Below are 69582 nucleotides of genomic sequence, written 5' to 3'. Positions count from 1 at the left end.
CACCCTCAGCCTGTAGCTTCTCGTGCAATTAAAGTGAGCTGTGCTTATTTTTAGCACATACAAATATTCTGGGAACTACAGAATGGTTTGTCACCCCTGTTGGTAGGGCCCAATTGTTTTCATTTGTTACTTGGTGGAAATTACCATGGAATTCAGTTAGCTTTTTGTTGTTGGCAATGTTTATTAGATAATTTCTCCTTCCCTGTGAGTTATTCCCACTGCTCCTTCCTGACAGACACACCCCCAACCTGGCTTTGCACAGCTTTAAGTGAACATCTCTTTTAATAATCTTGTAGTTATCAAAGGAGTATTTCTGATAATTATCTTTGTATTTCTTTGTATTATTTAAGTGTATTTTGTATTAGTTAATGCAGCTGAAAGGATGCTCTCAGTTCTATATCCACATTTCAACCCAAGGTGGGATAACTTCACTTACCTCATTCTCCCAAATCCTCTACAGTATTTTGGGTAAAACACCATGTAGGAGAAAACAATAAAGCACATAAATATTAACACAAACTTTTTTTTCTCCCATTAGATGTCTATCTTTCTACACAGAATTTATGTGTGAAAGGAACGTGGCTATAATATTTTCCATTACATTATCATGCTGCTAAATCTTTCTTGGCAAAGGTTGTGGTAAGGTGCAACAACTCAACTGCTTGCTTGACAGCTTATCCCAGGAATAATGTTGAGGGGAAAAAAAGTTCTACTCATTATTTCAATATTGAGATGTTGGGGGGAAAAGGTTTTAATCCCTTTTGCTTTGGCAGGCTACAAACAGGACACCAGATGGGATATATTTAATAAATAAACACTGCAAAGTCTCTGATCCACCTATAGCCAAGTCCTGACTCAGCCTCCTCTTACAGAAATCGCTTGGAGCCTGGTCAAGTCCAGATAAAGAGCTCAGTTCAGTTCTGGGGCCAAGCTGTGTTGCTGCATCCAAAGTAGGTTGGGAACCCTGCCCTGGGAGCAGCTCTGCTTTTGCACTGCTCCTCGAGGCTCTGGCTCTCCTCGCTCAGGTTACAACAGGCTATTTTCCCTGCTTACAGCTGCCTCTGGAAAACTTAAGAGCTGTTCTAGCATCTGGTTGTGTCTGGTCTGACACTGTAGTCTTGACATACTCTTTCTTTCCTAAGAGTGTCTTTTGTTCCCAGAGTCAACTGGCATAGACATGAGGGGATGTCCCCTCAACAGGGTAAAAACTTTGGGGTCCAGCTCCAGTTCCTTGATATCAAACATGCTGATACAAGACGGGCTGATTAAGACCCCCAAATGGAGCCTTGCAACTCCATCCTACACAGCTCAGTCCCAGTGTCCAGCAAAGGGAAGGTTTCACTGTGGGATCTGGCACTCCTCTGGAGCCATAGATCAGGAGACACCCCCTCAAAGGGAACAGAATCACACGAGCACTCAGCTGGAATCATCAGCATCATGGAAGGCTCGGGCTCATCTATCTGATCATGTTAAGTTAATCATTAATATTTTTAGTTGTACTTTCAGTAAACACTACATAGAGATTTCACTGATCCCTCATCAGTAGAACTCAAATTTTGGAATCCCTTGTGTAAATCACTGGGAGAAGAGAGAGAAGCATTTGAGAGGCAGGAGCAGCCCGGGCTGCAGATGGAGTGGCTGGGTCAGACAGCTGAGAACAGAGTCCCTGTGCCTCAGGGCACTCCCATTGTCAGGGATAACCTCGGGGCACTGCCCATAAATAGAAGCAGCAGCATGACAAAAACTGCCCCTTCAGTTGCATATCCCATTTTAGAGGGACACCAGAACTCCATCAACACTGTGTACACGTGAACATCTATATTATTATCATGGTTTAGTGCCTCTAACTCTCCAGGTTATGCAGGTCATCCTTCAGTCTTTGCTCTGTGTGTGGTCCCAGAGCCATCCTGCATCAAGCACTGCTCCACCATGCACCACGTGCTCTTTGAAGTGCCACACAGACCATCAAATATTGGTGTGATTTTAAAATTTTTAAAAGTGTAGTCATCTTAACAGACATAAAAATGGGCTCAGCGGTGCAACTGCCAGTGTGACAGAAAGGAAGGACAGCTTAAAGATGGACATTAAAGCATCCTGAGCAGCTGGCATACAACAGGTTATTCAACAGGTTGTTTTAAAAATAAGAGAAGAGCACAAAGATGTCTGTGTGTTTTTTCCATGCCAAAGAATGTGCTTTAGAGGATACTTTATTGAGACATTTTCTCAGTGTACCTCAGCCTGGTACACTGGCCATTGGTTATGCTGGGTATGACCTCGTGGTGCCTTCACATCCAGGTTTTATCTCCATACACAGGCATTAGCAGAGGAAGTTCTTCTTGCCTGACTCTAAATGTGGGTATCTGTGCAACAGTCATGAGCTAGGTCATCACATGTACTATTATATACATTAAATAAGCAATTATCTGAAATCTCATCAGCTAATTATAATACATCAAACTGAACCAAGAATCTGGAATCAGTCAGTATGATTGCTTCTCTTCAGCCAGACTCATTTCAACCTAAAGGACTGTATGTAGTTAATTTAACATAGACATACTCTCAAAATAATAAAAATTATATATAAGCCTATGAAATAATTCAGCCATGAAGCCTGAATATGAATACTTTATTAAAGAAGCAGGCAGATCTTTCCTGCTATCTGTTGCATCATCCAGGGAATACAGGGAATACACACCTTCTACATGCCAAAGTCTCCTCTGATCACCGGTGATGGTTCCTGACCTGTCACTGACATGGACAAGTGTTGGGCAGCCTCTCCTCTGCCAGTACAGCAGCTGATTTCACTGGGCTTGTGGCAGCCCTCAGTTCACTGTGGCTTTTTTAAACAAATAAATACACAGAGCTGACTGCAGACTCTTAGACCATTGGAATTCCATTGCTGCAGAGGGCAGGGCACAGCATCCAGGGGCAGACCTGGGGAAAGGTGGGGGTGTTCCTGCCCTGCTGTGGCCTCCTGGCAGGAAAAGGAATGGCTGGGAATGGGGGAAGGAACAGGAAACAGCCACCACTTGTTCTGACACTGCTGCTGACAGATGGCTTTAAACTCAACAATGCAGTAAAAGCAGTTTCTCTTTTGAATACTTACAACCCATAATGATTATTTTAGGTCTCCTTGGTTTTGAAAAATCCCACATACAAAATGAAGTAAGGTTTGCTTTAACAATGGAAATACATGGCTGAGGCAATGACAATTGCCCAGCAACTGAAACAATTCTCTACCCACAGGCCCAACCACTCAGAGGAAAACAATGCAACAGCATGGGTCACAAAATCTGATTTGTTGTTTTATTTGGTCTTAAAATGATTTGGCTCTTCATCCAACACTTCTAAGAACTGTCTGCATTAGGAACAATATATTGCTGAAACAACAGATTACCTTCAGCTATTACTGCACTTGAGCTCCTCTGAGCACTAATATTCATAAATTGCTCTTAAGGCTTGGGATTTTTGGGGTAGAGACTGGAACTGACATCAAATTGTATTTTCCTTGAACACAAGAAATGAAAAGACTTTGTACTTCTACCTTGTTCTCTGTCTCCTTTGTTTTCTCTAGGAAGTAAGTGAGCCAGGAATAGATGTCATGCTTCTCACTTTTGTTCTCTAACTGCAAGACTATCCTTTGCCTAAATATCAGAGGAACCTGAAAAACAAGAATTGCAAGCTTTACTAAGATACAACAAGCCAAATTAATTCTTGAGGCAAGTACACAAACTAAACACTGTTAGAAGACCCTCTTACTATCTGCTGGAGGAGAATTTCCTCCATTATAACAAAACCCAGCTAAAAATATCCTGTATTATAAGAACTGGAGCTGTATTTGAGGCAGTTCACTTTGGGAGGGTGATTAATTGATGTACCACCAGCAGTAACTCTTCTGGAGTAAAGCATTTTCACTCACAGTTGCACCCTCTGTCCATTTCAAGTAAGGGAGAGTCCAGTGTATGATTTGAAGTTCTTCTAAATAAACAGTTTTGATTTGTTCAGGACAATTTACCATCTCTATCAGTCACAAAAACTTTTGCTGACAGAAAGTCTACAGGTTCCACCAAAGTTAAGTTTGGAGTTTCCTGGCCTCATGGACAGCTCAAGAAGTACAACCAGCAAAACACAAGAAAAGTTAGAAAAGTTGTATTACAATTGGTTTGTTGGTCTGAAATTCCTGACTCATAGAGAGACCAGGTTCTAGTACTTTAAAAAAGATTTGCTGAAAAAATTGAGGATACATGATTTTGTCTCTGTAGCCTTTCTGAGTGACCTTGATCTGTTGTTTGATTGGTTTCTTTAATGCAATGCAGACACACTCATGATTTAGAAGCTCTGAGCACTTGCTTAGCTACACACATTATTTTTCTTCTCTGTATCCCTAGCCATGAAAACTAGAAGTGCAACTACTTGTGAACAGGATTGTAACGTATCTGAGGCAACCCAAGCCCACAAAAATAATGCTGAACCATGACAGTAAAGACAAAAAAAGTAATTAATGGAAAAAAATATTATTACAAGTTCAAAACTTGTTGGTGATGCTGATATTTTTTACAGTGCTGTGAAGCAAATGCCAGAACAAGACCCGGCAAAAGTTTGTCAGACATTATAGAGTAATATGCAGAGATAGGTCTGAGAGGTCCCCTTTTCACACCTCCGTGCTGATGCACAGTGGGTGTAGCTCTGTGGAAAATACAGCTCATTATAAACACACCAGACAGACACGCAAATACAGCGCACAAAACCCAAATAAACTCACGTAAAGTCCATCTTAAATGAGCTGCACTTAACACGAGCAAAAGACATACGTTGTTACTCATAGTCTAATAAAAGAAACTTAACTATAGTGCTATAATATTAGATTCACAGCTTGAGGAAAGGTCAGTCCAAAGCATCTCATTTTATTCCTGAGCCCGGGGCTTGGCGGGTCCTTCTTGTAACTGATGGACTGGAAGGGAAAGACTTTTAAACATAAACGGTGTGACTTGGAACAAAAGGATGACGACTGATGCTGGACACTGCTGGTGTGTTGTACTTGCCAGGCCGTGAACGTGGGAGGGCGTTCGGGGCAATAATTGGTCACTAATTCATTTGCCAAGTTCCCAGGCACAAGGGAGAGGATTTATGTAAACGTCCTCAGAACACTTAAGCAGGAACACTATTCCTGAGCTTTGCGTACGGCACGGGGTCCGAGTGTAAATTTTGTTAAGTGACTCAAAACAACTTTTTTCCTCTCGTGTCTTTGGGCTGTAGCGCGTGGGAGCCCAGCGCGGGTGTCCGGCGGCGCCCTCCGCGCTGAGGGGGCCCGGGTGCCCTCACGGCCCCGCGTCCTCCATTTCCTGCGCGGCGGCGGCGCCCGCGCCCCGCCAAGATGGCGGCGGCGCCTCACGGCCCTGGAGGGCGGGCAGTGGCCTTGCCCGCCGCGCTGAGCCCGGCCCGGGCCTGCCCGCGCCTCTCAGCCAAGGCCCGGTCCCGCAGGGCCGTCTCAGCCCCGACCCCTCACCGCGGGGTCTGCCGAGCGCGGCACCGGCGCCTGGCGGTGTCCGGGCAGGGCCGCGCTGGGAGCGTGACGAGGCCTAGAGGAGCCCTGGCGGGCGGAGGCTGCAGGGGACGGGACGGCGGCGAGTCCCGTGCAGGCCCCGCTGGGGCGTGCGGGGTGTCTCACCGGACCCTGCGGACCGCCCGGCTCGGCGCGGGAAGAGGGGCCGAGTGGCGGGCGGGGGGAGCCGGGCAGAGGGAGCTGGACAGAGACTCCGGCAGCTCCGGCGCGGCTCTCAGGTGCGTGTAGGGCCGCGCTGCCCCCCGGCGCAGCGGTGAGTCACGGCGGGTCAGCGCAGCCCCAGCGCCGTCATGGCCGCCCCGCGCCCCCGCCCGCGCGCGGGACGCACGCCCCGCCCACCCCGCGGCTGGGTATCCCCGCCCACGGCTCCCATTGGCCACCCGGAGCAGCGCCGGGCGCCCATTGGCTGGGTGCGCCCCCGGCGAGCCGTGCGCAGAGCGGCGGGCGGGGCGGCGCGGGGCCGTGTGCACACCGCGTGTGGCGCAGGCAGCGGGACCGGCGGCACCGAGCGAGCGAGCGGGGCCGAGTCGTGCGGGGGCCGCGGCCGTGGGGGGACAGGACCGCAGGTACCGCCGAGGGCTGCGGGGGAGCGGCCGATGAGTCGCGGGGGCCCGGGGCGGGAGTCGCGGCGGCAGCGCGGGCGCCGTGCGGGGCGGTGATGGCGCTGGCGCACTCTGGCCTAGCGCGGGAAAGTGCGGGTGGGCGCGGGCGCCATTCCGGGCCCCATTCCGGGCCGGGCCGGGCGGGGGACGGGCCAGGGCGCGGGGGGGCCGCGGTGGCCGCGAGCCTGGCGAGGGCGGCGGCGGAGGGTGAGTCAGGGCTGGGTTCCGGGAGCGCCCAGGGAGCCTGCGCCGCCCGGGGTGCGGGGGGGCCGCTCCGCTCCGCCCGGGCGCGGCCCGGGGCCGCTGCACGCTCGGCCCGCGGGGCGGTGGAAGGGGGCAGGGCCGCACGTGGCCGCCCGGGCCTGGGCAGCGGGAGCGCGGCCCCGCCGTGCGCCAACGAGTTCGGGGAGAAAAAGATCCTACGAGCCCAGGAGTTGCGGGGAACGGCCTGGAATGAAACTGTTTTTTCTTCTTTCTCTGTGTTTAATTTAATTTAATTTCATTTTGAGTCCCCCCCTAAAGTCCCGTCGGCAGGGCCGCGGCCCGCGCACCACGTGGCTCCCCACGTGTGAGGCGCTGCCGGAGACACAGGGTCGAGGTGTCGCAACTGTTTGCTCCGACCACAGGCACGGGTGGCCTGCTCCAAATCCAAGTGTGACCTATAAATGGATAGGAAAAACAGCCTGTGCCATCTGCACAGCGCGGGCTCTGGGGCGGCCTTTTATTTGAGTTCCTGTCGGGCGTAGTTGTCAAGTAACCGCTGTTACTCATACAGAATCCAGCATTGTCATATTTAATAGTGGGTTTTGTTTTCCTCTAAGCACCTAGTGTGATCCCATTTCCACGCAGCTTTAGGGTTGCGTGGTCCGTCTTCTCTTCCTCAGTGCAGACTTGCCTAGAGAGGCAATTCTGCATCTGTCCTCGGCGGGAAGAGGTTAAATGAGTTCACTGGGGCTGTGCAACAACCCTGCGAGTTACAGGTTTAACCTGCCATTTAAACTGACCTTGCTAAAGTCTGGGCTGACTTTTATTTTAAAAGCTTCACGTGTTGCTCTTGTTGTTTACTTTTCTTTCAACTTAAAAGTTCATACAGATACCATCTTCCCCTTGTATTTTTTATGGTTACAATGTGCACGTTTGGTAGATGTGGTTTCTCCCAGTCCACATATGGGTAGGCAGAAAGTGCTGCAGAGTCACTTTGGATGAACTTTATTTCTCTTCCTGGTTTGTGTTAACAGAGCTATGCAAGAATTACCCGTGTAATTGAAGTCAGGATGTCCTTTTGTCCTGGCTTCTGCCCTCTCAGTTCTTGAGTTAATGTTCAGTGTTCCTGGGTCAGTGAGGCTGTGAAATCCAGACGGGTCCCACATGGAGCATAGGGGCTTGGCTTTCCAATTCTGCAGGTTTTCCTGCTAGTTTCTTTCAGAATTGGCGTAATTTTTTCTGGTGGTCAGAATACTTTTGTATCTCATCCTAGTGAGCACAAAAGTGGAAGACAGCAGCATCACTAACTCTGCTGTAGCAGGTTTTTAGGTTACAGATGTGGAAATTCAGGTTTTGAATACTGAGTAGCTTCGGTGATAGTCGTGTTTGAGAACTCTTACATCTTGCTTGGGAAATAAAAACTCTTTTAAAATGAGCAGTACTTGGAGTTTTCTGTTGAAACTAAATACTAGCACTTAGGTTAGCAGGCCTTACTGCCCTTTCAGTCCTTTATTTGAGGAAAGCAGAGCTGTGCTCCCTGTCACATTGGGGGTTTGCCATGCTCAGGCTGTCTCAGGGCTGACTTGCCCCATTCAGGTGTGGTGCTGTGGGTTGGTCACCAACGGCCTGGAAAGGAGTGGCTGATTTCTCAACGTTGGCCTGTGACAGAACTGACTTGCTAAAGGGCTCTTACGTGTGCTGGCTCTGGCAATGGCTTTTATCTGGTCTGTGCTTTGATTGAAGGGGTGAAGTCCTGCTGATACCGACTTCAGGTTGTACTTGTAGGTTGAAAGAAGCACCTAGTAAACACAGTGAAGAGTCGACCCTCTTGTACAGGGCTGTTAAATGCTAAGGAACTGCTGGTATCCAGAAGAATTGTCACTAATTTTGGGGTTGAAGTTCAACTTCCTTTTTACTGTGAGGAGCCCAAGTCAATTTTATTTTTGTTTGTTAAAACAACTTCTTCCCTGGTGGGCATCGAGGCTGAAAGCCATAAAATAAGCATTAGAGTGGAGCTTAGTGGCAGTTCTGCCCATCATCAGCTCTAGGTGGGCTACTAAAACAGACTCGGATATTGCTGAATCTTGTGTGTGAGAATTGGAGCTTAATAGCACCTCTCCTGTTCTAGGAGTTTTGAGTATGTTTTAACTGTAAAGCTGCAGTAAGACACAGTCTTCCCCTTCAGAGTTTGTTATCAGGAACTTCTTGTATCAAAGATTTCTTCTGTCGCTACAAGAAACACAAAAAAACTTGGTCACTTTGAAGTTTATGCTTGATTTGCCCTCAAAAGCTGCAGACCTGACGTAGGAAAGCGCTGTGGTGGCCCAGGGATCTGTTCTCAGCCCTGCTTTTTAGCAGTAGGGCCATCATAGAGAACAAGGTCTAAAATTCATTCTTTACAATGTTTTGGCTTCAAGCTGCAGTTGCAGAGCTCTGTAGAAGGACTTGAGGTAAATTACTACCTTCTCTCTTTCTGAAAAGGTACGAAAACACAATTAGACTTGTGTTTTTGACAAGTTTTCAAATCTTATTCTGTGAGGCAGTGCCTTACTGTACCTTGCAGGATTTGACCTGTCTCAGAAATACTACATGAAGCCATGGTTGTGATTTGTTTTCCATTACTGCTTTTCCTGCCCTGGTGAGGTAAAAATCTTGTTCTGGTATGTGGGGGGGCGGGGACGATGACACATGGACAGACAGGACGGGCTGCTTTGTGTAACACGTCTGAGCTGCACAGAACAGTGAGAGCTGGGACTGAAAACTTTCCAAGCAGACTTAAGTAGCTTTCTTGCAGAAGGCTTACTTAAGGTGGCCTTGATAGATAAAAGGAACTGCTGGAAACTTGCCTGTGATGACAAAATGGAGGAGTATTGACTAATAGAGGAGCATTTGAACTTGGGTGGGTTTTAGTGCACTCATTTTTTTCTCTTGGAAGTAAAGCTGTAATGGTGTCCAAAGTGCTTGGAGGCTGTTCATTTAAGGACTTGTCTTCTGATCCAGCCTTTTCTGGATATTACCCTTTCAAGGTGGCTGTTGGCTTCCTCTGGAAATTGAATCCTTACGGTTCACACTGCTGGGGAATTCTGTCCCATGTAAGGCTTTTAGAAGGTGGGGCAAGTAAAACCAGTGTCAGCTGCAGCCACCTCTGGCTGCTGAACGTGTGCTGAGTCTCAGATCCTTTACAGGAAGAATGCAGAAGTTAAACATGGAAATACTGCGGGAAGAGAAACTCCAGGCAAGCTCTTGGGTTCTTGGATGTGCTGAAGGTATCTGAAGATAGGGGAGTGTGCTTTGTAATCACACTTGTATGGCAGCTGTAACCTTCCAGTACCTCTGAGTTTGAGGGAAAAAGGGGCCTCTGGAGATAAAGGTTTATAAATGAATCTCCAGTAGTCTTGAAGGATAGTTGCAGAGACTGTTCTTTGACTTGAGATTTCATACTCAGTTGGTGTAATCTTTTCCATTTTGCTGAGAGAAAGAGAAAAAGAAACTTCAGGTTTTCCTTTTGAAGGGGCAGTTATAAAAAAAGAAACTCTGAAGCAGATGTAAAACTTTTGAGACTCCTTTAGGGTGGTGAGTGGTGAGCTTTTGTCCCTCGTGCATGTCCTGACCTGGACTGGCAGATAGACAGACTGGAGGTAGGCTGCCATTAGTCTTGGTATCAGAACTTCTCCTCTGTGCATGTAAAGCAGGTCTGGCTCACCTGTTAGGCATTTGTCTCTTACCATGTGTTAACCTGACTGGTTCTGTGGGGAGCTGCCAGCAGGATTCAGTCCTGTGACATTGTGCCATAGCCTCAGGTTCATGGGAGTGAGATCTGGTGGTGTTATTGTCTGTTAATGTCTGTTCAGATGTACTACAGTTCTGCTGCAGCTGCTGCCAATGCTATTTTGCTCTCTTTAACACATCTGATGTTGCCATTTGATAATGTTTTAATGTGAACACTTTTTGGAAGAGTTGCGAGTGAAGGGCGTATGTATTTCAGAGACCCCATCTTGTCCCTCTTGAAAATTAGAAGCAGCATCAAACTGTTGTGCCTGAGCCCAACTCCTGCAGTTGGCTTTGCCTGTGTTTTCCCTGTTCTGCAGTGTCAACATGGTTGCTATGAACACAGGCGTAAACAATGGCACAGCGAGTGCCAGCTGCTGCCACCACAGCGGGCAGTGCTCGGCCCTGGGTGTCCTCAGGAGACACTTGGAAATCTTGGGCACTGACAGGAAGCAGAGAAGACTGGGTTATGTGTAAAATCAAGGGTATCTCTTAAGTGCTTGGACAGCCAGTTGTTTTAGTCTTGTTTAGATCTGTTTAAGATCTTCTTGCACCCTTTCATTGCAGAACTTCATTTTAAGGGCACATACCATCATCTGGTCCAGATGGAAGTTAGATATGGGATTACAGAGATAACACACTAAAGATTGTATCTCTTGTATTTTGAATTCTCAGCCATATACTGTGGTTGAAAGAATCACTTGAGTGCTGAAGACCATCAGAGAGAAGATCTGTTTTGGGGGAGGAGTTGGTAAAACGACAGAGTAAATTTGTTAAACATTGGGGTAGAGGTAACTAAAATTCATGTTTAGATATATGCTCTCCATTTAAGAGCTAAATGTCAGGATGCTAATTCTGGTTCCTTCTTGAGGTCATGTGTCATTGTGCTGCTCCTGTAGTGACTTTTTTCAAGACTCTGCCCCCTGACTGTTGCTGTAATCTGGGATGCTGGATGGTCTGGGAGGAGGGGGAGTGTTCTGTAATGTGTATGAACTGTAGGGTTACAGGGGGATTATCCTGATGGGAGATCAGGTAAACTGCCAAACATACCACATAAGGATTGTACTTCTCTTGGGTTAAGAATAATGAATTGGGAGATGGCTTTTGAGGTATTTAAACTTTAGGAGACTTCATCAAAACAATGCTTGACATGCATATTTTTAGACTAGTGTACTTTAAACTTCAAGCGCACTTTAAAAAAGACTCCGGTTTAACTGTGTAACTTCCTCGTTTTCCCTGTAGTTCTGGAAGTGTGTGAGTGTCCCACAGCTCAGGGGAGCTGTGGCCTTGTGTTTACCCTGCCCCATCCTTCCCACGGCCTCAGTGGGCTGTGCAGGCTGGCTCTGCTCACCTCCATTTCCCGTTTGGGGCTGTGCTGGAGGACAGGCCTGTCTGTCTGGTGCTTCCAGAGCATTCTAAGGATGTTTTGCGAGTTAGCCCTTTTAGATACCTGGCAAGTGTCTGCTGTCCTTTGGGAAGCCTGAGGTCTTAAAACATTTTCTTTCCTGTGAACCTGGGAGTGGAATATGCAGCCTGAGCTATAGGTTAATTACAAATTGTAATTCTTGTTTTTCTGAGTCTAACTGTTAGTTAGGTTGTAAAAGACGTTGGGCTAATGTGTTCTTCAATGCTTTAGGTTTAATGCTGCTTATTCTTACACTTAGCTTCTAGTGTGAAGCTTGATTAGTCAATAAAGGTAGTAGCTGCTAGGCAGACTTTTAAAGAAGGTGTAACAACTACCAGGAGGAAATAACTTGTACAGATAAGTAGCTGCTTTTGAGTTTAAGTCATAGGATTGAGGAGGAAAGTGCTTTACTGAAAGAACAACATTAAGGCTGGTAATACAATAGTTAAAGGGGTTTACTTTTTCCCTCTCCCCGAGTATTTTGTAAGTTCTTGAAGCAAAGGTTGGCTACAAAAAGGAGTGAAAGTTACATAGAACACAGTTTCTTTATCTGTTCTAAGTTGCCTTACTTCAGGCAAAGTGGAGGCAGACTTTCATCCATCACAGTAGTTTCAGTAGTCATGATGAGATACTGCACAAAAGTATTGAATTGGCCAGAAGTCCTGTTGGGTTTGCATTGCCTTTGCTGGGGGGGTGGGAAACCTCTGAGTCTCTCAATTTAATGTAGCCTTTGGCCGGGGGAGGAGAAGGTGTTTTAAAATGTCCTTCTTGCTCAGACAGGTGATCTGCAGCCATGAGCAGCAACGAGTGCTTCAAGTGCGGCCGTAGCGGCCACTGGGCCCGGGAGTGCCCGTCTGGCATCGGCCGTGGCCGTGGCATGAGGAGCCGTGGCAGAGGTGAGTGCTGGCTGGGGCTGTGTTTGGTTTATAGCAGGGTGTCTGGCTGAGTGCCATGGATGGGGTGTAAAACTGGCGTTGTCAGACCTACAGATTGGTAATAAGGACCGGGGAAATGTACCTCTGTGGAAGAACTTAGCCACAGGCTCGGAGAGTGAAGCCGACTTGTCAGTTTAGCTGACAGTGTTTGTGATTGAGTCATAAGAATATTCTGAACTTAGGCCTTTTTCTTTTCCTTCTTGTACCCATTCCAAGCAGGCTTCCAGTTCATGTCCTCATCTCTGCCGGATATCTGTTACCGCTGTGGTGAGTCTGGCCATCTTGCCAAGGACTGTGATCTCCAGGAGGATGGTAAGTATCACTAAATATTCGACTCTTCAGTGCAATGGGCAGAGCTCTGTGGCTGAAGAGAAGGACGCAGGGGTTCTCTGGGAGCAGGCTGGGGGTGTGCCCCATTCAAAGCATGCTGCCCCTCATGCTACCAAGGTTTTATAGTCTGTTTGGTGTGTTTTTCCCATTGTGGAAGCCTGCTATAACTGCGGTAGAAGTGGCCACATTGCGAAGGACTGCAAGGAGCCCAAGAGGGAGCGGGAGCAGTGCTGCTACAACTGTGGCAAGCCCGGCCACCTGGCCCGTGACTGCGACCACGCGGACGAGCAGAAGTGCTATTCCTGTGGGGAGTTCGGGCACATTCAGAAAGACTGCACCAAAGTGAAATGCTACAGGTAAGGCTGCCAGACACAGCTGCAGTGCACCTGCCGTGAGAAATGCATTCTGGGGCTGAAATGTGGCCTCAGCTCTGGCCAAGGAGTGAGTTCCTTAGAACAGTTACCTGTTGTTGCTCAGAACTAGGACTTTCACACCTGTTAGCAAAGAGGAGTACAGATTCCATGATGCACATCTCTGCACAGCCACACAGCGCAGTGTTAAATCTCTTGGGCTGTACAGGAGAAAGGGTCCTGTCCTTTTGCAGAAGGTAACAGGAGATGCTTGCCCACAGCACAAACTTGCTGAGGTTGGGTCCCCAGTATGTCATCCCAGAGCTAACAAAGCTCAGCTGTAAAGATCAGCTGACTGGCACAGCCAGCCCCAGGACGAACACACTAAGTTGTCTTGGTTTTATAGAGAAACATGGATAGAAGTGGGTGTTAAATTGGTTTGAAATGCCATCTTCAGAGTGCTGTCTGGGTTTTGAATGCAGGCATACACCAGAGACAGCACGTTCCTGAGTGCAGTATTCTTCACCCCCACCAACATTCCCTTCTGTGGAGGAAGGAGAGAGAGAGAACATGGTGTATTTGAGTTTGACTAATGACTCTCAAAACAAAGCTAAACTGCAGGCAGGAGCGTTGCGAGCAGGCAAAACCCAGCCCACAGTTAAAAAAACAAGGGGGGGGAACCAAACCACCCAAAGCCTTCTGTATTTGACATACAGTGATTTTGTCATATCCAGTGATTAGTGTGAGCTGACCATTTGGGAGCAGTTCTGGCTGTGGTTAAGACAAACTTCCTTCGTGTCAAAGAATTCTGGAACACAGGACCAGAAGTCTTGACTGCAGAAGTAGTGTTGTGTGAAAGTGAAGCAGATCATGTACCTGACAGGGTGGGGTTGCTCCTGTGAGGAGCTGCTGGGGGTGGCTCTGATGAACTGTTTCTGTTGCAGGTGTGGTGAAACTGGCCATGTAGCCATCAACTGCAGCAAGACCAGCGAAGTCAACTGCTACCGCTGCGGCGAGTCAGGGCACCTTGCACGGGAATGCACAATTGAAGCTACAGCCTAATTATTTTCCTTTGTCGCCCCTCCTTTTTCTGATTGATGGTTGTATTATTTTTCTCTGAATCCTCTTCACTGGCCAAAGGTTGGCAGATAGAGGCTACTCCCAGGCCAGTGAGCTTTACTTGCCGTGTAAAAGGAGGAAAGGGGTGGAAAAATCAACTTTCTGCATTTAACTACAAAAATGTTTATGTTTAGTTTGGTAGAGGTGTTATGTATAATGCTTTGTTAAAGAACCCCCTTTCCGTGCCACTGGTGAATAGGGATTGATGAGTGGGAAGAGTTGAGTCAGACCAGCAAAAACCCTCTCTGGGTTACAGGGAAGTGATCCTATGCAGGAGGAAAGAAATTCTGGAAGTGTCTAAACTTCCTCATAACTTTTATTTTATTACAATGGCCTTGGATTGTCTGACCTCAGTAGCTGTTAACACCAAGTGATATCTGCATCAGGCCCTACCTAGAGCATATAGCTGAGTGGGAGTAAACAAACAAGATGCACATGCCTGTTAATGGCCATGAGAGAGAGAGAGAAATCTGAAATCAATCTTAAAAGTAACAGTAATTCAGTCAGTGAATGTTCATGTTGGAGATACAGAACGTAATGGGAAGCTTTTGAATAAATATCTCAAAGTCAATCTGAAACCCAGACATCAGTGCTCATAGCATATACAATTTGGAGTTATTCAGGAGTTGCAAATAAATGCATTTTCACAGAAATCAAGATGTTATTTTTGTATACTATATCACTTAGACAACTGAGTTTCATTTGCTTGTAATCAGTTTTTAAAGTAAGATGGTAAGAGCAATTGAAGTCCTAGAACATAGAAAATGTAATTTTAAACTATCAATAAAGCTGGAGGAGGAAGGGGAGTTTGGCTAAAGTTCCTTTTGTTTATTTTTGGTTTTCCTGTACACAGTGCAAAATAACATATTAAAAAGGGGTATGTGGAGGTTCAGTTTGGACTTTTCTTTTGTACTGTCTTATGTTCAGTTCCCATCCAGCTGGAAATGCGTTGTGTCTGCAGATGGCCATGGGAATGAGCTGTGGGGTCTGGGAGGTGGGGCCTGGAGTGGTTCAGTTCTTTTGGCAGGACCTGAGCCCTCACTGCTGTCACTGCACTAAGAACTGTCGCTTAAAGCCTCTGCACGGGCCATGTCCATGTGTGGTTGTGCTGTGCTGGTTGACTGAGGGTCAGTGAACAGTTCCACAGATGAAAAGGGAGCTGACTCACTGTACTTTCACATCCCCTCACTACGGGAATAAAGCCTGGATGTGCAGGAGTTGTTGGCCCATCGGTGCTTCACCGTAAGGCAGGACTGGAGAAGGGCTGTCCAACACATGCTGTGAAGATCTGGCTTGGAAGTGCCTCTGAGCCACTGTCTGTCCTCGAGCTCTGGCAGATCCTATGGGATCTGTGCAGTTAGGATCAGGGAGAGTGTGCTGTAGTGGTGAAAAATGGGGTATGAGGTCTGGAGAGAAGCCCCAGACTGCCAGTCTGGAGCTCTGCTGGAGTAGAGCTGAAGTGGCACTGTCACTTGTCTCCTACATCTGTGTTACAATGACCCAGTTCCTATCAGGTGAACATTTTTGTTAATTTTGGAAGCGAGGCTGTTCACAGTGTCACAGCCATGCAACAGTGCTCCTGAAGGTTGTGATCTTCCAGGAACAACTTGAGCTTGGAGCTTTCAGCACACTGGCACAGAGTGAGGCTTTGCAGCAGGGCTAAGAACTCCTCAGTTCCTGAACCAGAAGATCCCAGTGAGGAGGCTTACCTGGGAGTGCTGGAACCTGTAAAAGCGGATACCCTACTTGATAATCTTGAGGTGGTGTCAGGAAATCTGATACCTAAAATGTGTGTGTCTGAGAAAACTGATGGTCATAGTGCTGTATCATGTCAGGTGAACTCTGATCAGGTTGTGGTTGTTTTGCAAAGGGCTGCCTTGGCAATTCAGAGTTCCTTAATGTTTAATTAAATGAAAGATTTATGAAGATCCTAAAGTTTCATCCTGGGATTGATCTTCGACACCTGTAGTTCAGGGAGAAGATGCTGGTGAGAAGGTGAGGTGCAGGGTGGGGAGGGCTGGGTTGGTGCTGCTGCAGAGCAGAAGGGAACAGGCTTGGCAGAACTGCCTTTATTTGAAGCTCTCAAAGAGGGAGCATTGTGGCACTGCTTTGCCCAAGCAGAAAAGAATCCCGAGTGCTTGCTCGTGCCTGCTCAGTGTGACATAAAGGTGTAGGAGGTTTCTTGTTTGTTTTTATCTCAGTAGCTGCTGTCAGAGCATGAATCCTAAACATGGTTGCTGAGCCTCTCCTAAAATCGGCCCTCAGAATGTGTGGGTTGTCTTGGGGTAGTGCAGATGGCCCAGCACGGGGATGTTTAGCTTGGTAGGTTAATATGAATTAATGGAGTCTTTACATACATCTTAGTTAAACAGTAATAAAGCTTGAAGCTCTGAAAGTCTGGGACATGTAGCTAAAAAAGTGCTTTCCTGTAAAAATAAATTTTATTACAGAGAAAACAGGATTTGAAAGCTGAGAAATGCAAGTTCAAAAAGCAGAAAATTATTCCAACAGAGGTGTCTTCCTGGTCATCTTCCTGTGAGAACATTGGTGCTGCTGTTCCAGGGTCAGTTGTTCCCCAAGTGAACAAGAAATGGACGAGCAAATGGTGATTTCATAAATTGGAAAAATCAAACCTAATTTTTCATTTGTTCCATGTTGGTTTTTTTTCACTAACACTGAGATATCTCATTTGTTATGGCAAATTCCGGGTTTTTTTTTCTGGATCTGGTGGATTATATGGATTGGGAAGGCAGAGACAAATCTAATATTACTTTCTACAAACGGGACTCTGAAGGGTTGCCATTTCTGGATAGGGGGATTTTATTTTACTGAAGTTGCAGGGAGTCACTAAATAAATTGTCACTGAAAGCCAGTCATCCCAGTTTGTTTTGGACCAGCGGATCCCATGAGGGCTGGTGTAATTTGTAAATTGTAATTATGATTTGTAAAAAAAACTGCCCATGAGCCAGCAGTGTGGGCTTGCAGCCCAGAAAGCCAGCGGGGTCCTGGGCTGCATCCAAAGGGACATGGCAGCAGGTCCGAGGAGGGGATTCTCCCCCTCTGCTCTTGTGAGACCACCTGGAACACTGGGTACAGTTCCGGGGTGCCCAGCACGAGAAGGACATGGAACTGATGGAGCGAGTGCAGAGGCCGGGAAGTTGATCAGAGGACTGGGGCACCTCCCATGTGGGGCAGCCTGGGAGAGCTGGGGCTGCTCAGCCTGGGGGAGAAGGTTGTGTGGAGACCTCACAGCCCCTTCCCCTGTCTGAAGGGGCTACAGGGAACCAGAGAGGGACTGTCCATCAAGAACTGCAGTGACAGACAAGGCGGAATGGCTTCAAACTGAAAGGGGAAATAAAGGTTCGACGTTAGGAAGGAACTCTTCCCTGCACAGGTTGCCCAGAGAAGCTGTGGCTGCCCCATCCCTGGAAGTGTCCCAGGCTCGGCTGGACGGGGCTTGGAGCAACCCGGTCTGTGGGAGGTGTCCGTGCCCTGGGTGATGTTTAGGGTCGGTTCCAATCCCTCCCCATTCCCTGTCCCCTCAGCCCGGTCTGTGGGAGGTGTCCGTGCCCTGGGTGATGTTTAGGGTCGGTTCCAATCCCTCCCCATTCCCTGTCCCCTCAGCCCGTCCCCGCCGGACGCTGCCCGTGCCGGGCCCTGCGCATGCGCGGCGAGAGACCTGCGCTGCTGCCCCCAGGCACGGCGGGAGGGCCGCGCAGGCGCAGTGGGGCGGGGCGGGGCCGCGGGGGAGCACATCCGGGGCACGGCGGCGCTTCCACCGCACGGAGGGACCGGGGACTGAGGGACCATGGTGAGTGAGGGACTGAGGGACATGGGAGTGAGGGATTGAGGGACATGGGAGTGAGGGACTGAGGGACATGGGAGTGAGGGACTGAGGGACATGGGAGTGAGGGACTGAGGGACATGGGAGTGAGGGACTGAGGGACATGGGAGTGAGGGACTGAGGGACCATGGTGAGTGAGGGATTGAGGGGATATAGGGAGTGAGGGACTGAGGGACCATGGTGAGTGAGGGACTGAGGGGATATGGGGAGTGAGGGATTGAGGGGATATAGGGAGTGAGGGATTGAGGGGATATAGGGAGTGAGGGACTGAGGGACCATGGTGAGTGAGGGACTGAGGGGATATGGGGAGTGAGGGACTGAGGGACCATGGGGAGTGAGGGGACATGGTAAATGAGGGATTGAGGGGACATGGGGAGTGAGGGACTTAGGGGATATGGTGAGTGAAGGACTGAGGGGCCGTGGGGAGTGAGGGGTGAGGACCCTGGGGAGTGAGGGACTGAGGGACATGGGGAGTGCGGGGTTGGGCTGAGGGGCCCTCCCTGCCCCCCCGGTGCCTTCACCCGGTGAGGGGGTCACGGCGGGGCCCAGCCCTGGGCAGGGGCGCTGGGAAGGGGGAGCATGGCGGGCCCGGGGTCCCTCTCGCCCTGCCAGCGCCCAGAGCGGGCCGGGCCGGGACTGACGCCCTCTGTTTGTGTGTTCCAGGCGCGGAACGCGGAGAAGGCCATGTGAGTGTGGCGGCATGACTTGACTCGTGTGTGACCTCCTGTGAGCCTGCGGCTGTACCTGCTTTCACACCTCTGTGCCCACTGGCCGTGGCTGTTCCTGGTTTCAGACAGAGCCACGCTGGCCCCATGGGACTTGCTGTTCAGCCTGTTTTAAAGCACCACGAGTTTATTGATGCTTTTGGGTACTTAGTTGCACACGTGCTGCTCCAGTGGCAGTGGGGAGAGGAGGGCACGTGCCAGGTGCTGTGGAGCCCTCCCAGCTGTGCTGGGTGTTTCTGTGCAGGACAGACACTGCAGCAAGGGCTGGAGGATAAGTACACTGGAATATGTTCCAAGGGCCCCTTATGCTTTTGGGCAGTTCCAGTTTTTGAAACAGAGATGCCAGGCCAGATAGGAATCTGGCAGCATTCCTTTAAGGATAATTCCTGCTTGAGAGTGGCTTGGGCTAAACCAGTGGTTTTTAACAAATTTATTTTTGTATTGGCTTTCCTGAGGAGTTTTTGAAAAGGGTTGGAGGCCACACATCTAAAACATCTGGATTGGAGGCTCTTTGGTATATTTGTCTCCTGATTGTTCTTTTTCCTAAAATACTCCCTGAGCTTGTAACTAACTCAGTGAGGGGCTGCAGAGCCCACAGCTGTCTGATACCTCAGGAGGTGATGTTAGTGATCCCATCCAGTACCTCTGGATTGGACTGGAATGAAAAGTCCCCAGGTTTTTAATTCTGGAAATGGCTCTTAACAGCAGATAAAGTGGTTGGCTTAGGTGCAGGGTGTAGGTGTGCTGGTACTGGATGTGCTCAGCTGTTCTGTGCCTTTTAACGTAACTAGTAAATGTCTAATAAATGAAACTGTTGGAAAATGGAGCTGTGTAGTCTCTGCTCAGCTCTCAGAGATTGGGAATATTTTAGTTATGCTAATGGACTTGATTACTAACTGCTGCTTTCCTTAATGAGCTTTTTCCCATTGAGATTTTTATTTGCTTTTTGATGTATCCTCTGCTAAGATCGACTAAACTTAATGCTTCTGTTTCTAACTTGTTTATGTCCTTTCGCTGCAAATGTCCAATATCATGGCGTATGTTGAACAGAAAGAATAATTAGGTGCTTACCAGGATTTATGTTTATCTGAGACATGAACCACTGATGGTTTCTACTGTTGAGAAGTCACAAGTTGGAAGAGCCAGAGGTGGTCAGTGAATCTGTTCAAACCTTTGTTTTCTATGGTCTGTAATTAAGTCCATCATAAACATTCAGAGCAAGACTTGTTCCTGTTGGAATGTGGATTTGTAAAAGTAAGTTTGCTTCCTTTCTTCCCTTTAGGACGGCCTTGGCAAGGTTTCGGCAAGCCCAGCTCGAGGAAGGAAAAGTGAAGGTAGGATGGAAAAGCTCTGAAGGTTTGTTAGCTCTGCTCAGAGAGGAATGCAGGCCTTGGACAGAGCTGTGTTGGGTTATGAGCCAGGCCCAGGTGTCCTGCAGGAGCCTGGCATCAGTCAGATGGAAAATGTTCCAGCTGACTGTATTTCACAGTCACACAAACCAGAAATGGTAACCAGAACTTTCCCAAATAAATAACTTACATAAATGTCACATGTGTATCTGTTTCAGAGGTATGTTGGCTTAGCTGCCAAGAAGAAAGTGCAAACTGAACATCACTTAATTTTTTTATGGAATATAGGTAGAATATGTCATGGTTTGGGGGAAAAAAAACCCAAACAAACTATAGTAATGCTATAAATAGAGGCAGCATTCTGGGCAAAAAATGAACATTATTTTTGAGTCTGAAGTTACCTACATCTGCAACTACTTAGGCAAATTCATGCACAAACACTGACAGTAATCACAAGGTTGGTTTGGATTTCTTCCCAGAAGTAGAGAAATCCTTCTCATAATCTCATCTATTGGGGATGTTCTGACAAAAGGGCAACCATGAAGCAGAGGCCTTCAAGGTCACTGAGCTCCAGACTCCCATGAGACACAATGTTGGCATGTTGTTAACCCAGCACGTGACAACTGTGCTGCTGTCATGTGGATTTTTTTTATTACTGTCAGATTGATCAAAAAATGGACTTTGTAATTTAAAAAATACCCACCACTATAACAAAAGAACCTGATTCCCAACTATCTCTGGATTTTCCTGAGCACTTTTCACCAAATCAAAACTCAAAGTGCAAGAATATTTATGTAAGGATCAGAGTGTTCTCAGTTAACTTTTTGGAGAGGTTTATAAGTGAGCAATATGAAACAGGAAAGTGAAAAATGACAGTTTGGAGAAACTGTTGTGGTAAAGATGAAGATGGAATAGAGTTTCTGATATGTTATGTGGAGAAAGGCTGTTTACATAGATAAAAGGTAGAGGTGTGGAAGTGCTGTGAGGAAAGGGACAAAATAACTGCACACACAGGGTCCTAGAGGTAAGATGAACTGTTGGAATACAAACCAAAATCATCTTGGAAAAAATTAGATTATTTAGATAGTAGCAATTGAGAAGGACAGACTTAAACTTAACCTGTTCTTGGAAGACAGTGGATTTTATTTAGCAGTTAGTGTGCTGAAAATGGTGAAACTGTTTAAAATGGAATGTTCTTTGTGTTGGAGAGGATTGTGGGGTGTTTTGCAAAAACAGGTGATGGATTTTGTTTTGGATAGACTGCATTTAAGTAGCTTTTTATATTCTTGATAGTTTAATTTGGCAGGGCTGTAAACCATTATTGTTTTCCATTTACTGAAAATCAGTGGGAGCAGAAGGCCCAGGAGCTTGGTAGCGTAATTTGGGATAAGTTTGTGAAGTGCTGTGGATATGTGGGTTCTTGGTTAACCTTGGTGGTGTGTCTGTGTTAAACAGGAACGGAGACCTTTCCTTGCATCCGAGTGTAATGAACTGCCCAAAGCTGAGAAATGGAGGCGACAGGTAATGGCAGCCTGGGGACTTTTCTAATTCTCTGGGAGGTGGAACTTGAGCACTTCCTATTTCAGCGGCCTGCTTGCAATTGTTTTCATTTTTCCTCAGTCCAGTGACAGTTAATCACAGAATGATTTAGATGGGAAGGTCATACAGTTCACTACATTGTTCAAAGCAGGTCAAATTGCCCCAGGACCATGTCCAACTGAGTTCCAATGTGATTTAAATATCTTCAAGGATTTTATATTCCACAGCTTTTTGGGACCACTGTTCCAGTGTTTGATTACCTTCTTAATTATTTCCCTACCACCACCCCTCTGTGAATTTAATCAGAATTTCCAGAGTTTCAACTTGTATTTTGTTGCTACTTGTCTTATTGTCATGCACCTCTCAAACAACCTGGCTCTGTCTTTTCCACTGAAGATAGGTTTTCTTCAGAGATTAATTTCTGTGTTCTTATTTGACTAGATCATTGGGGAGATTTCCAAGAAAGTGGCACAGATTCAGAATGGTAAGATTTTTCTAATAATGTTTTATCTTTTTGATTCTCCAGTCCTAAGCCATTTCAGTAAAAATCACATCTCACGTGAACTGTGTTGTTTCCATTGCATAAATCTGAAATTACTTTGGTACTTCTAGTGAGCTGCCTAATGTACTGTCTTTTTTCTCTCTAACAGCTGGATTGGGTGAATTCAGAATTCGGGACCTGAATGATGAAATAAACAAACTTCTGAGGGAGAAAGGACACTGGGAATACAGAATAAAGGAGCTGGGAGGCCCTGATTATGCTGTGAGTGTAGAATATGTTGTACTGCCTGGTTGTTCTGCTTACAACTGAAGTGACAACTGCTGAAAATCTGTGCAACATTTAGTTAACCATGTGTGCCTTGGCCAGTGTTTGTTAGAGAGGATCTTTATTCAGCCCCTAAAAATGCTTGGTTGTTGTTAGAAGAAGATTTTAAACTCTGTTTGTTTTCCAGCGGATCGGACCGAAAATGTTAGATCATGAAGGGAAAGAAGTTCCAGGGAACAGGGGCTACAAATATTTTGGAGCTGCAAAGGATTTGCCAGGAGTTAGAGAGCTTTTTGAAAAGGAGCGTAAGTAAAGAGCAATTCTTCCCAGACATGACTGTAAGTTGTAGTGTGTCTTGAGTCAAACGTTGTTGTAGCTTGTGGGGAATGCTGGTAGCAGCATTTCTGGGCCATTTCTTAGCACAAGTAATTAAATGGTGTTTCTTTGGGCAAAGAACACCTTTGGCTGTTTGCAATTAAAGGAATCTAGAAAAGAGTAAACTGGTTTCTTCTGGGAGTTCCAAATGATAAGAACTGAGGTCCTATAGAATCTCTGCAGCATAACAGGCTAACTTCATCAGGAAGTTCTAAATAGCACTTGGAGCTCAGAGGTTAAAGAAAAAGAAGAAAAAGGGGAAACTGGGTTGAACACAAGTTTAGGAGCAGGAATCAGCTTTCATAACAGGAAAAACTAGATGTGAGGGATAAATCTATTGATTTGTCAGAGAATGAGTGGGAATTGCTTGGGCCTGAAAGTGAGGCAGCTACTGAATCAGCTCCTTCCTTGCCGTCTGCAAAGAGGAATTCTGGGAAGTACTCCATGACCTGGGGGAAGCACTGGGTCGTGTATTGGAACTGGTTTGTGTGGGACAGAGTCCAATGCCAGTGTGCCCAAGCTGGCAGCAGTTGGGTTGTGCCGTGGGTGCTGTGAGGTGTGATGGGAACTGGGAATGCACAGTGATGGGATGGAGCTGGGGGAGTGACAGGGTGTTCCTGCAGCTCTCCCACCCCCACGGAAAACTCGGGCTGAGCTCATGAAGGACATCGATGCTGAGTACTACGGCTACAGGGACGAGGACGATGGCATTCTGGAGCCTCTGGAACAGGAGCATGAAAAGAAAGGTATGTGGGGTTCTTCAGCCCAAGAAGGGGGATAGTGGACCCTGAAGTGAAGGTACCTTTCTTTTTCCCTGTGGGTGTTGTCTTATCCATGGCTGTCTGTCACATAGGTATCCAGATCACTGTGTAAGGCATTTCAGGTTGGGGGTGTGTGCTTTAGAATTGACTTTCGTCTTTACTACTGTTAATGATTTAATATTGTCAGCAACTCATTCACTATTGAAGGACAATTTCCTTTTTTCCCTACCTTTTTCAGGCTTAAGACTGTACAAAAGAGTAGGTTGCAGCAATGAGATCTGGGGGACTCCAGCAGTTATCTCCCTCCCTTGTAAAAACTGCCCGTGCCATCTGTTTCCTGTCCACCTCATTATTTATTTATCCATAAACATAGCTGTTTATTTTTTTGGGAGATTAGAGAGGCCTTCTGGAAACCTTGAAGTCTAGGTGGCTTGTGTTAATTTATCCACGTCATCTATCTCCAAACTTCAACACATTTGTGAATATTTTCTCCTTTTAAATCTGTTTTTCTCAGTAAATACTGTTTATCCATGTGCGTGCTCACATAGTTTTCTAGTGTTGTTTCTTCTGACCTCCCTGCTAAAGACGTCAGGATTATGAGTCTTAATTCCTCAAGCTCTTCAGCACTGTTAGCCATTTTCTGTTATTTGTGTAGCTCAAGCAAGAGGCCACACAGCATCTTTAAGAGCTTAGCTGTTTCCTAAATGGTTCTCTTAGTGCTGCTGGTGAGCACTGCCTGATCCTTACAGTTATCCCTTCTCCATGTGTGAGACATTCCCAGTGTTGTGTGTTCAAGTGGTGCCTTGTCAGGTTACAGGGCAGGGAGGAGGAGGGGGCTAAAGGAAATGTTTAACACACTGTGTTGTGGAGCCCTGGCCCGAGGGAGGGGGAGCTGCTGCAGGCAGTGATAGTGTGGGAGGGGAAGTGGTGTGGGACAGGGCTCCCAGCAGCCCCCCCAGGGATCAGCCTGCACATCCTCTGGCTGCGGCTGGAGAGGGACCTGGGCTGTGTTCACGGGGTAACAAGGGAACTGTCACCTTGGGTGATTGTGCTGCTTGAACTAACAAGGCTGGAGGTGCTGACAGAGCCAGTCGTGTGCTAATGGACAATTAGTGCACAAGAGCTGGGGTCCCTCAGGGTCAGTGGGTGTCTGGGCTCTTGTGGTTTTCACCTTGGTAAGTGAAGTCAAGTTTTTGCAAAACAAAGTATTGAAAAAACTTCTTAATTTGAGGTGCCTTTTCTGTTAGGGAACCACAAACAAACACAGCCATGGGTTAAATCTGGCTCTCTGAGTGAGAGCACTTTATGATCTGTGAGAGCTTGGGGGAATGCCTGCTGACTTCTAGGCATTCCTACTGCCTCATTGGATTAATCTTGCACCTCTCTAGGAGTTTAAGCACTGCCCGTGTCACTGATTAAGGTTTTTAAAACTTTTTTTGGCTCTTACTAGCACTCTGCTGGAGTAGAGGTACCTGACAGCTTCCACCTAGCAGTGAGGTACAGAATTGGGATAGTGCTGCAATGTAAGAGAAATACACTCTGAGAAAAAAGTGTGGGTGTCACTGTAAGGAACATAATCATGTTTAATTAACAACATGGTGATCAGCATCTCTAGAGCTGCTGACACACTTCAGAGCTGTCAGAGCCACTGAGCCTGACCATGTGACCCTGTTACTCAGTTCAGAAAGTAGGCTGGTATTTATCCATGACATTTAGAGTCCAAAATGTACCCAAACTGAGGCATTAGCAAGTGCCACACTTTGACAGTGCCATCGTGGGTTTTGCTCAGACTACACTGCTGTGTTTTATTAGATGGTACATTGAGGTTCTACAGTAAATGTGTGTTATTGATGTAGAGGATTTAGGCAAGAGGTTTAAGTCCACTGGAAAAGCTTTGGAAATCAGACCATGCTGCTTTGACTGGCTCTCAGGTACACTTACCATTTTCCTTTGCTAACCAGTTATAGCAGAAGCAGTGGAAAAATGGAAAATGGAGAGGGAAGCACGGCTTGCAAGAGGTGAGGAGGAGGAGGAAGAAAACATCTATGCTGTCAACGATGATGAGGTAGGTGATGGCTAAGATGAAGTGACATTTCATGTATCTTCTCTGCTGCCTTCTTGGATGTGGTGTTACTGTGCTGAGAACCTGTGTGCTGTGCCCTGTCCTTCTCTGTGCCTGACCAACTGCACCATTGGCCCTGCTTGGTAAGAATCAGTAGCAGTGACTACACTTGGCCCAAGTTTAGAGAGCACTGAAGGCTGGCACCTAGGAAAGACCTTTCACTCGAGTGAGAACCAACTGCTGAGCCCTTGCTGTGATTTAACTGGCACTGCCTGGAATTGTGTGTTTGTCGAGGTGGTGTGTTGGTAGCACTGGTCAGCTGTGCTTGTAGGTACAACCTGCATTGGTATCCTGTCCCCAAAGCTACTTGTGCTCTTAATGTCCTACTGCCACTGCTTAGCAAAACCAAGGGTTTCAGGGCTTTGTTCACACTTGAACCCTGACACAGCAAGACTTTGCTCATGCTGCTGTCACTGCTGGGACACGGCTCTTGTTTCTTTGTTCTCCCTGCAAGACCTGTCAAAGGGAATCTGGAAACAAGTTCTCATTCGTAGTCTGTACCTAAGTGGTTTGATACAAGAATAAAAAGGAGATGGTCCATAATGTGAATCTGGTGGCTCCTCCAGTCCCCTGTTTTATTTGTATTGTCTCCTGATTCATGAGACCAGCTCTCAGGTGTGAGACAAAGCAGTTCAGAGCTGCACAGGGAAATGGTACCTATATTTTTAAAGCACTTGCTTTCTTCTTGCTTAGCTGGCTCCTCTGCTGTTTATGCCTTTGCTGTGGCAACCAGAGATATGGAGGAGGAGTAAATTGAGCTTTACATCTAGCAGAGCAAAGGCCATATGAACAATGGAAGCAGTAGTTCTGAAAATGTCAGGGAGCAGGATCTGGATGTGATCCTTGTCATATTCCTTTGTTGTTCAGTCCTCTTCACCTAATTCCTGTGTTTGTAGTGTTGATCATGCTCTATCCTTCTGGCAAAGCAAGTAAAAAGGGGTTTTTTTATGACCTCTATAGAAAATAAACTTGATGTGGCTTAATTTTTTCACTTTTTAGTCTGATGAGGAAGGTGGGAAGGAAAGAGAAGGAGAAGAAGGCCAACAGAAATTCATTGCACATGTTCCAGTGCCAACTCAGCAGGAGGTAAGACATAACAAAATTAGGTTGCAGAGATCCACGCTGGCTTTTGCAAGGCAGATCCCCACTTATGTCACATCATCAGTAAAAGTGCCCTAAATTGGTTATTTCTGTGACTTGACTCTGCAGCTGTTTATTTCTCTTGCAAATACTGTGGTTGTGTTGTGGTACCATTGCTATAACACTTTTCACCTGAGAATTTCCAAAACTTTCATAAATATTCCATAAATTGGAAAGTGTTGTGGTGCTATGATCAATAACCAGGATTGTCTACTATATCTGCACTGTGCCTTTCTGCTGATGGTGTGCTTTTTTTAAATTTAATGGGATGATTTCTGAATTGCAGGGTTTGTTCTCGTAAATTTTCTAAAATTATTTTGGTGGCATGACCTTGAATTGACTGTTATATTTTGAAGCTGCTCTAGGGTGTTTATTACCTTCACAGTGACAGGTTGTTTGAAGCACAACCCAGGCAAAAAGGTTCTGGAGTTACATAGCTGTTTCTCTTTCTTAGTGGCAAATCACTCCATACCTTATGCCTACAGGATTATGCCTTCTAGATTCTGAATTACTGAAAATCAAGGTTCAGAACACTTATTTTGAGAGATGCTGTGTGCAATCTGGACAAACATAAAATCATTACTGAGACTAAAACAAGTCGTGCAGGTTGTTATTAGTAGATCTTTGAAGTATGTGCTTCTTAAAGGATCAGGTATCACTGGCACTTCCAGGCAAAATGCAGGGCAGAGGTTCCTGGCCGTGGCTGATGTGAAGGGCACACTCACTAAATGTTAGTTCAGAGGTGTGGACTCCTGTGGTGTAGACCCATGAGTTCTGCATTTCCTAAAGCTGTATCTGAGGGAATCATTTGGAACAGATCAAAATGAAATGGCAGCTAACACTGATTACCAAGGGTAGGAGCATAGATCAGAAACAGGCATCTGTTTTGCTGCTTCTTTTGACTTCCAGGAGCTTAATCTGAGTATTAAAAAGGGTACTCCTGACTCATCATAGTTCCACTACTTTTACACTAGTACACAGCCCTTTCCCAGGCTGTTTCCTGTGTTTTCCTTCCTCCTGTCCGTAGCTGAGCATCCTGGGTTTCAGCATCTCATTTGAGCTAAATGCCATCCTGTTTTTCTCTTTGCAGATTGAGGAAGCTCTCGTGCGGAGGAAGAAGATGGAGCTCCTCCAGAAGTATGCCAGTGAGACCCTCCTGGCACAGAGCGAGGAGGCAAAGACACTGCTGGGACTGTAACACTGCACCAGCATGGCCTGGTTTGGGAGTAATCCACCCAAAAGCAGCAGGTTCCTATGTTCTGGTAGCAATGACTTTTAGCTCTGAAAGTCCTTTGGATGTCAAGAGTAAACTGATGGAATTACAGTGTGTTCTGCAAAGGAAACCCATCATTTTGGTTTATCCAGCAGAATGACTGGCACTCCAGTGCTGACAAAGATCAGGCCTTGTCTCTGCATCTACAGCTGTCATCAGTCCCTTCAGTTTGTAAAAGGGTCTGTGCAGTGGTGCCTCTTACAGATAGAACCACACACCCACCGACTCTGAAATCCCCAGGGGAAGCTGATGGCGTTCCTGCCACCCTCTCTGCTCTATCCTGACTGTAAGTGTACACATCCTTCTCATGCTGGTTTTTGATGAGCTGAATCCAGAATTAACTTCGTCACACCTGCTTAGTTTACCAGAATAGCCTAGAACCTGTTTAGAGGTACTTGGATGACAGATCTTATGAGTGACTTTGAAGTAGATTTGATTCTTTGTGTAACACATACAAGTCTAAAATCTGCTGCCCTTTTTGTGGTTTGTAACTGCGCCTGGATGGATTGCTTAAATGCTGGATATTTCAGCAGCTGTTGTAAAAAACTTTGTGATACCTTGCTCAAATATTTTTAGTAAAACTTATTTACAACCTGATGTCTTGTTTCATTCTAGCTCAGAGGGTTGTGGTGATTCCCTAATCGTAGCCGAAGAATGGGATCATAAACAGCCATCCCTGTAGGGATTTGAAGCTCTGCATCCCCTACTGCTCTTGGCTCATGTATCCTGTGACAAGAGGCAAGTTATAGCAGAGCCTGTTTAGAGTCTTCTGGGTGACTGCTGTACAGATCTGAATGACATTTTAAATTGGACATCTGCAGCCATGGAGTATTTCTGTCTAAGAAATAGAGTATTTAACAGTCAAGTAACCATGTCTGGGACTGTTTAACCTATTTCCAATGCTCTTAGTATTAATCTATTACTATCTCTTGTGAATAATCCACTCCAGAACAATCAAAGCTCTAAATTATAGAGAAGAGCTTTGTCTTACTTGATGTAAGTGATCAAACAAAAAAGCCTTGAAAATGTGGAAAGTGTAGCCACCAAATTAAAAACTTAGAAAGCTCAATTATTAGTAGAGGCAAACAACTAACATCACAAACATGTTCTTCTCTCTTCTTGTTAGCAGTGCAGCTCTCTCTGCTTTGTAAGAAAGCAGTAACGAGTGTGTTTATGACACAATAATTTGCATGCTCTGGGTTGCAAGCGTCTCCAAAGTGCTGCCTTTTGAGTGTTTTCTGTTCTTGGGTTTCAAGAAGTGATGTGCTATTTACATGTTCTTTGTATTGCTGTAAAAGACAACACTGTTTCCCAGAGCTCCTTCCCCAAAACCCTGGCCATCAAGAATCAAAAAATAGGCTCCTTTCCTGTTGGATGTGCTGATGGTTCTGGATCAGACTGGCGTCCTTTGCCTGTGGAAAATCTCAGTCTGTGAAGGGTAAAGGCTTTGAGAGCTGGAGATGACAAAACCAGGTTTAAGGGAGAAAAAACCCAGCTAGTTTGTACAGCCTGATACAGTCTGGTACAGCTTGATAATACCAGTGGTAGATCCCTTCTGTCACTATATGAATCTCTAAGATGGAAGATGGAAAACAGAGGAGTAAAGGCAAATCAGGGACAGAGTGATGATGAAAGCAGGCATAAAAAAGGAATAAATTGAAAGAATGAGAGCAAATCAACAGGACTGTAATTGCATTCATGTTCAAAGGAGTAGCTTCCAGCCCTGAGCGTTACCCAACATCATGATGTAAAAGGAAAGTTTTTAAGGCCAACCAACACAGAACTGGAATAAATGCACAAAAATGCAGTATGGAACTGTTCAAGGCAAACTCTGATGCCTGGCCCTCTCTACTAAATGCTCTCTCTGTAGCTCAGTGCAAAGGGTTTTTAAGCTGAATGCTCATTTTGGCCGTGCCTGAGCCAACAAATTGCAGAGGAATTCTTTGCCACAGTGGCCTGTAGCAAAAAGGCTGTGTCCTGCCTGCAGTGTGGGCTGTGGAATCACTGGTGCAGTCAGGGTGGGGAGGCTGCTGTGGCCACAGCCAAGAACTGATCCTGTGGGTCCTGCAGGATGGAACAGTGTGCAGGCTCTGTGTTAACTCCGAGCGTGCAGCAGTACTTGGATGCCTTGTGTTGTCAGGCTGACAGCTGGTACCATCTCTGCCGTGCCCCAGCCCTAAGCATTCCCAGGTTGTAAAATAAATACTTTACACATGCTTACACATAGCTTGTCCTCTGATCTGCCTCAGAGCTCTGCACTGTGTGTGAGCCTGGCTTGAGCTCTGAGGGGACAACCTCCCTAACTGTGCTGGCTGAGCATCGATTTTGGCTTGCTTTTGCCTTTTAGAAATGCATTTGGTTGTTTCATTTAGTGCCAGGCACGGAAGTGGAGCAGTTTAAAGGCCACCTTCCTTACTCTGTGTCTGGGTGAGCGCAGTGCGGTCGCTGGAGGATCAGTTTCTGCCTGCAGTCAGAGTGGTGGTGAGGAGTATTTGTTGGCAGCACAAGGAAATAAGTGGATTTACCTAATCTGCATTAGCAGATGAGCAAGATAAACAAGACAGCTTTGTGGAGTATCCATTAACTAATGACATTTTGTGCTGCTTGTCTCAAGTCCAGTTGCTGGGGAATGCCTTTGCAGTGCAGAGCTGAGATACTGTGCTGGTTGTGCTTGATGGACTTTTTCCCAAAAAGCCCCGATTCCTGAAGTATCACAGAATGGGTCAGGTTGGGAGGGACCACAGTGGCTCATCTGGTCCCACCTTCCTGCTCCAGCAGGGCCACCCCAGAGCACGTGGCACAGCATTGCATCCAGCTGGAATATCTCCAGTGAGGAGACTCCACACCCTCTTTAGACGATCTGTTCAGTGCTTGGTCACTGCAAGGGAAGAAACTCTTCCTCAGGTTCAGGTGGAACTTCCTAGGCATCAGTCTCTGCCCATTGCATGTCCCAGTGGTTGGCACCCCCGAGCAGAGCCTGGTCAATCCTCTTGGAACCCCTCCTTTAGATATTTATACATGTTGACAAGGTCCCCTCTCAGTCTCTTCTGCAGGCTGAACAGGCTGAGCTCCCTTGGCCTTTCCTTGAGAGATGCTCCAGTCCCTTAATCGTTGTTGGCCTATGCTGGACAGGTAGAACCAGAGAGAATGTTTCTTCTGGTTTGTTATTAAATTAAAAGACAGTTGTTTCCTTGCTAGAAATGTTGCGCTGCTCGTCGCATCGCTGCTAAGATGGCACCATCCCCAGTGCGGCCGAGGGGCTGCCCCGCGGGGGTGGGAGCGGCGGCCGCCCGGGGCTCGGGGGGTGCGGTGCCGCTGTCCCGGGCCCGTAGGACCCAGGGCTCGCCGTGCCGCCGGCCGGGGCTGTGCCGTGCTGTGTGTGAGCTCAGAGCCGGGGCTGTGCCGTGCTGTGTGTGAGCTCAGGGCCGGGGCTGTGCCGTGCTGTGTGTGACGCGCTGTGAGCTCAGGGCCGGGGCTGTGCCCTGTGTGTGACGCGCTGTGAGCTCAGGGCCGGGCGGGCCGGGCGGGGCGGGGCGGCGGGTCCCGCACTCCGCCCGCCATGCGCCGGGCGATGCCGCCGCTCCGCGCCCTGCGCGAGGCCGCCCGGGGGCTCTGCGGGTTCAGCGCAGGGAGCGGAGGCACAGCGGTGAGAGGGGCGGAGCGGGGACGGGGCGATGAGAGGGGACAGCGGGGGGACCGGGGCGGGCGGGACCCCCCGCTCCAGCCCTCGGGACGAGACCGAGCGAAACCGAAAGGGGCGCGGGGTGTGGGGTGCGGAGAGCGCGTCCGGGCCGCCGCAGTGCCCGGGGCCGTGCCATGCCCGCCAGGACCGTCGCTCGCCAGGGACGCCGTGACGGGTTCCCGGGCAGTGCCGGGCAGAACTCCCGTCCTAAGGACTGCTCCGTGGTGGTACAGTGGGAGCAAGGGAAAGTCGTTCCGACTCCATCCGTCCCCTTCGTTGTGCAGCGGGGCAGAGCTCTCCTGTCCCGAGCAGAGAGTTTCTTTAGGGTCAAAAGGAAAAAAAAGCTGTTGACTTCATTATTTCCCTGCTGGATGTATGCTCAGTTCCTTCCTTAGTGCTTTTTTTCTCCCGGTATGCTTAACAAAATACTTTCTTTTGCTAGTGTTATTCACTGTAAAAGTCTTATTTGTAATCTGTTATTTATACATCTATTATTTTTGCATAGCAAAATGAACGTGAAGAACCGCGTCTATTGCAAAACTATTCCGATACCACTTCAGTTTCAGCAGTTTCAGATGCCGGTCCCCAAAGCCTGAGGAGACTGCTGTACATTCAGCAGCAACTTTTAGCAGCATTTCTGCAGCAGTTGGGTTGTTTCTGAGGTACCGACAATGTGGAGACAAGGGCTGCAGGGGTTTTGTTTTAAAATAGAGGCTGATGATTCTATAGAGGAGGAAAGAGAGGGCTTCAGGGGGAGTTCTTGCATGTAAAGCTGGACAGCAAACCCAGCCTAATGTAAATCAATGATAACCGCTATATTTACAGCGTTGGCTTTATTAAAATGGGCTCAGCCTCGTGGGTTTGCAGCGGTTGGAGTGCTGGGTTTGGAAGGGGCAGCAGTGGGAGCCGTGCCGGCTGCGCAGGCAGCGGCATCTCCGTTCCCAGCGGTGACGGTGGTGGTGTCTGTGCTGTACCAGCTGCAGGAAAAATGCAGCCGGTGAATAATTGATGGGGAACAAAGTGCTGCTTAAATAGGCAAAACGCCCTTCTCCCTGCGTAGGGAACACGGTGGGCTGGGTGGGACAGCTCCAATAGCGAGGGCTGTCCCACTCCGTTGCCTGGAGTCATTTCTGTGCCTGTTCTCATTGTGCTCTGTCTCGGCGCTTAATTGCTCTTTCCCTCTTCATCAAACAATGACAGAGGGAATCATAAATCCCAAGAGTCTTGGATTCCAGTTTAGGCTTGGGAGAGAAATGAAGTGATAATTTTTGTTCTATCGTTTTCCAAAGTGATTCATTAACAGTTTCATTGCTCAACAGTCCTCTCCCTGTCTCTGCTCCCTGGGCTTATCAGCAGCTCATCTTTCTTACCCCTCCTTAGCCTCATTCTTCTTTCCTGAACTCATGAAGTCCAGCTCTTATTTCCTCAAAGGCAGACAAGGGGACACATTTAAGTGACTCAAGCAGCACCTTTGTCTGAGGAGGTGTTAACTTTACCAATAGGCATTAGTCTGCTGTATGTAAAACTAGGAATCAACTGGAGCCATGTGGAAAGAGCTCAGCAGTTATCTGGCTGTAATAGAACCTACTGTGGAACAGAAAAGTGCAGGTGACAGCTGGGACAGTTTTAGTATCTAAACCTTGTAAGGGAGACCTCAAGTTCAGGACCTACCTACTGCTGAAATACTGACTGTTGTGTATTTTGCTAGTGTTTGAGGGGGGGTCAGATCAATCAAAAGTGGGACTCACTGGCACAGCAGCAGGTATTTTGTACCTCTTCTGATCAGTTTGACTTCATTTTTGATCTGAAACATTCTGGAACTATTTGTAAGGCAAGGTAGAGCTCATGAGGCTGTATGCATAAGGCAGAGGGAGCTGTGCTCCTTGTGTCACAGTAGGTATTTTAGCATGTGAATGTGTCTCTAAGGTATGTTACAATGTGCACAGTTGAAGATCCCTTGCTCTCAGGTGTCTGTTCTGGTGGGGCTGTAGCTGCTGAAAGCTCCATCACATGTGTAAGTACAGGCAGAACTGAAGTGCTCTTTGTTTTCCACTCCTGACAGCTCAGTGCTCTGCCATCCTTTGGGTTCCTGTTTGACATCGATGGGGTACTGGTGCGAGGAAAGACTCCGATTCCTGCTGCCAGAACAGCCTTTCGAAAGCTTGTGAACTCTCAGGGACAGTTCTTGGTGCCTGTGGTGTTTGTCACCAATGCAGGGAATTGCCTCCGCCAGAAAAAAGCCGACCAGTTGTCTCATCTGCTGGGAGTTCCAGTGAGTCCCTTAAATCCCATTTATTTCATTATTACATTGAATGTGTCAAATGTATTATCTTCCATTAAATGCTGCTCAGTTAATCAGGTCTGGTTTTCCCTTAAGCCCCCTGAAATGCTTTGCTGGAGGTATTAGAGAGTAAAAAATGCTGTCCAAAGCTAATGACATTTCCTTTGGTAAAGGTACTGATTTTTCCAATGGTAAAGCTAAAGCTAACAGTATTTCTCTGCAAAGGTGATAGGTAGTGATTCATAAGAGCATCCTTCTAGGATAATGATCTTAGAGGTTTATACTTATCCTGTGGAAGGAGTGGGGATATGTAAAATAAAAGGTGATTTCTGATACAATTAGATCAGTGCTGTAGTTTAGGAAAGGGCCCACAATTGGAACTAGGGCAGTTCTGATTCTTCTTCCCTGTTTGTTTTCCAAATTGGGTGATTCTGTAAAACTAGGAGAGGAAACCTTGTGCTCATGTTCAGTAGAGTAATTCTGGAAGCTGAAAGGGGTCTGTGCATGACAATGCAGTAATGTATTTTTTTGTAATGTACTTATGCAGCAATGTATTTTTGTCTGGCATATTATCAATAGGTCCCTTGTGAAACTTTAGAGAAGATGTTGTGACAGGGGTTTAGGTACATCTTTGTATAAATGACTCCCCTGAAAATCAAAACCATTGTTTTTGAATCCCAACCAGATTTCCCAAGATCAGGTGATGATGTCACACAGTCCCCTGCGGATGTTCAAGCGTTATCATGAGAAATGTGTCCTGGTGTCTGGACAAGGACCACTTCTTGATATTGCTCAAGAGTATCTTTAAAAAAAATAAAAAACAACAACTTTCAGTCAGAGTGTTTTCCTTACTCAAGGTCAGGGGATCCTGTGGATCAAGTGAAGACCAAATATCTCAACCATACAAATGCAGCAATAAGCAGTAAATGGTAGTTCTTACTATGATGTCAAATTTATGTTGTGAATGTGCTTGGTGTGCTGGTATTTGCTTCACTTTGTTCTGTCTGTTTTGAGTGAGGAAAAAGGAGAAAGAATTTTTTAATTCATATGCAAATGATACTTTAGCACACAGGGTTTGTGCTCCCTTGAGGAGGAGAGCCTGACATTCTGTCTGTTATTTATCACATTGACTTTTACCTCAGTGCTCAAGATTTGCTTGTAAGCATGTCTTTGTAACCAACATCTAGTGTAAAATTACACTTGAATATTTTTGTCACTTCTATACTAACTACCCAAAAGAACTTGAATTATGTTGATATAATGGTGGTATCAAAGTTTCAAACATAATCTTTGCTCATGCTTCCAGTTAGTCCCTTCTACACTTCTTCCTTTTTTGGGATTTTAATTGAAGTTGGTGTAAATCGTAAGTTGTAAAAAACGTATATGCAGATTTTAAGTATAAACTCTATTTCAAAGACAAAAATGAGAAAAAGGTATTGAAGGAACATTCCAGTTAACTGTCAAAATCCATTAGGCTTGGCTAAGAGACAAGTGTGTTACAAGGCTGAATACAAACCAGAAAAACCTTGGTCTCCTGTTTGTCTGTAATGGGATGATCATCTTTTTGTCTCACAGAGAAAAAAATCAGTTTTTGATGGTGCTTTCATTCCTAACTGATTTGCTTTACCAGATAAACTGCCAGTGTTCAAGTTGTTAAAATGGAATTATGTATTTTAAAAATCCTTTCCTATAAGAAGCTCTTTGTCCTTAACTGGTGTTTCCAGCCTTGGTTTCTGTCAGCCCATCACCATTGAGACTCTGCGGGAGAAACACCCGCTCTTGGATGCAGTTGACCATGACAGAAGACCCAACGTTCTGGTGAGTGTATATTTTTGTTTTAAAGCTCTTTGTTTGCTCATTGCATGACATTCTATAATAGGGGTCAATATTTAACTACAAAGCTAATGCTGCTGTTCTTACGTGATGTTTTGTCTTTGCATTTCTGCTTCCTTATTTGTTTTATTACGACATTTTCAAGAACAAATCCATAGACTTTTTTCTCTCAGTGGTAATTCTTTAACCCAGTCTTTGATATTGTAACTTACTGTTGTGGGAAAACTTACAATCTAATACAGATACTTAATTCAAAATCTGTCTTGGAAAGCTGATTAACTTCTTCAGGTGGGTGGAAGATAACACAAGCGTTTTCCTTCAGTATGGGATTGTGTTGGTATTGGTTCTAGGCTGTGGGGTTACTTCAATTGTAAATTAATGCTTTGCAGATAATTTATTTACCTGCAAAGGACTCCCTTTCTTGTTTATACCAAATATATTTAATGTTTACAGTATGTTCAATGTGGTTTCAACTGAATTGTGCCGAATTTCCAAGAGAAGTGAATACATCCACAGCAAATCCCTGTGTGAGCTGGGCATGTTCGGGGCAGTGGATTTGCCCCATGTGAAGCCAAGACATTCCCTGTGGCTCCCAGAATCCATAGCTCAGGTGTATCACCTTTGGCTGTGCTTCTCAACCCTGCAGGTGGGGAAGCTCAGGAACCTGTTAATGTGTTTGTCACCATGGAGAGTAAATAATGAAGTGCAAACTCTTAATTGTGTAGCAAATACATTACATGTTATACAATGCATTTTTCTTTATCAGCAGTGTTAAAGAAATACACCTTAAAAACTATAATACAAATGTCTTGATAATACTAAAGGCCTCTTACTCCTGTAGAATATTAAACATCCACACTTTCACACACAAGGAAATCAAACAAGTGGAGTTTTCAGGGTTTCCAGAGGCAGTTCAGAAGAAGCAGGAGGCTGGTGCATGTACAGCACTCTCCTGTGTCAGCTGTCTGTGTGCACAAGGTATCACTTCACAATGGAGGTACAAGTTTCTGAGTGAACTGACATCAGGTATCTACCAAAACACAGAGAGTATTTCCTGTCAGTGCTGCAGAAGGCAGCTGTGGGAGCTATATTTGAATTTGTTCTGGTAAAAATAGTAGTAGATGTTTAATCTTGTAGAAAACTTTCACTCTTTTCTTATTGCAGTCCCCCTCTGCTGTGGAGCTTCCCAAGATTGAGGGTCAGTTACCTTTATTTAACTTGAAACTATCCATTAATAGATGAAATATCTTTATTGCGCTTTATAATCAGAAATTATTTTTAGATTGTTGGGCACTTCAGAAATTTGTCTGAGACACTCATAAGATTTCCTTGTTAATGACATCTGTCATTCATTTGAAATGCATCATGTGTGGTAAAGCTGGTTTTTAATGTGTACAGTTTTCAGCCATGTGTTTTTGAAGTTTCAAAGCTACCTGAGGTCTCCTTTCCATCTGCCTTTAACAGGCTATTGGTGCCTTCCTGTCCAAAATGAGGAATGAACTGACATGTGTGCAGCAATAATTGGTGTAGTCCTTACAGGCAGTCAGGATGGGCACTGCAGAGCTGCAGTATGAGAAGCACTTTGTTTCAGCACATTGTATTCACTCTCATCTGAACTACGGGAAAGTAGAAACTGGACCTTAGGATTTAAAAAAATCCATGTCAGATTATCGCTGGAGACCCAAAAAATGTTTAAAAACAACATCAGATTTTGTTCTAAGATGAACAAAATAACATCTCTGATGGATTACTTAAACACTGTATGTAAACATAGAATTTACAAAGGTGTGGAAGACTTAGAAATACAGTTTAAAAGTTAATATTTTGGGGTGCTCTGGAGAAACTTAGTCAATACAAAAAATCAGATTCCTAAACCTGTAGGTTTTGCAGTGGGGTCTTGTTGCTTCTGAGATTTTCTGTGAATGGATGGGTATGTGATATATTAAATATTAATATCCAAATTAAAGTTAATGCGACTGTTTGATCAGTCTCTTTAGACCACTTGTGTGCCCTCTTAGCAATTCCATGACTCTGTTTTGTAATTCTGGTTCTCACAGCTGTGGTGTTGTTTGGGGAGCCAGTCAGATGGGAAACCAGCCTGCAGTTGATAATAGATGTTTTGCTGACCAGTGGCTATCCTGGAAATCCCTATCACCATGAAAACTACCCTCACATTCCTGTGCTTGCCTGTAACATGGATCTCATGTGGGTAGCTGAGGCACAGTCTCCAAGGTGAATAATTTAACGTGTGTATATTGGGATATATTTGGGGTTTCCTCATTTCTCCAGTAAAATTCAGAGTCAACACTTGAATACAAAATGCCTGGTGCAGCTTCACAGAAGGTCTTGGCTCTGAATGCAAAGTCTCTACACTTTCAGCTAATGCTGCCTTATTGCTGTGTGCATTATTGCATCCAGGAAACCAGTTACTCAAGAGAAAAACTGCTTTTAAGCTCTAAACCCTTTTGTTTCCTCACTCCCAGAAGACTGGGGAGAGAGAGGTTTTTGCCTCAGGGCCTCAGAGTCTCAGTTCAAAGGGAAAAATGAAAAAATTATCAAGGCCATTGTTTCATTTCATTAGGTCCTTTGGAATTTCTCTTTTCCACCCTACATTCCTGGTAGGGTTAAGAGCTGACCTTGCTGTTGAAAGCAGTGAGTGGTTTTGAGCTGAGGACAATGCAGTGAGCTCCTTAAGGAACATAAGAGAAACCAGCAGAACACGCAGAACAAGGTGGCATAACCTCTGATAGTGATTTTGTTTGATTTTGCTTTCAACAGAAGGTAGTTCTTTAATAGTCTTGTTTCCCCTCCCTTCCTCTCAGTCTATAATTTGAATGTAAGCTGAAATAGAAACTTGTTATTGTGATTTGATTGCTGCCTCCATCCTGGGTCAAAGATCTTGTCAGATATCCTTCCTTGGAAGCAAAGGCTTTCTCTAATTAGCACCCTGGCAGAAGATGTGTGTGTGATAGTTTCACGCTAGAGTAAGGCAGCCAGGACATCTACAGAGAGCAGTTTTACAACTAGATAAATCTGTTGTGCCATTCCAGTAACGTGGGGGGTTTGTTGTTCGGCAAATAAGTACTTTATTTCCAGTGAAGCAGCTGCAGAAATGTTGCACGATGAGGGAAATTTGATAGCTGTAGGATAGCTGTAGGATATGAAAATCATGAATTAAAAAACCTTTGTTTGTTTTTTTTAATCCGTACTTAATTTGATTTGTCTTTCTGTCTGGGTAGGTTTGGGCACGGGACGTTCATGGTTTGTTTGGAGAACATTTACAAGAAGATCACTGGCCGGGAGCTGAAGTACGAGGCGCTGATGGGCAAGCCCAGCCCGCTGACCTACCAGTACGCCGAGCAGCTGCTGCGGGCACAGGCCCTGCACCGGCCCTGGCACCGACCCATCCACACCCTCTACGCCGTGGGGTAAGGGCTGCTCAGCTCACCACAGCAAACCAGGCACACAGAAACGCCAGCCAAGAAAAATACCCAGCTCTTCACCAGCTTGTTTCTCTCACCACTGGGACCACCCAACGGTCTTGGTGCTGTGGTGTATCTTTTCTGTTTCTAATCTTAAGAATTAATAGCACTTTGTTCTTCTCATGTGCAATTTCTATAGAAGCACAAAAAGGGGTTTATATGGAACTAAGATTTTTCCAGATTATTTATCTAATTATTTATTTCTGTCATAGGCTGTGTAAATCTAACAAAAAGGATTCACCTGGGTACTTGTTTTATTAGGTTTACTGGTATAACACCAACTGACTTTGAGTAAATGACAGTTGTTAGAGAATGTAGAGCTCGAATTTATCTGTGAGGTCATTAAGCTTGGTCATGTGCTACTGCCTGTGCTGTCACATCATAGAATCCTTTTCATAGAAAGGGATAAAGCTGTATTGTATAAAAGACTGTTCCAGAAGCTCCAAGATGTTTGGAAATATAATAAGCTCATTCATGCACTGCTCATACCTATCCCTGATTTTCCCTCCCCCTGCTCCAATCTGTAGTTTCAGCCTGGAGAGTGACTCATTTGTATCATGTCACCCTCAGTGACAATGGTGCAATAAAATAGCTGTGGGATATGGATTTCTCCCTGTGCATAACTCCCCATGAAGTTGTTAAAGTATAAATTAAGCTGTAAACTGAAACCATACCAATGTCTTTCATACATGACCATGTGACAGGTGAGCCTGCCCTGCTGAGCGAGCTTCCTTCTGTTTGCAGAGACAACCTCATGACGGATGTCTATGGTGCCAACCTCTACAACCGCTACCTCGAAGAGAACTCCAGGAAAGGCTCCAAGCCGCGGGTTCAGGCCCAGGTTTCTGGTGGCAGAGGCTCTGCTGCGCTCTCTCAGGACGATGACATGGACCTTGGCTGGGAGAACCAGCTGGCACCTGCAGCTGCTGCCCACTGCAGGTCTGTGCTGGTTTGTACTGGGGTGTACAACCCCCACACCGAGGTGCCCTTGGAGACCAGGGACAACATCACGGAAGCTGTGTTCCATGGCCACAGAGATTTTAGGTTTGATCCTGGTTTAGTAGAACCAGATCATATTGTACCAGATGTTGATGCTGCTGTAGACCTGGTCTTTCAGCTGGAGAACTTCGCACCTAATTGAGGTGATGTGATTTCTTAAGGACCACTCAGTGCTGTGCTTTTCTTCCCAAAAAACAAGCTGTGCTGTACAATAGCACCACAAACTGCTGCCTTCTAAAATTTTTTAACTTCTACACTTATGCAGTCTTACCTTAGGTATGCTTATTAGTAGTATATATAGATATATTAGTATGTTTAAGTATATTAAATATCAATAATGCTTTTTATAGTACTTCAAAATATGTAATTTCTGGCTTTAGTTGCCCTTTATTGTCCTTTTCTTCATTATGTTAGGTATTTTAATAGCAATATTTCATAGTAGGCTATTCACGTTACTGGTACTTTAATTCCCACATGACAGTATCTTGTTTTGTTTGATGGAAGATTTAGCCTTTAGGTATTTGGGATCTTCAGGGTATCACAGCAGGGTTTGTGGGGATCAGCCTTTCAATTTCAAATGGGCTGGTACAGCACAACACGTGTTACTGCTGGGTCTTCTGCAAGTAAGGGGTGCTCTCCTAAATTAGAGTGGAGCTCAAGTCTGTTCTGCTGGGGACTTGCTCACATATAACTCTGCTGCTGCCTTTCTTTCTGTTTGCTTTCCCATGTGTCTGGGGTTGCTGTTTCTTCTCTCTGATGTGTAAAGCCTTAATAGAACTGCCCAAGGAGGCTGGGGAAGGCTGACTTGGTACCACCGTGTTGGAACTCCAACTGAGCGCAGTCCTGTGAGGAAAGTAGCCAACACTGGGCACAATACCTGGCCTTTTTGTCTTTGCCTATCTGCACTTTTTTTTGAGGAACTGAGGATCTTAGAAAGCTTTAGTAATTTTGTTTCAGGTGTTTCTGTGAGTTGGACTTCACCACTGAATGAATGACTACTGCTTGGCCAAAAAGTGCCTCATAATTTACTTGAAGCCTCATACCACTGTGGTAATTATCTGGCCTTTAGTGTAATATATTTCATCTTGTGTCCATGTTATATGCTGTTTGGTTCATGGATTTTATAGTTGTTCATTTAAAAAAAACCAAAAAAGTAATTTAATTTATGTTATTTTTGTAAAATACTTCTAAATGTTTTCATCCAAGACATGTCTTTGAAAATATGTGCTAATAAGCATTGACAAACAGATGGTGGCACAGGGTGAAATGACTTCCTGGCCAACTTCTTCACTGCTTATTATCCCAATAGCAACATAAGAAAACTCACGCCACGAAGAGAATGCAGCTGCTGTGGGAGTCACGTTTTTGTGTGTTTTCCCTGTTTGCAATCACCGTAATCCCCCTCTCCACTGTCAGGATTGTTGATTTATCACTCGTAGTGTTTTGTAAGTAGCTTTCAACATACCTCGCTGGACGCAGTTTAAGAGCACTGCTCTTAATGTTCATTTCCTGTTTCTTCATTGGAAAAGTATTTACAGCAGCACATTCTTGCCTTTTTATTGGTACAATAAACAGATATCTCCTATTTCTTTAGCACTTTCTGTAATACACCAAGTATTTGCAAAGTATGCCAAATCTTTCTGAGTAATGATTGTACTTTTGTAACGTGTCAGGATGATTTGAAGTTGTATTATTTCAGTACTAAAGCATGTTGCAGAGCTCTAACTAGTACGAGAATCGGTGAAGCAAGGAATAAAAATATTGGAAGTGTCTTTAATGTGATTGTTTGTATGAAGGTATGACTGCGCCCCAGGAGTGAAGGATCTGCAGCTGGATCACCACAAAAAGAAATAGGCAGTTGTTGCCACAGGTGATGGACAAAATAGATTAATATATACGGCTATTGCTATAAAACGAGAAATGTGAGTGTAGCAGGCACTTGTGTTATACCAGGAGGCTTGGCAAAGATTTTGGTGACATGTCCTGAAAAATAATTTTTTAAGCAAGGATTTGAAGTATAGTGAGTTGTCATTGAAAAAAAGTACCATAAAACAGTGCATCAGAACTACCACTGTAATTTCTAACATTTCCTGCCATGGTACTTTAAAATGAAATGTAGTGATTCCTCGTTAGTAACAAGCTAAGATGTGGAAATACTTAGAAGAAATCTCAATCTGTAGTATTGAAAAGGTGGATTTTTTCGGAGTTCTTAAGTAAAACTGAGCTTAGTATAATGTTCTTTGCAATTATTCAGTTAAGAATGAGATGAATTAATATTATCTTAGGTAAGGAAAAGAGTAAGACCCTGTCTTAACATTTTCTCTCCTTTCCTTGACTGTCTTCTTACTTGGATTTTCACTTAACCTTCTTTAACATTTATTTCAGTTTTGACATTTACCTCTTTGAAACAGAGTGTTTCCCACATGTTCTGTTCAGTGTATTTCATTCAGAACACAGGGGAGCTACTGGATGTTACAATACTTCTTTCAAGTTTAAATTGTCCTGTTGAAACACCTAAGTGACCAGGATGCACAGAAGGCGATCACTGAAATCACTTTTAAAGACACTTCTGAGGATCTTGCAGAAGTTTCTTGTAAGTAGAGCTTGTGCTTTGTGAGTAGTGTGTTTATTCTTGATACCTTCTGTTAAAAACAAAAAACATCTCAAAACCAACCTTCGAAAATACATCCTGTAATTATTTTGGCTAATACAAAATGTAGAGGATTTTAAACTACAGTCATGTATTGTCTTCAGTATCACATATTTTTCTTTAGAAACCTTTTTCAATTAAAGTTATTGTATTGAGGAATGTACGAGAAATTTTAAGAAAAACAAATTTTCATATACCTCCTATTTGTTATAACCCCCCCCAAGTTGCATTTCAAATTAATCATGTCAAAATTGTGTACTCGTTATGAAAGGAATAATCTATTTGTAGTACATTCTACATTTATGAAAACAGTGTACTACAGCTGCTGATGTGTTATGAGATAATCTTTTTAAACTGTAGGTTTTTTTAGTTAGGGGTCATATCCAGGCAGCTTGTCTTAAAGATGTGAGTAATTCACGGTAATCTGTTGCAGTGTTTTGTAGTAATTTATTTCTTTCCATAAACTGCTCGGTAAGAACTGAGTTTATTCGGGAAGCGAAGGGCTGGAACTGCTCTGAGGGGACTCGGGACCGCCCGGCAGCGGTGAGGGGGGATCGGCCCTGAGGGACCGCCCGGCAGCGGTGAGGGGGGATCGCCTCAGCCCTGAGGGACCGCCCGGGAGCGGTGAAGGGAGATCGCCTCAGCCCTGAGGGACCGCCCGGGAGCGGTGAAGGGGGGATCGCCTCAGCCCTGAGGGGCCGCCCGGGAGCGGTGAAGGGAGATCGCCTCAGCCCTGAGGGACCGCCCGGGAGCGGTGAGGGGGGATCGCCTCAGCCCTGAGGGGCCGTCGTAGGGCGCCCTCCGCCATCTCGCCGCGTCTGGGGCGGGGCGGGAAAAAGGTCAAAGCATCGCGAGCCTCTCCTGCCTCCTTTCTTTTCCCTTTTTTTTTTTTTATTTTTTTTTTTTATTTTCCCCTCTCTTCCTCCCCTTCTCCCCCTTTCTCCTTCTTCCCCTTCCTTTCTTCCCCTTCTCCTCCTTCCCCCCTTCCTCCCCTTTTTCCTTCTTCCCCCTCTTTTTCTCTTCTTCCTCCCCATTTTCCCCCTTTTCCTCCTTTTTCCCCTCATTCCCCCTGCTTTTTTCCTTTCCCCCCTTCTCCCTCCTTCCGCCCTTTTTTCTACTTTTATTCCCTTTTCTTCCCGTTTCCTGTTTTTTTTCCCCCCCGTTATGTTTTTCTTCTTTTTCTGTGTCATACCAGTAGTGAAATGTAAAACACTGCCCCCATGCAGTTCTCCAAGGCTGAGGGTATTTCAGGTTCTCCAGCTCAGTGGACTGAACTCCAGCTCGGTGGCAATATAGGCTTGACAAACCTCAAAAAGCCAAAATGAGTGAAAAATAGCAGATGAAGAGTGTTCACTCATAATTCTGGCAGCCTCTCGTTTGCACCCTTTCAAAACCAGTGCACAGCCCTTGGTGAGTTTTTCCTGTCAGTGACTGAAATCGTGGCCCAGGAGTGTGAGGGGAGCTCAGTGTGGTGCTCTGAATCCTCTCCCAACTGCTGGTTTTAGTAAAAGCTGTGTTTTAGGTTTAGGATTTGTGTGCTTTATGAAATTTCCATTTGTTGGGGCTTTCTTCAGCAAGAAAATAATCAACTGTGGCATGGAATCAACATGCCACAGATTTCTGTAAAATGAGGAAAGGATGCGCAGTTGAAAGACCTTGGAGCATGTGAGTTTGTTTTCTCAGTGGCTGGATGGATTGGCAGAGGTGGATGTGGTATCCTGGTCATGCCTTCTCAACCCATGGATTTCAGCACTCCAGTGTCAGCAGAACTGTGTCTGGTTAAAAGCAAGAATTCCATATTGTGATGCCCAGTGCAGTGCAGCCATTTTGTTCCCCTGCCCAGTCTCCCCAGGGATTAAAGGAAGGAAGAAATAGTGACCTGAGTAACACTACACACAGCAGACAGTTGCTGAAAGAGGTATAAATCTCTTTCCTTTAGTGTCAAAGGGAAGAAGCCAGGATGACAAGAGTTTCTTTGAAACTCAGTGGTGTGCTTGTATGTTCTGTAACTTGAAGAGAAATGGGTACTAACTGTCTTGATTGTATGGTATGTCAGCGTATCTTACACAGTCTGTATTAAAATCTTTTGTCTAGACAAGGATGAATTCTTGGGGGATGAAATATATCCTGTTTTCAACGTGGACTGAAACAGCCTACCAATTTAAATGTTCCAGGAAAAAGTGTTTCTATGGTCATTTCTGTGAGTAAAATAAATTGGTGCTGATTCAAAATAGCACAGGTGGGGTTACTTTGTGTAATTGAGACCACCTAAGACTCAGCTGGTTTCAATGAAAATATTGTGTTGGTCTTGTATGCCAAGCTCAGAATCCAGAACTGGAATCTAGGATGGTGCTAAACATGCCTTGCAGTTTAACATCCAGCAAGGTTTACACAGGTTTATCTACTGACCTCTTTCTGAAGCTGAAGCAGCACCTGTTGCACGGGTAAGAATCTCAGAATAAGAAGTGGATTTTCAATAGGATTTGGGACTGGTGTCTTGTTTTATGGAAGTGTATCTGGGAATATGCTTTCTGCTAGTTTAACAGCTAAGCTTCTGACCACATATGGGGAGAAAAAATATTCAGTGAATTTAGACTATAAAAAATATGGATTTTTTTTTTGCAGGTACAAGCTACATAATGAAGGTCAGTTGACCTCACTAACAGCAAATAAAAAATGGTTGTAGTGTGTGTAGATCTCCTCCTGTATCCAAACTATTCCATATTCCTAGAGAATTCAAGGGAGAGTTCCTAGAAATGCAACTAAAGGCACTTTAAAGTGTTTGTCATATGCACTTATAATAAGGCACTAAACAGTTGTCAGGGTTGTTTTCCATGATAAATTCAAGTTACTGAGACCTGTTAACAATATGGATTTAATTTGACACACACGGAGATGATGAGGCAGCAGAGATCAGAGCAGGGGATCAGTTTTGTCCAGTGTGTGTTTCTTTCCCTCCACATAATCTTTTATGACTGGTTCACATTTTTGGGGGTGTCCTGGGGGGATATGTGGCCACACCCCATGGTGCTCCTGCTCAGTCAGAGCTGTGCTCTGCGTGTCACTCCGTGCTTTGGGAGATGACCCTATGCAGCTCTGGCACCAGTTAGTTGTGCTGACACAGGTGTGTGTCCTCTGCTCTGGGGATACTGGGAGAGCTTATTACAGCAGGACAGGCACGTTCCAAGGGTCACCCGAGGTGACACAGCACTGCCTCATCAGTGGCGTGTGCTGGGAAAGCACAGCCTGGCTTTTGAGGGCCAAGGGTGTTACAGGTTTAGAGGGAACTGCTCTACGTGTTCTGTTCTAGGACTGTATTATAATAATGGTGGTATTTACAGAAAAGAAACCCAGCTTTCTGTAAATTGTTACCTTTGTCCTCATATCACAGCCTTGGAATTCACAGCATACCAAAAAACACAGGGAAAGGTTGGTTCACACCCCCCTCATGTTTATAAACTCTGGGACAGATGTGCAGAACACATGAGAAAATAAAGGTCAATCCCTGCAAAGAGTAGGTCTGTGCTGAGCATGACAACTGCAGTATTTCTGTGTTAAACATGACACCTGCAGTATTTGTGTTAAACATGACACCTGCAGTATTTGTGTTAAACGTGACACCTCCAGTATTTCTGTGTTAAACATGACACCTGCAGTATTTCTCTCTCACACCAATTCTCTACAGCACTGTGCACACCAGTGACATGGATCAGAATGTTTCAGTAGCAAAGAAAGTGTCATTATAAGAGAATTAACTAACAAATTCAGCTGCAGCCAGCACTCTAAGGAGCCAGCTTTAGAGCATGGCCATTGCATTGACACCTTGCTGGTTTGATATCTGAGGCTGTTACTGAAGTCACAGACTGAATACAGAACCAAACAATTCAGGATTTGGCTCCTGCGGATCAAAAATTGCATCTGCTGACGTTAGAATTAACGAGCCAAGCAAAAAGAAAGGGGTGTTTCTTTGTTTAATTTACAACAATTAAATAAAATCCAGGATCTAAATGTTCCCTTGGGAAGGTACAGTTGCAACTACATTGTTTACACTTAATTGCAAGCACTGAAAAAGTTATTTGCACTTCTCCAACACTGAAAATTTTGGTTTTAATTCTTAATCTTCCAGACAGTTATGCTGCAGAGCTTACTAACTCAAGCAATTTAAAGTGCATGCATTTCTGGAAGGATGGACAGTTGTAAGGATAAGAGGAAGAGAGTTAAGCACCATTTGTTTAATGAAGGGTACATTAGGTCATATCTTGTGTAAAAGCAGACCGTACATCACTGTAGAACAGGATACATAACTTCCTAAAACTTGATTTTGTTTCTGATAATATATCACAACAAGGTACATGCATAAAATAACAACAAAAGATATTAATTGCAAAGTTTACTTTAATTAAACCTTTTTAATGATACACAGTACAATGTATCCACTACGTTGCTAAAATTCACAACAAAAGCAGGTTTCATATGTTTAAAAATACTTTTCATAATAAATTCATAAATAGATGAAGGTAAAGTATAAAAAATTACCATAGTATGCAAGCTTGCTCCCTTGTCTCCTCATATTCCAAATGATCTAGACAGTATTGTGATAAGAAAGTTTCAAAGCAAAATAGTTACTGATGATTAGAAATGTACAGCTGGCATCTCTTGAAGGAACCTTGAAAAACAGCAACATATTTGTGCTAGAAAATGCAGAATCATTTTAACACTGTTATCATCCAAACCCCTCAGATAATTTTGGAATGCAGTGAATGAATTCAATATGAATTAGAGATTTTCACCTTCTCCCCAACAGGTGTGTGAGCCAGCCTGGCTGGAATGCTCCCTGTCTCTGGAGTTGTGGGCTTTGTACCTGTTAGGTCACCGAGTGAGGCACGGAAGAGGGAAAAGCTGGTTGACAGCACTGAGCATATCTGACTGTCAGAAATAATTTCTCCTTACAGACTTAGAAAATAGAAATCTTTAAAAACACTTACAAATAACTAAATTCACCTTCTGCTCAGTAGATGTCTGTATCTACTTTATGTCTGGCAGGCAGGACAGGGTCTGGTCTCATCCCTTGGCCTTCCCGGGTTTGGGAATGGTACGTGTGTGTCACACCATTCCAACACAACTCTGGGGAATCCCTGATCCTACCCCACCAAACCCTATTTGCAAAGTTATTCTCCTCAGCAATATTATCACTCTCTCAAGAAAACATATATAGCATTTTATTTTGTCAAGTATCGAACTACTTTTCACACCTAGAATAATCTATTTTAATATCATTTATAAAGGGGAAAAAATGCTTCCTTTATGCACAGCATTTAGGGAATGAAGATGAAAAATGCAGAATAATCAGGATGCTCTGCCTTTCACATTAATGTTTTTTTTCTCTGATTCCCTTTAGTGCAAAACCACTTCCATAAAAGTTTTGTGCTTTTTTTGCAACGGTACCGAGATGCTTTTGAAGACGTTGACAGGCATCTGTCTGCAGCTTTAATGTCTCAGAAAATGCAGCTCTTGGCTCACTTTTAAAAAATACCTTCAAGTTGTCAAGACAAGTTTGCATGCCGTGTTCAGAGGACAGCCTTCCATACCCTTGTTCTCACATACGATAGTGTAGGTACCCAAAATCACTCCCCCACATCTTCAGAGGAATCCATATTGCTCAGAGCATTTACTGCAGAAGGAAAGGGTGTTGATCATCACATGTTCCACATCCCAGTGCAGTGTAAAGGTGGTTACTAGAAGGAGACTGGCTTTTGGAGATACACAGATTATGTGGGGCAGGAGCCTTAAAAAGGACAGTTTCTAACGAAATACAGTCTTCTCTTTGAAGTTTTCCTCTGCTGTTATCTGGAGAAGATAATCTTTGTGCCGTAACCTTTTTTTATTGATTGAACAATTAGAAGTTAAAACTGCTAGGTTGCCACAATTTTGGTCTCTAAGATAAAATTTACAGCAATGTGGATCTTTTTTATCTAGCTACAGGGAGGAAACTGAGGTTTAAACTCCTACAGAGTAGTTAATGCTAAGGTGTGTGTTTCGTATGTTCTTATGAAAGCTTAAATGCTTCGTGAGAGGAAGGTTAATCCTCATTATTCCATTAAATTAGAGGCTGAGAAAAAGCACAATGAGTGTCAGCAGTTTGGTTGGATAATAAAATTGGAAATAATCAAGTCTAAAAATGTCCTCCAAAAGAAACATGAAAAGTGACTTTTTAATGATAAAGAAAGCCTCAAGAAATTTTTATTAAGGTACAATCTTGGATCTTCTAAAGGTTTTCAAATGGTGTCCTAGGGGAGAGAGAAGTTTTTTAACCTCATAATGGAAGGACTAGGTCCTAAATACAACTTTAAGCCAATTTAACAGCTCTCCAAATGTTAAACTCTGTTGTTACCATACACTTAACTAGTTCTTAGCAGACCACTCTTCTTCAGTACAGAAAGCAGTCAAATTTCAGTGGTACAAAAAGCAAAGAGGAAAACCTGTAACTCCTTGAGTAGTGCTTTATTTTACCTTTGGGAAGGAAAGGATCTCCTTTGAACTGAGTAAGCACTGATTACACCTAACACATTTCATCAGACTAAATAGAAAATCTTCCCTGACTGTTACTCAGGCTTCACTTTCCTCATTCTTGTGAAGTTCTCCTGTTCCCTTGTCTTCCATGGCCACTGACTCACATGGAAAAACAAGACAACTGCTGACTGTCTTCAGTGATGCCTGAAGTTACTTATGTAATACAGGGAACTGCCTTTATCAGCATTCAAGTAACAGAAACCCTTGTTAAAAAAGACACAGTGAAAAAAACCCTGCAACCCTTTTATGCTTCAAAGGATTATTTTTAAAGTGCATTTTAACATATTTCAGTCACCCTAAAAATGATGAAATTTGTCATACTAAGATCAGGACAGGAGAGTATCCTGGCTATTTTTATCTAACCTCTGGCAACAATTCCATGGAGAGCAACTATATATTTGGGTTGGTTTGATTTTGTAACCCTGCTCTTTTCCAAGTAAACTAAACTGAAATGATAAAGAAGATGCAGAGGGCTAACCTTGTGCTGGAAACCAGAACATCTAGCTGTGGAATAGTTGGAGTTTTTCCTAAAGTACGCAGCAGAGATTGCAATGAAATGCTTCCATTTGAGATTTTTTGCTCTATAACCCAGTTCAATAATCTAATGTTACCTGGCCAGTAAAAACCAAGATACCCAGGAGGCTGCTTCTCTAACTAAAATCACAGTGGGATGATCAGCACTACTACAGACAGTACAAAAATCAAACTGAGACAGCATTTCACAAATCTATGAATCCCTTCTTACAGCATGGAAAAGAACTGTCAAATCTAAGAACAGCCCCATCATCAAGGACTCTGCTCTGTGACTCTTAAAGTCACTATACTTCATATAACTGTAGTAAAATGTAACTATTAATCTATATTAACAACCTGGCATCTTTTATTGCCTAATTTGTAAATACAGAATGCCTTTTAGTTGATAAAACAACCTAGTATCATTTGAGCAAGGAAAATTAAGTGGTTAGGGTGATTAGCCCAAACTTTGGGATTAATTTCCTTTCAGTTCCAAGAACCACCATTCTGTGAGGATGCCTGACAGGGGTTAGACTGAGCACTCCCCATCGTTGGAAGGTACCAGAGGGAGAGGAACTTTATTTTTCAGGTTCACAAAGCATGTATTGTTCTCACTTCATTTTCCTCCAGCACACTGTTTGCCCAAAACCATAGGGTAAACTTCAGTGGTCTGTTAATATATAAATGTTTTGGCAGCAGGATAGGTAAAGAGAAACCACTTCTATTGAGGAAATAACATATTAATTCATCTTGATTTAAAGAGACTTTCACTGTACCATTGAGTAAAACAATCCCACGCAGAGAAACTAATGATATTTTACCTCCCAGTTCCCTCAGTACTGGTGTGAGACAGCAGAAGACATTCAAATGGTCCCCTGGCTGGGACTGAGATGAACAAAGTGTAAATCTCAGTGGGCCAATGGATCCTGGGGCAAACCAAGGGAAGGCTTTAATGGTATTTAAGGGAGTTACTGTGTGGGTGGATCAACACTGTGAGGTACCACTGCAGCAATGCAGGGATATTGCAGCTCTGTTCTTCAAATCAGTATGAGTTTTAAAGGCAAAGAAAGAAAATGAGCAAGAGCTCCACTTTGGTGAAGTTCTTGGAAATCTATTAGCAGTATTAGCTGGGCTTCATTTAGTTTGCACTGTTACCTCCCAAAATAACCTGCTTTCCACTCCAGTGAGAGGGATAAAATCATTAGGACATTTCCTCTGATCTTAGGTATTTTCAATTTTTTTCAAATTTTGTTTTGCAAAGCCAATGTTAGCAGGTTTCTGGGCTGACATTTATTTGGATTGTATTTACAAAATTCTAAATATTTGTACAAGTTCCATCCGTGATGATGGATTGGATGAGTAACTGGAGATGAAATTAGCTTAAAACAAAATCAATACAAAGGGTAACAAAGCCCACGCTCCTGGGAACCATTGTGCTGATGATTTCATTTCAGTATTTGCCTCTGCATTCCACTCCCAAGTGTTACAAGGCAGGGATCAACGTCCCCTTCTGTGCTTTTGTAATATTTTTGCACTGCCGAAAATAAATGATAAATACTAATGCAAACACATGGTCAGCCAAGGAGATCTGCTTAAAAGCAATTACTGCACCATACTCTCGTTAATGTTCAACTGCCAGTAAACAGGTTTCTTGGCAAATGTTTATGCTGTGAACTCTGAACATGCACTACTGAATTATTCACTCGATGTACGTCAGTGCACATTTGTAACCTAAGATCTGAAACTCAGGTTTTTACCCGTAAATCGCAGGTTTATAGCTACTCTCTTCTCCCAGGTACCCTTTTGGTTTCAATAGGATTAGTGGAACTAAACCAACAGCACTGTCTTCCTAATGCTTGAATTACACAGCTCGGTGTGAGTTACAGGTTTAGGAAAGTCTTCAGCAGGGCAGTGAAAAGCTCTAAGTTACACTTACTGTTCATTTTGGTCAAGAAGCTCTCAGTCTAGTGAGTGCTGTGCTACTGCAATGGGCAGAGAAAAGGTTTGGTTATCAAAATAAACCTGAACTACTCACAGCTCGAGCACCATCACTCAGAGCTGCCCCTGACTAAAAAATAAACCAGACCTTCAGTCTATTTCTTTGTTCCCTTGTGCTCAGTTAGGAGGGCATGCAAACTTGTATTACACTTGTTACAACACAGTAGAGCCAAAAGACAAAACTGATTGCAAGCCAGAGTCTTAGTTTTCTACAGCAAAATGCAAACTAATCAGAGTCGGTGCCTTCACTGGAAAACACAGCAAACACGTCCCTGCTGCTGCATTGCACATTTTGTGACTGAACCAGAATAACCTGCAGACAGAGTCTCAACCTTCGAGGGTAGTTTAAGAGATACATCCAGGCAAATTGTAAGGAGAAGCATAGTGCCTGGGTTAATTCTGCTTATTTACTAAACAAACTTCCAAACTAAGAAAATGGATCAATAACTCCTCATCTCTTCATCTACTGTAAAAACACAATCATTCACTGACTGCACTGGAAGCAGGATTTCAGTTCATTTTGCACCTTGTTCCAGTTTTCCATGAGTTACTATGTAAACTATGGATTTCAGTCTGAGTAGCAGCAATACTGTTCTTAAATGCGTGTGAATTTTTATCAGCATTAAATAATTTGGCACTAATCCTGCAAATAGTGGGAGGCTGAGCTTATCTGGGGGTCCATGTTCACGCACACAGAACTGCAGGACTATGACCTACACATGTAAACTGTAATGTGTCATGACACAAAGTCAAATGCTTCTGAGTATTCTCTATCTCAGGACCATCTAACTAGGAAGAAGAGCACTCACCAGGACTGAGTTTCAGCTTGGACTGTCTTCACAGTTTCTCCTGAGAGTAGGATAACAAATGCAGAGTTTGGACAATTCTCATTTTCAGTGCCTAGCCGGACAACTTATTGCCTGTTATCTTTGGATGTAGGAGAGATGGGAATGTCCTGGAAAACTATCCAAAAATACTACCAAATACTGCAGGTCAGCCTGCTCTTCCACATAAAATATTAGAATCGTGAAAACTATACCAATTGAAAAAGGTAAGGCCCTTTCACTCTTAAAACTGTAAAACCTGAAAACTAACCCCTCAGATTAGAAGCAAATAGGCTACAAAGCATGTTACTCCTCAATTATCTACCTCATAGTTTAAAAAACCAGAAAGACTCGAGAATGGTTTAATATTTTCTACAGGAAGATGAGTAGTATTAAAATTAGTATCCATTAGCCCTTTCCTAAGTCTTCCTAATTTTCATGACACTGGATATGTTGAATGGCTAAACTGGTGCAGCCCTAATAGCAGAACAATTCAAGTCCTTTTTGATCAAGATTTTTCAAAAGAGACAAATGATGACTTGAAGTGGGTGCTTTCTGAAAATGAGCTCCTTCATCTTATCAGAATTGCAAAAATCACTTGCCATCCCTGAACACCACTGCTTTACTGGCAGAGCTAAAAATCTTCCTGCTCCTGCTCCCTTTTTGTAAGGTGCCTGAGTGTAAACCCAGAGGATGCTGCCATCAGTACTTCAGCTGCACCTACCACACACTATAGAGCCAAATCTGAAAGAACTGGGTGTAGCTGGAGTATTAAATCAATTTTACTTAACAATGTAGACTTTTGATCAACAATGAAAGATTTTTCCTGATGAATGTTTTCATGAAATGAAAAGCAACTGGTAACTTGTGATAGGGAAACATTTGGGTTCAAAGTTGGGAGGGAATCACTCGAAAAGGCGCTGGTTTCTCACAGCTAAGAAGTTGCAATGCATGCAGTTTACAGCTACTCTGAGCTCTTCTTTCCTATTATATACCCATCTGGTATTTAAAGAGATGGTTTAAAAAACAAAACCATTACAAAAATCAAATCCACTTATGCCACTTAAGCAATGAACACTCTGGTAACATAATGTCAAATGTATGACCAGAATTAACCCTGTAAATGACCATTAGGCACATGGCAAGAGGTCGTGGCTACAGTCAGCTCAAGGTTTCTCCAGTTCCTGTTTCCAGTGCTGCAGGTCTTGAACTGTGAAATGAAATTATGAGACCTGAGGGCAAAACCTCAGTGATACCCACTAGGAAAAAGGAGCTATCATTGTGCAAATAATAACAAATGAAATGCATCTACCCTCTCCTCGAGGCTGTATGGAAATAACTACCCTGGTCCAATCCTGCTTGACAGTAAGTCGTGATATTGCTCGGGCTGATTTTGCTTCTGTTAAAACGATAACTTAAAATCATCACAAAACCTGAGAGAAGGCTTCCCCACCTGGGCCTGTTCCACAGTAACTAGCAGTCTATGCCCTAGGACAGGTACCTGCTATTTGGTCCTGTAATCAAAATGCTGGGGATTATGACACTTGAAATACCTTTATCAAAGACATCGTCACTTTTTGGTCACTACTGGAGTGCTGAGGATTTCAAGAGACACTGTCAAGATTGCCTTTTTCAAAAGGGACCTCCTTTGCCAACAGTCCCGTGCTAAATGTTTCAGAACTTTGGCTTTGCATGTCTCTTCCCCAGCCACCTGTCTCCCCACCCCACATCACCAGTTCAAAGCTGTTTCTGCCATTTTTGTAACTCGTATGAAGGTTACAGAAAATAAAACAGTGGGGACAAATGTTAAGTAAGTTTTTCAGAGGGTTTGACTTTCAGGACTACCTCTCAAAAGTCCCTTTTTAAAAATAAGACACCAAAGCAAACAGGATTGTGTCTAATTTCTACAAAATTGCTGGTTTCACAGGAGGAGGAGAGTATGGCTACCATGCTACTCAGCATTAGGGTGAAGCACCATCTAAATTCCGGTAAAGTCAGGGATATCACCTAGCTCTTATCAGCAACCACACCCCCAGCCTTCCACAACGTCTTTGCTGTCCAGCTTGATGCTGTCAGTGTTTTTCTCACTGAACATGGGCCCGCCGTGCCTCATCATGAGCTCCGTGGCCATCTTCACAAACGCCTCCTCCACGTTGCTGGAGTCCTTTGCAGAGGTCTCGATGGCACAGATGATATTGTCATAGTGTTCAGCCAGGCTCTGGGCCTCTTCCAGCTGAACCTCTCGAAGGTCACTTAGGTCAGACTTGTTTCCTGGGAGGGAAGGAAACAACAGAGTAATTTATAATGACTGTTTATGCCACAGGAAGCGTGTAGCTGGAGGTTCTCTGGTTGCCCAGGGAAGCTGCAGGATTTCCATTCATGGGGGTTTTCAAAATTTGACTGAAAAGGCCCTCACCAACCTGCCATTGGCCTCGCTCTGAGCAGGAGGTTGGAGCTGCATAATCTCGTAAGCCCCTTCCAACCTGTATTTCTGTGTGACTCATAGGACAGAAAAAGTAACTGAACAGTGGTGGCTGCAGACCTTAACAAAATTAAAATGGGCTAGAAATGAAAGCTGAAACCATCTTGTGAAAGCAGCAGCTGTCTGCTGGGCCCTAGGGAAATCAGAATAGCACTGCTGTTCCATTAGCAGGTCTAATGGACATGGCCCCGAGAGCCATGTCTGAGTCCAAAACATTGGGGCTGGGAAGCAAAACTTCCAGCAGAGAACTGACACACCCTGACTGCCCCAAAGGCCTTCCAAAATCCCCTGTCTGCTGAAGCGTGTGGGTGTTCCAGTGCTTGCTATGACAGAGCTTCTCTGGGCCCTGAAAACCTTGGGATCTTTATCATGAGAACATCTCCACAGCAGCTGTGCCTCGGAACCTGGAAATCCTGGGCACTCAGTTCTCCACCAAGGGAGATGCAAAGGATTCAAAGCTGGCTACTTCTTAACATAAGTTAATCAAAGCAAAACATTTCTGTTTGGGTGAATCAGTGCTTTCTAATTAAAAAAAAATGGTCATATTTCCAATCAGATCTATTGCTTGCATCTTAACTTCAACCAGACATAAAATTCTAACCACCTTAAACAAGTATTGTCAATAATTACATTGAGCAGTAGTGGGCTGTAGTGCTGGCGTGAATGTTTTGAACTCACCAATCAGTAACTGCACTATGTTGGAGCCGGCGTACTTCCTGACATCCTCGATCCAGCGAGGGATGGACAGGAAGGAGCCCCTCTTGCTGATGTCATAGGCCAGGATGGCCCCGTTGGCGCTGCGATAGTAACTCTGCGTGATGGTGCGGAACCTCTCCTGGCCGGCCGTGTCCCAGATCTGCAGCTGGATGAAACAGGGACAGTGAGACACGGGCCAGCCAGCTCTGCTGGACCCAGGGACAGCACCCCAGATCGCTCTCCTGGGGAAATAATGAATTCTGGCACCACGTGTTTCTAGTCTTTTGTTCATGATTGAAGAATGATGACAATATATGCTTGAGAACCTTGATATAAACATACATATATGTAATACATGCTGAGAACTTAGCTGCTGAAAGGTTATATCTGTATCAGTTGGGACACACTGTGTTCCTGCAGTGAGCTTCTTCTGTGGCAGATTATGAAATTATCTCTTGTGTGTCCAGCCCTAGCCCTTTGTCACCTCCTCTGGCACAGTCAGCACAACAAGATGTTTCCCCATAGCAAAGCCACTCCAGTTCATCTGGTGTGTCACAGAAACTACAGGTAGTTTTTCACTGGAATATCACCTGTGGCACTGCTGTGGGTTTGCCAGTTCTGCTACGGGGGCAGGAACGACTGGAGCAGGATGTGCTCACATCACCTGAGAGCACTGATGCTGTTTTAGAAGGAAATATGAGACAATTCAAAGAATATAGATAAAAGTGTATAAATGAAAAGCCAGCAATTCTAGGTTTCAGTAAGGTCAAAGTTTGAGTCAGGCTAGTCACCTGTGCTTTTCCAGGTAGTAGAACAGACATTACATCAGGGCAGGAAGGCTTACACACTTTTGCCCAAATCCAGCAGCGTAAGAATTATGAGTTTAGTATCAGGGTTTGAGTTCCCAGTACTAGATGTTCCAGAGGAAGAAGTCAAATAACTCAGAGTGGACAAACACAATATCCTGCTCATAGGGAAAATTTCTTTCTAAATCCTCTTGTTTTATAGGTTGTCTAATGTCCTGGAATATGATGGCTTGTAGTCCAGGATCTTTTAATCTGAAGTAACTGTGGATGTTCTCATCCTCCATATAAATCTCTAATCCTTTTTGAATCTTTCAAAGCTCTTGTCTTCAATATATAGTAGCAATGAAACCAAAGAATTTCCTTTTATAAATTTTATATTTTCAGTCCCTCTGTTATACTTTCACTTCTCTATCCCAAATGATAAGTGAGAGACCACTGCTTGTCTTTTTGTGCCATTCCTTATACTCTGCATCTCTTCTTATGAGACAGAGCATAAGCAAATACTTCTGGGGTTTTTAATCCACCCAAAGTGTGGACCTATTATTTATTGTTTCCCCTCTCTCTGAACCTCCTTATTGTAAAGAGCTGACACAATATAATGTGTCAGTGATATTTTACATCAAATAATATGGAATCATTTATTTATTTATTTTGCACAATAGCATTTTCTTTCTATCTTCTGACTCCTGCACTTTTGAGCAGTAACTTTCCCTTTGGAAAAGGCTGTACTGATGAGATCTCATTTCCTGTGCCAACCAAGCATTTAGATCCCAAATGATATTTGTACAGCTTAAAAGGACTTCTCAGTTCTGGTAAGAGTTTTCTCAGAGAATGGGAAGGGACTGTAATGGACTCAGAAAACCACAAAGTAATGATTATTAATGGAACAGATAATGATTCAGAGCAGTCAGCAGCAATTGCTGGAGACAGGGAAGTTCAGGACAGGTTTACATTTGATCTCTGCACTCGAGTCTCCCCACTAGACCTTTGTGTCTGCTACATAGTTTTAAATCTCAATACTTGATTAGGTCAAGTGCAAAACAAGGCTAATGATGATTACTCATCATCATGAGTGATTCTGTGCATACAGACAAATTAGAAACTTTTTAAATTAAAAAATAAAATTGTTTGAGCTCACACTTTTCACATGGTATAAATGAAAGTGCAGAGTGACTCAGCAAGCCAGTGCTGTATGCTGGATTTTGAAAACCTCTGTATAAGTACATTCCATAGGAATCACAGAATTATTGAGGTTGGGACAGACTCTGGGAGGTGACAAAGCCAACTGCTTTTAAGTGGAGTCAAAAAACTTAGTTCTTCCAGACAGAATTGCTCCATGATTTTCCCAGGGACCAAAATGAATCTGATCAGCCATCCCAGGATTTCTTGCCCTTTCTAAAGGCGAGTACAACATTTGTCTTTCTCTGGTCCTTCCCAATTTCTACAGTAGTGACAGAACAACCTCCAAATGTCACTAGCAAGATCTCACAGCACTCCCCTACACGTTTAATTCAAACATTTGTGTCTTGTGTTCACACAAATGTACAAAGTTGCTGAAGCCTTCAGAGTCCTGCTGGGAACAGCAGAGAGCACAGTTTTGACCTTCTCAGGAGCTCAAACAGCACCCAAGAGCAAACAAGAGCACCTTTCCTCCCAGTCCACATCCTCTGGGTAAGCTCAGGCACTTGAGTTTTGTGCTCCCCTACTTGTCACTCCTCTTGTGTAAGGATTCTGAATCAGGTAGCTTTTCACATGATCTTCAGTTTGTGGGGCTTTGCTCTCCTTGCTGAGGCTCCAGGATGTATTAGACCCTGAGCAGATCCCTTCTTTGCAAACACATACAGCAGCTGGCACAGTGCCTGGCCCTGTTCCATCCCCTCTGTGGGCAGAGGGAGCCAGGTGAGTGCTCCCTGTTCCAGGGAAAATCACCCAGATACAGGCACAGTTTAACGACTGATTTATGCCAAGCCAAGGCAATACTGTCAGCAAGGGCTTCCCACAATTTGGAAGCTTGAAAACCTGTCCTGTCACACTGTTTGAAGTTTGAATAACTGTCTTATTTTAAATCATTAAGAATAGACACTGCAGACACAGCAAGTACTACGAACCAGATGACTTAATTTAAAGCAAGTTGTATTTCTAAGGGCGAAATATAGCTAGTTTGCTTGACAGCATCTTTAGAAAACTCCCAGAAAAATATTTCCATACAGTATTGATCAATCTAATGCATGATTAAAAAATATAATTTAAGTCATTACAAAAATACCAGTTCTGCTCCTAAGTAAACACTATTTTCTCCAGCAGGTGCACAGAGATTCATTTCAAATTCTATTGAAAAAGAAACATGACAACTATATGTAAATACCAATCACAACTATAATTTAAAATAGCCATTTTGTAGTAAAAATTTTATATAGTCTTTCTGTTACACTATATTTACAAGCATTTAACTCTTGACAAGAACAACAATTACAAATTCCTTGGAAAAAATATAGTCTTAGTATTTTTCATTCAAAAGTCCCTCAGTGTAACTTAAATGTTAAAATCAAATACCAAATGAACTGTACTAGCCACAGTGTAGTGTGATCATGTATTCTATGTATTAGTATATGACATGCAGTATATGACACAAAGTCCTTAATTATTTATTTCCTCGATTTAAGTGCTTCAACTTTGTAAATAACATGATAGAAGCCACATCTGTCACTCAGTAACTTTTTGAAGCAATTCCTGATTTTGTCATTACTTTCACAACAATTTTGGTGTGAGAAAGAAGTTGGGATTGCTGGAGAACTGTATTGAATTCATCTGAGGATACTAAGAAAAAACACCTATGAAACAAAAGATTGGTGCCAGGCCTTCAAGGGGACCACCAGTAGTAACCAATGAGGACAGGATAAAAACCAGGGAATAAATACCCATTGTTCAGAAGGAATATGACATAATACTCCAAGCTGAACAAAGACAAGGAGCCACCTTTCTTGTGCTAATTGTTTCACCATTGAATACACATTTACTTACAAAAGCTGGTTATTTTGATCTGCTTTGAGCTTCGAGTTTTTTGGACAGCAGAGCCCTTAGCACTGGCTGGCACTGAATAGCACAGTGCTGAACTATTATCTCCTGTGATAATAGTCACTTTTCGTGACTCCATATAATCCTCATAAGTACATTAGACAAAGCCTTGACCATCTTTTTCTGTTTGCTTTCTCATCTTTTCCTGTTGGGGAGGAGCCCTCGGGGAGTGTCTGGCATTGCCCCTCCCAGGGGTGCAGGAGTGTGAGTGGCTGGGAGCAGCTGTGCTGGAGAGGCCCTGGGGGTCCTTGCAGGCAGCTGAACGGGAGCCAGCATTCCTGGCAGCATCCCGAGCTGCAGGCACAGGAGGGATGGACACACCTGGGAGCTGCTGCCCAGAACCCACGGGCAGGGTGCCACGGACAAGGGCCAGGCCCTTCGTGGTGGCACAGGAGAGAAAAACTGAAACAAGGATGTGTCAGCTGGATGTACTGAGGAAAACAGGTGGTAACGTTTAAGGTGGGTCTCTGGAAGATCATTCTGGGATGTCTGGTTAGGCCCACAGAAAGCAGGTTTTGAACTACAGGAACAGAGTGGTGAAAATGGTGAGTGACAGGTTAACCAAAGAGCATCGTAAACAAGCATATCCAATGGGTCATGGGGATTCTTCTTGCATTGATGAACATATTGTTTATCAAAGGTTAATGCTTAACAGATGGCCTCAAGACACATTAAATAATTTCTCCCTCCCTTACTTCTTACATAATTTATTAAGTACTCTCCTGATTCTTCTAAAGTATCACAGGAGTTCAGTTTTACTTTTGCTTCTGAAGCATCATAAGTAATAAATAAGTACATCCTACAGCTGATATCTTTCTTTACAAAAATAGAAATGTCACTTTTGTGACAATATAGCAACTTCCATAAAATCTCCCAGTAGTGAAATACTGGACACAAAGACTGTGCTAAAAGAATCTTAACCAACTGACCGTGTCTGAATCCTGTCATCTCAAATGGCAAACAGCAATATACATTTCTGTAGGCTGGCAAATCACAACACTTGCTCCTAAAAACACTTACTGGATGTCTTGCAACTTCATCTATGCAGTTTTTCCCAAAAGCAACATCTCTATGGCAGTGTATTTCAATTTAAAGTGACATTCATACACAGTCAGGATGAACTGCTCCATTCAACTGTTTTCCTACACAATTTTCAGGGAATGAGGAATCCTTGTTTGTTGGGAATGCAGTATTTCCATTTGCTCCAGACTTGTATGTGTCCAAGTAGCTGACAGAGAGCTACACTTCCTCTGGATATCAAATAATATTGCTTCCATGTAATAACCAATTGCTCTGCCTGTATTTGTTTAGCAACATTATTAAATCAACAGTCAGGGGACAAGACAGTTAACAAGTCATAACTTTATATTACTTGCAATTTGGCCAGATTACATTTTGGCCCATTCTGAAAGGAATACAGTTTACAGCCATGAGGCCTGAATAAAAGCCAATAATCTTGATAACATATGGGCTGGAAAAGCTTGGAAATTAAAAAGTGCAATGATACATGAAGAAGTATTTCCTATAAAAGGCATGTGTTTTCAACTGTTCTTCTCTCCTGCCACTTTCTGAAACACATCCTGAGAGAGAAAAACTACAGCATGGAGGACAAAAATATTTGGTTTATGTAAAATACTACTGCATAAAGTAGACATTAAAGATACTCAATTAATTTATCAGTTCACAGGAGGTAATTCATTAAAAGAAAAGGAATTTTGTTATTACTAACCATGATTTATGGACTTGGACTTAGGAATGTCCTTGCCTATCATTATGTAAAATCTTGATTCCAGCATTTTATAAATATCTTTTCTTACAGTGACGTAACAGTTACCAAACATATTTGTTCTGTTTGCCAGATTCTTTCTATCACTCAAGTCATTATTTTATCAATAGGACTTTAATCACTGTGCATTAAGTGATTAACATAACTTTTAAACACTTTAAAGTGATTAACAAGACCAACTTTAGGGAACTACAGTCTGTACTCTAGGATTTAGCCAGCTAAAAAGGATGGGTTTTACAGAGAGCACTATGCCACAATTTCAAGCAGTTAGACAGCATATAGTAGAGCATATTTTTAAAAGAATATAGACTGCAGACATTTCATAAAGCTGATGGGGAAATTCTGGATACATGCTGGTCAGATTTTGCCTTTGTGACAAAAATCCAGGTGGTCAGCCCAGGTAGCTTTGGCTGTGAAGTTCCATTAGTGTGCTACACGGGCCAAATCCCCGCCTGGCTCCAACACCTCCAGGAGCTCCCAGCTCACAGCAGCCAGGCCCAGCAGCTGATGAAGCAGCAGTGTATGAAACTCCATGTGAGACACTCGAGGGAATGCAGCTTTAAGGTGCAAGGAAACCTCAAGTTTATAAATAATAAAAAAAGTTATTTGCAGAACCATAACCCTCTGTATCCCAACATGCACCTTTTCCCTTAGCCAACAAAATGCATCAAAAGTAAGTGAGACTTAAAATCCTTGGGCTCCAAACGTTTCAGAAACATTATGTAACTCCAATGGGAACATCTGAAGCAGAAGGGAGCACTGACACAATTAACCTTAAAATGTTTGTTTCAATCTCAAAATAAGTGTTGTTGGGTTGTAATACTATCCTTAGCCTGACTAAAAAGGAACCTTAGGCCACTGGGGATGTGGAGCAAGTAGTGTTCAAAAGCTCCTTGGGACTCTTTTTATAGACACTCTTGTTCTGAAGGGACTACTAAACATGAGCTTATAAAAACGGGGATTTTGTTATTCCTGCAGCATTTGCTAAACAGAAAACAAGTCCCTGCATTCCTTATGAAGGTACTGTCTCAAGAAGCATAAACTCCCAACGATATTGGAGCAGCAGAGAATCCCCTGCATGCTTTTGTAAGGACCTTTCTCTAAGGTCAAACTTATTTAAACACATCCTGAACGTCTCTTGATTTGAGGCATCCCAATCATCAGCTTATGTAAAACCCTTTTAAACCAGTGTGTCTCAGGTGCCTGAGGCAGAAGAATGAGAACCACAGTGCATCTCTCACCCAGCACGTGTATGGGCTTGTTTACTAACGGGCCGGGAATGACCTGTGCAGGGAGCTGGAGTGCTCCTCCTGCAGTCACTGTAACCTGCTCCACCGCCAGACTTGGACAACCTGCAACACCCCCCCACCTGCCTGCTTTGTCAGCTGGCTCACCAAAGTGTAATAAAATGCCTCCTTATTTCCCGTTTCCAACAGCATGCTGAGCAAACCCACCCAATTAGATGGACTGCTCTGAAATCTCAATCCAACTGGAAAAGCCCAACTTCAACTTCACACCCCCCACACACCCGAAGAGACCAAACCAAAAAACCCCTCTAAGCAAATGTTTTCATTTTCTAGTTGTATGCCTGACTCAGCAGCTGACAAAAATGTCTGTGAGGTAAATCAGCAACAATGTTGGATTAATTTGTCTAAAGTATTGCTCAAAATACTCTTCAATCTGTGCATCCCAATATTTTTTTCTAAGTGGAAGTACTGAACAATCCAAAGGAAAAAAAAAACATCAAGACCTTGCGTTTTCTTATTCGGTTTTTGTTTGTAAAATACTTGGAGATAACCCACAGATTTTTCTACAGACTGACTCCTAATACAGGAATATTCAGGTGTAAGTACTGACAAGGAAAAAAAGCACACCTAGGAACTTTAGCTTATTTCCTGAGCTAGTTCTGCCCTACTCCTGAAGTCTCTGGCTGAGACCCCTGGCAGGAGGAACAGACACATTTGTCACTTTTTATGTGCCCAGCATTTAAATGGAGCCAGGTTTCAACCTTAAAGGAGAACCCCCACTCCTACCAGCTCACTAGAAAGTGCAGGAGAGGTACTGACAGTACAAACAGAAAAGCTGAGTTTCCTTTCCAGCTCCTTAGCCCCAGCCAGACATGACAGGAAAAAGTGTCAGAGTACCAAGAATATAAACACCTTTGCTGAGTGTGGAACTTCTAATTCCCCTATTTTCCTAAAAAACGTGAGCCTTTCTTCCATTTTCTGCAACTTTCTCTGCTTAATATTCTGCTCACCAAAGTTAATTTATAATAAAAAGATAATAGAGGACTTTGACACTTACTTTGGTAAACACAGGCCAAAATTCAAGTGCAATTACTGTATTTCTGTGCCACCGGAAGCTTTACAATTCCATGATCTTTTCCAGGCAGTGAGTGCACGCAGTGCTTTTTAGTGGGTGAGGAAGTACAGTTGTGTGACTCCATTCTGGAGGGGCTGGTGAAGGGATTTATCCCAGCAGCCCCCTACAAACCACAGGTGCTTTAAACCTCTTGTCCCCACTGTTTGCTCACACTTCCGTGCTCAGAGGCCCAGTCTGATGTCGGGAATGTGTGCCACTGACAATCTGAGAATAGATCCACTGGGTACAGGTCCTACCCTCTTTCTAACTCTAACAACCAGCATAAGAAAAGCAGATGTCAGATTTAGGGTTTAATCGTTCTGGTTTGCCAAGAACTGTAAAAATTGTACTTCCTGTGACACTCTGTAAACACCGTCTTAAGATGACTTTTAAACATGCCTAATTTAACAACGGCTCCGCCAGCTTCTCTCAATCTGCCCGTTCCACATCCCTTGCTGGAGACGTGACAGTACAGCCCAGCGTCCTTCTGGCTCGTGACCAGCCCGCGGCCGGGGCTCTGCGCTGCGGCCCGGGGGCACGGCGTGTCCCGGCGGGGCTCTCCCCCAGCCCGGCCCGGGGGCACGGCGTGTCCCGGCGGGGCTCTCCCCCGGCCCGCCCCGGCCCTGTGGCCGCTGCTGCCGGGCCATGGGCGCGCCCGGCCCGCGGGGCTGCTCGGGAGCGGCGCCCGGGGCACCGCGGGGCTCGGTGCGGCCCCGCCGGCCCCGCTCTGCGCCGGGGGCACCGCCGGGCCCGGGGCCGCGCTCACCTTCACCCGCTTGCCCTGGATCTCCAGGCTCTTCATGGTGAAGTCCACGCCGATGGTGCTGCCCTGGCGCTCGGCGAAGGCCCCGGTCTTGAAGCGCTGCACCAGGCAGGTCTTGCCCACGCTGGCGTCCCCGATCAGCACCAGCTTGAAGAGAAAGTCGTAGCTCTCCTCGGGGTCGGGGCCGGCGCCCAGCGCAGGCAGCCCGGGCATGGCGGGCGCGCTCCGGCCTCCGCCCGCGGCCGAGGGAGCCGGCTCGGCTCGGCCCCGCTCGGCTCGGCTCTGCGCAGCGCCCGCCGCCCGGGCCGAGCGGGACCGCCCCGCACTCCCGGCACCGCCCCCGCCCCGCCCCAGCACCCCCGCACCGGCACCGCCCCGGCACCGGCACCGCCCCGCCCCAGCACTCCCTGCCCCGGCACCGACCCCGCCCCAGCACCGCCCCAGCACCCCCTGCCCCGGCACCAGCACCGCCCCTCACTGGCACCGGCACCGCCCCTCACGGGGCTCGGCTGGGCTTGGGGCGCCGCTGGGACCGCGGTGGGCCCGGCTGTGCCCGGGGAACACCCGGGCCGGGGGTGCGGCCGCCCCCAGGAGCTGCCCCGGTCCCTGCGCGGGTCGCCGTCCAGCGACACAGCCCGTGGTGCGGGGCGGGCGGGGCCGGCGGCTCTGGCGGTGCCGATGGATCACCGCCCGTGCGGACCTGCCCGTGCCGGGCCCGTCCGCATCCCCGCCGGGGGGCGGATTCTGCGCCCGTGTCCCCGTGTCGGTGTGTTCTGTGCACACGTTTTGCAGTCACACACACACACACGCACACAAACACACACACACACACACGCACACACACACACACACAAACACACACAAACACACACACACACACACACAAACACAGACACACACAAACACAGACACACACAGGTGCCGTTGCCATCCAGGAAGGGCAGCTGACTTGCCTCGCTGGCTGTTTATTTTCAGCTCTGAGCTGGACTGTGGTTTGTTTCCGTAGGCACAGGCCAAGGCTCAGGGCTACGCTTTTTCTTCCTCTCAAGGTCCTGTGCTGCTGGGAGACGGCTTTAGAGCTGTTAACATCCTGCGAGGGTCTTACATAGGCACCTGTGTATGTGTGACCGTGTACCGCATCACAAACTGGGTATTGAGATAAGTGTATCTCAGCAGTCTGAAATTATTTGTATTTTATCTGCTACCTGGGTTATCTACAAAACAACGTGCTCTTTAACACTTTAGATTATGTGGTGAGTCAAGATGCTGATAAAAGTCAGCTTTACTAATGAAATGCATTGACACAGCACATTGTTGCTCCATTCTGTGGGCCAAAGATCAGCTAAATTCTTTCCTCATAGTCTCAAATTATAAATTTGTGAAATTAAAGTGTTCTGTGACAGAGAGTGAGAGTTAAATTGTCCCATAGGTAGCTGTGCAGGAGTAGAGCAACCTGATATCAGTGAGCCAGCGTAGCCAACCAGGCCAGCCTGGCTTAAATTGCTCTGTGTTTTTGAGTGGCTTCATGATTATTCCTTTTCAGGTCTGCGTAAATATTTTCGGTGGTCCACGGTAACCTTCTAGCAAGAGCAGAGGTTTGAGTGCTCTGTCAAACTGGACCAAAGGCTTTCTGTTGCTGGTAGCTGCAACTCTGAATTAAGCAGGCCACTGAATCCTAGGATATTGATCAGCCAGGACAGAAAAGGTGCTAAAGAGGAAATAAGACATCCCTGTGTGTATGCTTTCATGCTAGTTATGTTTTCAGAGTCTGAGCAAAGCATTTCGGGAAATTTAGATCATAGGTAGAAACACTGCTAGAGCTGTCAGTCTTTAATATTTATGATTCCTTGTGTTACCTCATTTTAGTGAAAAAATAAAGGGGCTACTTCTATGAAGATAATTATAAATCAGGCATTCCATTATCCTTACTATGGATCATTGCAAACTTGTTTTTATTAATTGTCCTTGTTGCTGCTTGTCATCATGAGCCTTTAACTGCTTCTAAAACAAAGAATTCCCCAAACAAAACCCAGAAATTGTCACGTTATGTTGTTAGGCTTCTGTGAGGGATCTTTGATGAGTTCTCTCATGTTTTAAAAACAGTAAATAGTGCTTTAAATGCTGAAATACTTGGTTTTCTTTGATTAATCCCCAGACTTGCAGTTATCACGCCTTTTATGCAAAGATCAGGACAAACAAAATAGGTTTGGGTCGATTCCAGTTTGTATCTGGCTGTATGTGAGAGTGATTCATCAGAGAAGAGTAGAGAGGGGTAGAAAACACTCTCTCGTGGTTCCTAGAAAGCAGTACCAGAACATGGCAAGGACCCCCTACACTGGCCCTGGTCACAGCTCCCTTTTCAGGCAACTAATTCTCTTCAAGAGGGGAAGTTGAATTTCAACCCTAACAAGTGGGTTGAGGTGCAGGTGCAGGGTTGTTGGCAATTTCCACGCTGGATAACGGAATTTAGGTGTGAGACAGGATCGTGTTTCAAAGCAGCTGCTGGACACTTGGAGTGACAAAGCAAATTAATTAAGTTCTGACCTTCTAAATAAACACATACAGTGATCTCATATGAAATGGAAAAAACACAAGGAGGAGTCCTAAAATCTGTTACCCACTCTCTGAAGGAGCAGAGGGCAGGGGTTGCAAGTGAATTCTGGAACTGTGAGACAGTTCATTGAGTTTATGGATGGCTGGAATTCTCTGCAGTAGCAAGTATTCATTCCAAGTAACTTCCAGTGGGGATACAGAACAATTGCCAAAATTGCTCATGAAAACCAAGATTACTTGAGTTATGGCTTGGTTGGTACATTGTTTATACTGTGTTCCAAGATAAATTTTCCAACGAATTTCCACATTTTCTCCTTGTATTTGTAATGCAGGCATGTTATTTGACATGTTAATGCTCCTTCCGTGGCACGTTAACAGAATGTTTGAGCATCTGTAACTCTGGATGGCTTTATGGGCTGCTGATTTCACAGCTGAGTCAGCTGGAAGGGATTGAGCTCTTTCACACACCAAAAGTACTAACATATTGTAATTTTTTTAAAAAGAGAGATACCTCTTGAGTAGTTACATGATCACTTTTTATAATAAATATAATATATGCAAAATAGCTACTTATTTGTTGGTTGGTTGTTGTTTTTCTTTTCCTTAAGCAGTAAAACCGTGTTCCCATACTCAGCATTACCTGACATAGCCCCAGATATTTAGAATCACAGACAGTGCTGAGTTGGGAGAGACCCATCAGGGTCATGGAGTCCAACTCCCGGCCTGGCACAGGACACCCCAAGAGTCACACCATAAATTCCTGGTTGTGCATATTAAATCATATATGCTCTGTGACTCTTGAGTTTATGATATCAAACTGTGGCCTGCAGTATTATGGGGTGTGTTCTTTTACACAAATGGATTGCTCTGAACTGCAACCAGGAGAATTTTGTAATAGTACACTGTTTAGTGATTCAGTCCAAAATGAACATCATGCTGATTTAAGGATATTTGTGTCCAGAACTTTCTCTTTAAAGTTCAGCAGTGTCTGATGTTTGCCAGTTAAAATGCTAATAGTTTTACTTTTAATTTGTTAGTGTTCTAAGGCCCTTTTGAGGAAAGTTACCTGAGTGTTTAATGTTTACAGGAGAGACATTTTGTGCTCTCTATGGGTGGGGTATGGAGCTCATTTGCAGAGGGGCAATAGAAATGGGTGTTTTGAAGCCTGTCACTGGTCAGCAGATATTCCTGCTGTCCATGGCACCTCTCTTTTCCATGTCTGTATGTCTGTATCCCATGTGAGCAGGAACTGGGGAGCAACATATGGACAGAGATGCTCTTTAAAGTAACGGTGACAGTCAGGATTAATTGGGAAGCCCCCAGTTGTTACAATGGGTTTTTCCTGGAGAGCTTTGTGGGCTCTCTTTTCCACACCCAAACCTTTGTCCCTCAAAGTTGCAGTGGCCACAGCACTTGGAAGACTCTTGGAATCTTGAAAAATGATACCACTTAGACCTATTCTAGCAGAAGTCTTGGTTCTGCCTGGTGTTCTCTTACTGTACTAGCACAAGTGGCAAGGAAACTGTTGAGCTATGGGGAAGTTGCTGTCAAATAAACAGGGATGAATTTGGGGGTTGAAACTTCTCCAACCAAGCATTTGTACTGAGTACTTCTCCTTGTAAGGTTGCAGAGCCTACCCTTGCTGTGAGAAAAATTGTGTCTCCTCCATGGTGATTCCCAGCAATGAAATAGCTTCTATTATTCAGTTGTTGGGCAAAGTCTATGACTCTGTCATGTGTGATGTGTTTCTTACCCAGTGTGGGTGTTAGATTAGTTATCAGCCAAGTCTCAGAACAAGCTAGTAATAAAAAAATTGTAATTGTGTTCATGAAGTTTTCCAAGTTATGTGTTTTGAATATTAGAAGCCATAAGCTGTTTGCAGTCCTTTCAGATGACTCATTTGTGGATACTGCCTTCTTTGTCACTTGAAATGCTGTATTCATATACATGGCTTAATCATCTCCTGAATGAATCGATGCAAATTCTGCTCTGCTTGGTTCCTAAAGGCTGTAATCAATCTTAGTCACCCACCCCTTCTCCTTGTCTGTTCTATAGGGA

At 44.6% G+C, this 69582-nt stretch overlaps 4 protein-coding genes across 6 annotated transcripts; 3 read left to right on the top strand and 1 right to left on the bottom strand.

Annotated features, from left to right (window-relative positions):
• The first annotated feature begins 6019 nt into the window (after positions 1-6019).
• CNBP (CCHC-type zinc finger nucleic acid binding protein) lies at positions 6020-15168 on the top strand. Of its 3 annotated transcripts, none has more exons than XM_027703182.1 (5): positions 6020-6129; positions 12319-12438; positions 12697-12789; positions 12965-13163; positions 14102-15168. In XM_027703182.1, the coding sequence occupies exons 2-5, from the start codon at positions 12336-12338 to the stop codon at positions 14217-14219; spliced, it is 513 nt and encodes a 170-aa protein (XP_027558983.1). In that variant the 5' UTR covers positions 6020-6129; positions 12319-12335; the 3' UTR covers positions 14220-15168. The 3 variants fall into 3 exon arrangements, with proteins under 3 accessions (XP_027558983.1, XP_027558980.1, XP_027558982.1); XM_027703179.1 differs by having other exon boundaries at positions 12962-13163; XM_027703181.1 differs by lacking the exon at positions 6020-6129 and adding an exon at positions 6140-6159 and having other exon boundaries at positions 12962-13163.
• Positions 15169-18004: 2836 nt separating this feature from the next.
• On the top strand, positions 18005-28767 carry ISY1 (ISY1 splicing factor homolog). The gene is made up of 11 exons (XM_027703178.1): positions 18005-18087; positions 18784-18806; positions 20128-20179; positions 21650-21715; positions 22175-22217; positions 22384-22496; positions 22687-22804; positions 23498-23620; positions 25597-25700; positions 26757-26843; positions 27988-28767. Exons 1-11 carry the CDS (start codon positions 18085-18087, stop codon positions 28093-28095), a joined length of 840 nt encoding a protein of 279 aa, XP_027558979.1. The 5' UTR covers positions 18005-18084; the 3' UTR covers positions 28096-28767.
• A 2962-nt stretch (positions 28768-31729) lies between these two features.
• Positions 31730-41289, top strand: LOC113977229 (haloacid dehalogenase-like hydrolase domain-containing 5). The gene is made up of 8 exons (XM_027703176.1): positions 31730-31816; positions 33915-34124; positions 34819-34931; positions 35858-35951; positions 37131-37164; positions 38024-38198; positions 39206-39394; positions 40193-41289. The coding sequence occupies exons 1-8, from the start codon at positions 31730-31732 to the stop codon at positions 40587-40589; spliced, it is 1299 nt and encodes a 432-aa protein (XP_027558977.1). The 3' UTR covers positions 40590-41289.
• Positions 41290-47481: 6192 nt separating this feature from the next.
• RAB43 (RAB43, member RAS oncogene family) lies at positions 47482-65224 on the bottom strand. The gene is made up of 3 exons (XM_027703183.1): positions 64975-65224; positions 56163-56346; positions 47482-55273 (listed from the first exon to the last, which is right to left on the bottom strand). The coding sequence occupies exons 1-3, from the start codon at positions 65182-65184 to the stop codon at positions 55020-55022; spliced, it is 648 nt and encodes a 215-aa protein (XP_027558984.1). The 5' UTR covers positions 65185-65224; the 3' UTR covers positions 47482-55019.
• Between the last annotated feature and the right edge of the window lie 4358 nt (positions 65225-69582).

The sequence above is a fragment of the Neopelma chrysocephalum genome, unplaced genomic scaffold (genome assembly GCF_003984885.1).
Source record: "Neopelma chrysocephalum unplaced genomic scaffold, ASM398488v2 Primary Assembly neopelma1_209, whole genome shotgun sequence".
NCBI classification, from domain to species: Eukaryota; Metazoa; Chordata; class Aves; order Passeriformes; family Pipridae; genus Neopelma; species Neopelma chrysocephalum.
Note: the sequence above shows the minus strand (reverse complement) of the source record. Positions and strands in the feature narration are given on the sequence as shown.

What these genes read in the sequence shown, in the direction of transcription:
- LOC113977229 (XM_027703176.1), top strand. Translation starts at nt 31,730, where the DNA reads ATGCGCCGGGCGATGCCGCCGCTCCGCGCCCTGCGCGAGGCCGCCCGG. An exon ending in CAGGGAGCGGAGGCACAGCG is followed by an intron (nt 31,817 to 33,914) that starts GTGAGAGGGGCG and finishes CACTCCTGACAG; the next exon opens with CTCAGTGCTCTGCCATCCTT. An exon ending in CTCATCTGCTGGGAGTTCCA is followed by an intron (nt 34,125 to 34,818) that starts GTGAGTCCCTTA and finishes AATCCCAACCAG; the next exon opens with ATTTCCCAAGATCAGGTGAT.
- ISY1 (XM_027703178.1), top strand. An exon ending in CGGAACGCGGAGAAGGCCAT is followed by an intron (nt 18,807 to 20,127) that starts GTGAGTGTGGCG and finishes TCTTCCCTTTAG; the next exon opens with GACGGCCTTGGCAAGGTTTC. An exon ending in CAGTGCCAACTCAGCAGGAG is followed by an intron (nt 26,844 to 27,987) that starts GTAAGACATAAC and finishes TTCTCTTTGCAG; the next exon opens with ATTGAGGAAGCTCTCGTGCG.
- CNBP (XM_027703179.1), top strand. Translation starts at nt 12,336, where the DNA reads ATGAGCAGCAACGAGTGCTTCAAGTGCGGCCGTAGCGGCCACTGGGCC. An exon ending in CATGAGGAGCCGTGGCAGAG is followed by an intron (nt 12,439 to 12,696) that starts GTGAGTGCTGGC and finishes CATTCCAAGCAG; the next exon opens with GCTTCCAGTTCATGTCCTCA. An exon ending in CTGTGATCTCCAGGAGGATG is followed by an intron (nt 12,790 to 12,961) that starts GTAAGTATCACT and finishes TTCCCATTGTGG; the next exon opens with AAGCCTGCTATAACTGCGGT.
- RAB43 (XM_027703183.1), bottom strand. Translation starts at nt 65,184, where the DNA reads ATGCCCGGGCTGCCTGCGCTGGGCGCCGGCCCCGACCCCGAGGAGAGC. An exon ending in TCCAGGGCAAGCGGGTGAAG is followed by an intron (nt 56,347 to 64,974) that starts GTGAGCGCGGCC and finishes TGTTTCATCCAG; the next exon opens with CTGCAGATCTGGGACACGGC. An exon ending in CATAGTGCAGTTACTGATTG is followed by an intron (nt 55,274 to 56,162) that starts GTGAGTTCAAAA and finishes CTTCCCTCCCAG; the next exon opens with GAAACAAGTCTGACCTAAGT.